Raw genomic sequence first — 61,659 nt, 5'->3', positions numbered from 1 at the left:
TGACGACTGATTTATCGACCAGTGCGCCAGGAATGTCTAGGCCGCGGGCGTTTCGTCAAATACGAAAGGTACAGGGGGAAGCTCGCGAGCTCGTCCACGAATCGCGTTAATTCGTTCAATTTGACCCGACTGCGTCATAGCGCGATAATAATACGTATTCAAAGTAAAGATGACAAGTAAGCTGGAAGCGTACCGAGCTTCTCAAGCAAACTCGGATTGCTCAATGCTCACGACATCGAGCTTATTAAGACAGAGTTTCTGTTTCCCGTCGCGTTTCTTTATTCAATTCTTACACTCGCGTTACGGGCTCGAGTAACTCGTTGCGGATACCTCGGTTATGTTCATGGAGACGTACCGCCTATCAAATTAAATTACCAGATGGCGGGCGATCCTGTTATCAGAGCTTACGGGGCTAATGAAAATATACAGGAAACGGCATTAAATTCTCCGAGCTTATTAGCCGTAATTTCCTAGGTCCATAAAAAAGCGTTATCGAGCAGCGAGAGGCGTGACGTCAATGTTGCCGAAAATAAAACTTCACCCCCTTTTAACTACATCTTCGTCACTGTTCCCGTATTTCACGTTACGAACGCGTCTGATAGAACTACTCATACGATTAAGCCATGCTCAGAATGAATTTCTCTGTCATAATCAACCCGACAGCTGTTCCACCGGTAATTACAATTTATTTCACTTTTGTTTGCAACACAGCGCTCCTCCGTGCTCGCTGAATTCTCGCGCGAGTCGGGTATCTGGCGAGAAACAGGGAGGACGTGGTGATATCTGGAAAAAGTCGAGTCAAACGGCGAATCAGGGGAACCGCACTATCTTTAGCATTTGGGCTCGCGTCTCTCGTCTCCCAGAGACGCCAAAGTGTCTGCCGGCGAGCCTTATCTGCGCTGGCCTGCCGCGAAAGTTCCTTATCGGCGAGCTTTCGCGCACTTAAATAGCTAGTCGGAGACGTGGACGGTCTCGGAAGGTAGCCTTCGAATTGGCAAAGATAGACGCGACACGGAGCGTTGACAATTTAAACACGCGGCCTTGTTAGACGATCGAAAACATGTGAATGCACGTGGGCTAAACGTAGCTTCTACCAGCGCTGCGAAATTACTCTGGATGTCCTACAAACTACTCGGCGCGTTCTTACGTGCCCACACTCCGACGGAATTGGAGACAAGTGTAGCGGATGCATGATCGAATATCAAATGCCTTCGCGAGGTTAATCGTGGGCACCGAAAGTGGTCCGAGCCTGTGAGGATCGCACGAATTTGCAGGTGTTTGGATTCTCGAGAAAGATATGCTTGGGAGAAAAGGGTCCAGATCCTAATCCGTTAATACGTCCGCTTATTAAAATGGAATATTCGAGAAGAGTTCGCGCTAAAAATGCAAAGATGTACGCTGCAGGATTTGAAATACGAAATTAAATTATTCTCCAATGAATTTCGTTCGAATGAGAGTCTCGCGTTTTCACGGCCGGGGTTTGTAGATGAAATTCTGCGATTTCATATCGTGTTTTTACACCAGCCGACGGCGTTCTACGTTTACGACAGCTTGGCGCATATATGAAAGTTGATAGACACGCTATTATCGATCGCAGAAGAAACGGAAGGGGCTTGACGGATGCGATAAAGCCACCATTAAACGGTAATTGTATCGAATAGTAAAGTGCCCGGGAGTGTGAGAAACAACACAGATGAACCGGTTAAAAGCTTTTCTAATTGGCGAAAGAAAAATGAAACGCGCACAGGCTACGAATCACTGACAATTAAATGGAACCTACAATCCCGTTTGCAAAATTTGCAAACTAAGTATAAAAAAGGAGCTTGCATAGTTCCTAATCGTGTCAAACTTTATAACCCTCTAGGAACGAATCTGCGCAGATGAAAACGTGCTGCAGTAACACGATGCGAAATTTACCATTATCACGATGAAGCGTGAACATTAAATTCTCTGTTAACAAGATTAAAAGCCATACCATCAATTAATCTCTGGTTCATAACAAAAGCCCACTTCCTACCCACTAAATTCATCATCACATCCCAAGTATCTCACATAAACACTTATCAAAATGTTCAACGTCCAACGTATGCAACAATTCAATTTTTTAAAATTCCTCGAGACATTTCATTAACTATTTTGAAAAATGAAAAGATGCTTGGTACTTTCAGTGATTAAATTGAAGACCTTAACCCACCGTCAGTGTGAATGGTCCGTTTGTGTTAACGTCAGTAAGTGACACGGGCAACTGTAAGTTGCTCCATTCCAAAAGGGGAAAACTATATTATAATCTCTGTTATTGGCACTAACGGCGTTGAACCGTGACTGACAAAGCGATATGTGTGCGCAGACCTTTAAAGGCTGCGAATCGACAAGCAAGTGGTGTAGCAATCAACGGCGCGGGCACGTGCGGTCGAAAGTAGTGCAAGACGTCGATCGTCAGACACCGCGGTCTCGTCACCGATCGATGACGATCCGCCGGGATGAGTTGGCTTGATGACCGATGTCGAACCGGCCGTCACGAGAGAGCGACGCGCAGTGTCATCGACTGATTGCCGCTATTTCGAGCGAACTCTCGGCCAAGCCTATTTAAAATCATTTGCACCGCCACGCGAGCTTTCCACCCGGCATAACAAACAGCGAACTGTCGCGCGATCGCAGCCTCGTGACACGGAAATTAATTCTGCGCTTCCTCTAACAACAGACGCTGCGCCCCCGACGTTTTTATAATTAAAGAATGCGTGCGCCGAACTGCTGTGAGATTTAATCAAAGACAATCAAGGGGCACGGCGGTTGTCGCGTACTAGCGAAGCTTGCCTACACGAGGTCGTAGAAAGAAAGCGACGCTCCGGTGTTTCCTTCACCCCCGGGTCATTATGAAACGGTTTAATCTGTTTCGTTGGAGGAATTCGGGGCGGAGGGGTGCGCCTCTAACCTCAAGCAGCGGAGAAAAAAAAGTAGCGTGTGTACGCAAAATCGCAGCGCGATAATATTTACAGCTCGGAGCGTAAAAAGTAAACGGCGTGAATAAATATACACTTCGGGTAAGGTTTGAGTACCCGTGTGCCATGAACACCCAAAGATACCTTTGGAACCTTGAAACTTATCCAGAAGCTCGTATTCGCCGCCGCGTAAATCGTTGCGCGACGGAATTATGTAAGAAATTTAATGAGGTACTATATGCTTTCTCTGGTAAGAAGATTCTAGCTCCACGCTCGCTACAACGTAGCCCCCGCGCGACGAGGAGATGAACATTCTCGCGCTAGCACCTTTGACGGCGATAAACACTGCCAAAAAAATATATACTTCGAGGAGAAAAAAAAAGTGAGATATCCTGATTAGAATTCCCAATTGCGAATCCCAATTTGCATTTCCACTTGGCAAAGTTCAGGCAGCTGGATACCAGCGTGCAATATTACAGAAACGGTGGAGAGAGCTGGGTCCGTTATCATTTTTAAAAATAAATTATTATTGAACGAGGGTATGTCGTTTGATTAAATCATTTGTGGATGAAGAAAATCGATACTATCGCTGAATTCCCGGCTGGAGCAAGCAAACGAGATGAGGATGAAGGTGCGAGGGAGAAAGAATTACGGAAGGACACGAGTAGCGTAACAGCGCCAAAATAATCGTCCCAGTGGCGTCTTTTAATCTGAACCGCCATACGAATCTATTTTTCGCCGGACAATCGCGCCAGAAATACCGGATTGGCCCCCCTTCGTGTTAATTCTGTTCTGGTGCTCACATGATCGCCACCACTTGGTCTCCGCCGCGTACACACCGCGCTGGTCCCGGCATTCTACCGCCCCTTTCAAGTGAAACGGACGGATTGCCTCGAGCGACTTATAGAAAAACACTTGCAACGATTTCCTCGTGCGGGAAATAGGAAGTTATTTTGTGAAAAGAGGATGCAATAGTATAACAGATCTCGGAGAATTGCTAGAAACTTGCAGGCCTCGATGGACCTGAATTGCTAATAAAACGTTTGAAATATGCATTGACTTGTACTACTGATGGGTAATTTGAATAATTCGGACGGAAGATACACGTACGAGGGAGGGCTACGCGTCACAGGGGATCCAGACGAGCAGGGCGTTGAAAATAACCAAGATCGAGAGTAAAATAATTAAATTAATGCTTTGCATCCGAGGGATCGTATATCGAATGTCTGGATGAGAGCATCGCCCAAAAATAAACGTCGCTCAGATTAATGGCAATACAATTAGACGCGACTTGAAAAGCTCCGCGTGAAATTCAATCGTGCATCGAACACGCCGCCGCATCACTTGCAACAGTATCCAGTAACAATCGTGCAGAAGTATCAGCTGTCGATCGAGCAAGCTTCTCGGAATACTTGATGAATTATTCATCTTACGCAGCGCAGAGTATCGTCTCTTCTAAAGATTCCAATTTGATCTAACAAAATACACCCCGGACCACACCCTACCGTCAATATTTCCGTCTCTGCGGGCGTCACGATCGGTCCAAGTTTATTTGCGCGCCGATTTATTTATCTCTTCCCAGGAAAAAGGGGCCGCGATCGGGAACGAAGATCGGGATCGAGCGGCGAGCATTTCGCGCGCCTCTTGCTCGGGATTTGGGTGTAGAATTTTCGAAACGTGCCGTGCAACATGTAGCGGAACGATCGACGATCGGCGAGGCTCGGTCAGTCCTCGCCGGTCGTATTATAAAATGCGCGAATTATTTTTAGCGGGGCGCAAAAATATCGCAAGGTCGCCGCACGCGCCGCCAGCCACTCCTGCCCGTCCGTCGCGTGCGCCGCGAGCTTGCTGTCTGAAAAGCTCGCAGCTTTTCGCAGTAGAATCAGCCAGCGGAGTCGCCACCGTACGGACCGCGCTCCCTATTTTCCCGAAAGCTCGTCAGGTGGCAGCCACGCTGGCGAGCTAAGTGGAATCGCTATCTTTCCCGACATCGGTACTTGGACACATCGATTCACGGATCACTGAAACCGTCCCACAAAGTGGTGGGCATCGTATCGATAAAGATTACGATGCATTGTGAAATAGTTTGATAATCAGAAGGCTGACTTATCCAGTAAGCAATCGGAGTCTGTAAGAATTAGCAAGCGCTGATACAAGGAATGCCACCGAACCAAATTTTCCAGCATCAGGTAATTCCTTTGGGAACGACTTCGAATGAACTATGCATCGATAGAATCGGTTCCTCAGTTACCGAATGGATCTTTCGGCCGGAGGGTTTCGTTCCAAGTTTTATCGACGGTGAACTTTGAAACGCGAATTTAAAGTTTCTGTAAAAAGATCAATGAAATAAGGAGAGCTAAATTGAATCAGGCTGGATTTACTAGTTAACCAGAGCATCTGGAAGATTGTCGCTAATGACTGGAACACGTGATGTCGGTAATCTTGGTATTATGTCACGGAGTAACGTCACTATTATGTCATACACGAATTTAGTCCGCGTAAGCGTACCCAGCTACACGGGCCGCTTTTGTTTAAACAACAGGGTACATTCTAAATTGAAGACGCATAAAAAATGCGTTTCTGTTCGAACTGTATGCAGAATAATTCTATCGCAACAAACGCCTCCTGTCTAACTGATCCCTGAACCATCGCTCCGTGTCTGACCAATGGCGGTCTATTCCACTTACCAGTGCTACTCGCCTTTCCACCCTAATTACAAGCACGCGAAAATTGCGCTCACGTTCCTCGACTATTACAAATTCCCAGGAAACCGACCCTCGAGCCCCGACGAAAATTACCATCCGTCCCTCCCCTACTACCTCGGTTTCTCAGAAAATCTAGCCTTCCGCGACAAAAGCGCCAGTACGTTCCACGAACAACGGAAAATCCTCTGCCGGCTGTAGAGGCCCCGGGAACTATCCCCGCGGTCGCCGGAATCGCGCGTTTTCCGTGAAAGTTCCTTCCCTGGAACGACGAATAAAAGCAGTCACACCCGCAGACAGGCCGTCGAAAATAGCCGAAACGCCGGCTATTTCCACTGTGCGCGCGCGAGGGAGAAAGATCGAGCGTGGCGCGCGACTAATGCGACGGGCCGGCGAGCGAGAAACGCCTAATCGAGACTCAAGGTTCTGGTCCCATTAATGGCGCGGCGTCTCGTGCGAGTGTTAATAGTTAATGATCGTACGCGGGACATCGCGTGCTAGCGTGCTAGCTCGCTCGCGTCTAGCCGAGGAAGCCGTGGAAATGGGACGCCCGAGTCCACGGCACGTGCACGCGAGCCGCTTCTTCAGCTTCTCGCGGCTTATTCCAAGACCTCTAATACACGCGGGAGGAGAGAGAGGATCCTAGACCCGGAAAGGCCTTTGGCCTTTCGTAGTGGCGTGCAACCGCCGCACAGTGGGACGGATCGACACTTAAGTAGGCATTCGCTTCATTTTTTTACATAGTTCATAATTTATTGATTATAATCTAAGATAGCAGGTAATATATTGTATAATAAATACAATAATCTTTTTTTTCTCGTCGCTCTTTTTAACAATGGGACTCTTGGTGTTGTTTTCCATATATTTATATGGATCGGGGCTTATTAATAAATTATTTAGAATCACATCTTGATTTGTCATTTTTCGGCTGCTCTTTTCGCGTATAATTCGCAGTAGTTTTTGAAATCTTTATTTCGGGCTTTCGGGGGTTCCTCTATTAAATATTCTTAAAAAAATGTTAGATTTCCATTTCTAGAAAATGATCAGATTTTTACATTGGAATAGTTTTAGTTAGTTCTGTTCCTGCAATGAAAAATTAAAATACTTATATTCTATTGCCAAATTAAGATTTCTGTTACCATTTTCGTAGTTTTCTAAATTAAAAGAATTGTTCGTGTTTGTTCGTAAATTCAAGCATACATCATAATTCTGGATAGATTCAATTTCACAAAATTCAAATATTTACATCCTCCCGCAACAGACCCTTTGAAAAATTGATAGTTTTTGCTCAAAAGCAGGTGCAAGTCAGGAAAAATATACTATTTTGCTTCAATTTTTTATTTTCAATATTAATGGTGCAAAATGAACGTTTTTAACTTCACAATACTCTAATTGAGTAATGTTAAAATATAATAATAAGTAATATATGTTGGAAGTGAAGCACGCAGAGGTGTGAAACATGGAAAACTATGAATGAAACGCTAGATAAATAAGAATGAATCATGCATGTAATCAAAGAGTGATTGGAATCGAGTTTTGGGGAATTACACGTAAGAAAAAGCAGCCGAAAAATGACAAATCAAGATGTTCTAAATAATTTATTAATAAGCTCCGATCCCATTGATAAGAACAGAGCGGAGAAAACAAATGTGTCCAGAAACATTATCTTTGCTAGATGATTCGGATACATAATCAAGTTCTGTATTTTACTTAAGTTTCTTATCAGAGATGTAAATGATTTTTGTATTTATTATCTTAAGTATAAGATAATCTGTAATAAAGCAGAAAGTTTATATATTTGTGTGTTTGTGTATCGCCTAAAAACTTTCCAGCGGTAAACTGATCCAGATGAATGTGTCTATTTTCACAAAAAAAAAACTTTTTTTTTTAAATCAGTATCTAAGTTCTGTAATCTAAAGCTAGTAATCACTAAATGATGAAATATGTAAAAAAATGAAGTGAATGCCTACTTAAGTGTCGATCCGTCCCACTGTGCGCCGCGCCGCTCTGCCTACACGTGTACGCGGCCCGCTCGCAGTGCCCGCGTGAACCGGGCGGCAATGCCGGGGGCCGATAATCCGCGCGGCCTACCTGCAGCCGCGTTTGCGCGCGCGACCAGGCCGATTCGAAGGCGGATAGAGCTTTATTTATGGATTATGCGGCCCGCCGTGTGCCAGCCGGCCGGATTGTACGCGCAGGCGGAACGGGGATCCTTGCCAAATACTACGCGCGCCGCCGCGTGCACGAGTATATCGATCTCTCGGCCGTGTTACATTGTCGGAAGGATTATGAGGATCCGGTTCGATTTATCGCGCGTAGCACCGTAGTAACGTAGCTTTTTCATTGATACAGACGGTGCGGTGCCAATAGCTCGGCGGGTACACGCTCGATTTTAGTAAAAGTGATTTCGCGCTGCATTTCCTGGTCCGTGCCGCGGGATTGCTTTTCAATATCGGCTGCGCTAATCTCGGGCGCAGATTGAAGTCTAACTGAGTTCCAACTGGGAGTTTCGATGCAGGGGGTTGAGGGGATATGGTGGTATGTACAGGCTGTTCGTTAGGGTTTGTCGGTTTTTAAAAACCGTGTTTAAAAACCGGTTTTATATACTTGAGTTAATATGTAAAAATGAATTAACTATTTAATTGAGAACGTTAACATTTTGACTTGAAATCGCCTCGGACACAAGGATATTGTAGTAGGTAACAGTTTACTGTAAAACTAATCTTCATGAGTTCATATTTTCGGAAGAAAAATACTAAATGAAATAAAGATTTATAATTTATATTTTGTACAGATTTTAGTTATCTTAGTTTTTTTATTTGGTTTTGCATAGATAGAGTATATTTTATTTTGATATATGCTTATAATTCCATAAATACTTTTAAAAGAACTGAACATTTTTAAAAGAAGTACAAATATTTTTTTCTATTTTAATTGTATTTTTTGTGCAAATTCGAAAAACGGTTTAACCGGTTTTGGGGCAATAGTGGAATTTGAAAACTAGTTTAGCCGGTTTTTGGGGAATAGTGGAATTCGAAAACCGGTTTTCTCGAAAATCAGTTTTTGTATAAACCCTATTGTTCGTGTTTTGTAGTTGATCTCGAATGGGGGGTCTTCGCGTTGGATTCTGGCGATGGGAAGAGTTGAGAGACGAAGATGATGATTCATTAATTTGCGCGGTAGAAGGTCAAGTTGCAAATTAATACAATATATGCCGAATTAATGCAGCCTTAGAGTTGATCAACAGACGTCCTTGAGTTTAATGCGAAGATTAATTCCTCGGCGTAATGAGTGCGTCATTGTGCCTCCTTAAGCGATACAAGTCATTGTTTTCGTCTTTCGTAGAGCTACAATGCCGCGTAAAGAGATGTACTTGATCTCATTTACGAAAATAACGATGACCAGCCATGAAGAGGCTACGTCCACTATGCAATGACCCACTCGAAACGCAGCGATATTTATTTGAAATATTCTGTGGTGTCGCTATTAGTTTCTGACAGCAAGACGAATAGCGCTACTCATTCGATTATTCTACAAGGCATTGCCAAGACAAAGGTATTCCGAGAATACCTTGCCCATATTCCACTGAATCACCAAGGCTCTCGCAACGAGGTATCTAATTACCAGGCGTGATCTACCCAAAGGGAATGATGGATAACGAAAGAAAAATATTTGGATCGCTCGGAAATAGCCGCCGCTGGTTTTATCAACCACCAGCGTTCTCACGTCTGCCGAGGATCGAGGATCTAAAGCTATTCAAAGACTCCAACGAATGATAAATCGTCCGCTGTACGCCGCGAAAGCCGAGCGGGTTTCGAGTTCCCAAACGTAGGCTGCGAAGGTACCTACCCCAAGCAGTTTCCCCCGAGCTTCGTGGAAAAATTCACGAGAACCTTTCACACGACGTTCGTAAGGTCTGCTTCAGCCTTGCACGGAGAAATTTCACGCGCGTTCGACTTGTAAAAAGATCTATAAATAAAAGGAAATCTCTTTGACTCTGCGCCTTTCTTTCTCGCCCAAAGTGTAATACAAGACTAGTCCAGCATCCCTCGATTTCCCCGTTCAGTGGTAGGATCTAAACGCGCGCGCGTCGGCGTAACCGATGCGCGCGCAATACGTAACAGCGAGAGATCGAGATCGTGTCCAAGATCGTTACGAGCGTAGAAGGCTCACGGAAGCTAGTTACCCACGGCATTATTTCAAAGCCGTGACGTAGCCGAGCGGCTGTCAACCGGAAATTTTCCTTGACGTATGGCCCGAGCGGCTCGCCCGTGCAACACGATTTTCGCGCGGGCGTAGCGCACGTACGCGAGTGTACACAAACACCTATCTACGATCCGCGGCCGAAGCTGGCAGGAATCCATGAAAACGATCCCTGCGAGTCTCGCGGCAGAATCGACGCGCGAAATAAAGGCCCTTTTCGCATCGCGCTCGCGGTCCAGAAGAAATATTTACAATGGCCGCGAGCTGAGCCTTGGAATCGGTCGCGCCTATTTCAACGCAGGTAATACTACACTCGCGTTTCCCTTGGCCAACTAACATTCTAGTTATACAATGTAACTCTCGCGAACTTTTACCGATCCTCTTCTCCCGTGGATCGTCAAAGCGAAACGAATCAAGGCACCGCAATTAAAGAGACGGCGATAAATTCTCCATCCCCGTAAGAATCTACTTAATTATCTCCCAATCGCAATTTCTTCTTTCTCCTAGAACCGCAAGCACCATCAATCGGAGCCCCTAGCCCCGCTCCCTCTAGGCGCGTATTAAGTCGAAGGGTGTGTTTCCGTTGCTCCGCGAGATTGCGTGAAAGGCATATTTGAGAAGAGGCGCCCTAAAAATACCGCCGCTTCATTTCGATCCCCGACCATCGAGGAGCACCACACGCTATCAATAAACACGAGTTACGAGCGAATCGATTTTCTCATTAGCCGAGGTGCATCCTCGCCGAAAGGCAAGGACGATCGCGTGCTGGCCAGAGGCGAGCAGGAAGCGCGACGAAGGAAACCCGATCAACGGGACGCAGCGGGAACCGATTCGACCGTCGATGAATTATCGACGCCGTCAGTCTTCTTGACGTACTCAAGACGGCCCGGGAAAATCCCTGACGAAACGATTTTAAATATATATATATATATATATACACGCGCAACACACGCTCGTGGATACAGGGCCCCACCCCCGCTGGATCGCTGTCCGAGGCACTGTCGATCACGTTTCATCAACGGCTACAGAAAGCGCTCGTAAAATAAACGGCCAGATCCTACTCGCAGATTGCTTAGGAGTGGTCCGAACTTCGGACTCCGAAGTTTCGTCTACGTTGTCTTTCTCTCGCTGTCGACGGTCGTCCACGTATTTATAGATCCTTCCCGATGATACGAGCGCGACATCGATCCCGAGGCACCGATGCTGCCCCGCGGATTTTGCAGCGAAGCTTCGCAATCCAGTCGGGATATTCGTGACAGCCACGTCCATTGGAGGAAGCTTTGAAAAGGTGACGGGGACGAATGGATCTCCCCGATGCGTCTATACGGCGCGGACGTTCGACGTGTGCTCTGTTAGGTATCTGGAAACTACGCGGCTCGAGGGTGCACGTTCGATTCTCGAGCCGGACACGCACCGTTCTCGTTCTATTTTTAACGGCAACTGCGGGGGAATTAGCTTTTATATCGAGGGAAAGGTGGGACCGCTTGATTTACGTGGTGCAAGAAAGTTTCGGAAAAAAAAAGAGACGATTCACCACTGTCGGAGTGTCGGGGCACTTGAGGGATCGAGGAGCGAAGAGGGAGGAAGAGAAAGGCAACACATGTCGGCTTGGATCCCCTTTGTATATTCCTCTGGGCTCCGCGCAATTCCTGAATGACTTTGTTCGCGAAAAACGGGGATGAGTGGATTATTGTGCTGGGAGGTTTGTTAACACGGTTCCAACCGTCGGCCAATGACCGAGCGCGTTACCGCGAAATTAATACTTTCTACGTGGAAACATAATCTTTGATTTATATCGCTCGAAGATGCGAAAGTGGTTTCACAGAGGAACGCTAATGGGAGCTGCGAGAGCGAATCACCAAGCGGGATAGAATTGTCGATAAGAAGCCACGTACGAAGATGAAAGTGGAAGTTTTATTGCAAAATAAAAGTTGAAGCAACGCGAAATAGTCTAGCGTTAATCGAGGAAAGGCTTCCCGCGCAGCGTGGTTCGTGCTCAATCTCGCGGCGACACGTGAATGCGCTCGTAATATAAGAGTAAATAGATTATAACATTTTCATAAATAAATCCGCTGGCGTGATGTTAACGGGCCCTGCACATGCAAGACGATCGGCTTTACTTCACTTGCACGCGCGCCGCGGTGACCGAAGTTTTCAGCGCGGAACTACATTCAAGCTGGCAGATTTATGGCGCCCGAGGAAATTATACCGAGATTCTACAACCTCCGCAACGTATTATCGAATACTCCGTTTGAATCTACAGCAGCCTATACCGGCGCGACCGACCGCGTCACTTTCACTGTGAATTCGAAAAGCACGCGCTGCTACTTCCGCGAGATATTCATTCCAGAGTGTATAACTTTTTACGTGCCTTTTTCTCGACCTCCTCGCGACGCATATTATATACGTTACGCTTGCGCCAACACACATTTGCATGGACGGCTTTTTGCAAACTTGCATAACATAGCGTTGAAGAGATCGAACACCAAAGTCCTTCAACTTTAATCTCGCAGTGCCCCATTCCCCGTTCCTCTGTTTAAAACTTCAAAGGTGCAAATCGACGATCGCGTCTCTCGCGAGGCTTTAATCTCACGAGACAATTATTTCATTATTCTATTAATTTTTAATTATTTCATCATTAGCTGCACGAAACTGAACTCTCGTGAAACTAGTTTCGCGATATATTTTCGAAAATCTCATCTCTCGCGACTATTTCCATTGTTTACAGTTAATTGTTGCTGAGGATTTTCGTCGTGGATTCGCACCTTAAACGTACGAGTGTGAATTAATATTCTCTCTCACCGATAATGTGGTGGTACTTCTCGACGAACTGAGCGGTGCTTTGAATTCCCATGAGTGCCACGTCGATGTTGGAATAACAGGGTGCGGAATATCGTGGCTCCGATTCGACGCAACTAACGCCAGACATCTGCTCGATCGTCACATAATTCCCGTCAGGGGCTCTTTGTTTTTCCCCTTTTATCCTCCTGCTTTTAACCACTGGTCACTTTTCAGCGCGCCGGGGGGGAAAGTCGTGGATCGGCGGCGGCGGCGGCGGCTCGATGTCTGACCATGCACCGGCTTCGACCACTTTCTCCGCCTCGACCGCTTCGGGGATTCACTGAGAGAGATCACCTCCCGGCCACTTTCGATCACGCGGCTCGTTACCGAACAGATGCACTGATTAATCTCTAATGGGATCGCGTAGGTCCCTCCACGCTCCGCCTGTCCGGCACAATTGCTTTCTCGATTGGAAACGATCGTTTTTCACCCGACTATCGTTCACCACCGTTTCCTGTAATTCAAATATTTGTGGTCAGCCGACGGTAACCGGACACCCGCTGTGCGTGCAATTCATACGACTTTCTTTCCCGGAACGATCGAGATGTCAACGGCTAAACGAATGAGCAGGCCCGAGCTGCTGTTAATCCTAAGCTAGCTGCGCAACAATATTCGGCGGGGGTGGAATACGAAGCGGCGCGAGTTAAGGCGATCCGCCCGAGGATCGCAATGGAGCGCGCGTTTGCAACAATACACATTGGAGAACGCACGCTGCGACGTTTCCAAGAATAATCGATCTTCTAAATGCAGCGCATCTCCCTGTCTCCCGTGCCCCCATTAACGCAAAAATACGCGGGAAGCCAAGTAGCGAGTTAACGGGCGAAACAAAGAAGAAGACTAAGACGAAGGGAGGAAAAGCAAGTGTATCAGCGCGGAGCACGCTTGCGCGCGTTTAATGAAGTGCCACGGGAAACATTGCCCCTTTGATCGCCCGTTTGTATCCAGCCCTGCCTTTGTGTACAAACTTGCCCCGCTCTCTAATATCCCGGTGCATTAATACGCGAGGCGGCTCTCGTCGTATCTCTTGCAAAACACCAGACCCCTGCTCCCCCAATGAATTCAGTATCTTGTGCGCATCATTGTTTACTATACGCTCCTCGTCTTAAAATAACGAAACACAGCTGACAGCCCGAGAGGAACGACGGCAGAGGAGCGCCCCCAGAACGTCTCTTCGCGACCCCAAATACCACCCCCGGAATCGAACAACCACCACTCCCAGATCGCACGATCGAGTCTTCGAACACCTTCCCTGTCCCTTGTCCATCACAAAGCACAAATGAATTTCTACGACAGATTCTCGACGACAACTCCTCTGTTTCTACCGCTCCCAAGGGCGCGGGATATCCTTTCAAGGGAATCACCTTCCGTAACCCAATATCGCGCGCACAGCGAGGGGCCGCGTAACGCGACCCGCGACGATCCCGTGTACGTACCCGTGGAACTCTGCGGGCAAATCATCCAGGTGCACTCGCGCTACGCGGGAACCGGCACCACGTGTCACCTGGCGCGCAAACCGCCCTCTCTTGCCCCCTGCACGCGGAAAACGAGACTGGGAAGAGCGAGACTGGCGGGTCGTCTCGCGGATGGCACGGTGGGCTCGGGCGCGCACGCGACACGCTCGGCGCGTATGCAACGCCTCGGCTGGATGCGCCCGAGCGGGCGAAGCGGACGGCGCGACTGGCTGAGCTGCACACGGGGGTCACACGGGCTGCTGCGAGGACGGTGCACGATCAACGACTGCTGAAAGGTAGAGCGCGCACGTCCAACAACAGACTGGTCGCTCGGGCCGATAGGCATTGGCAGAGCGCTGGGACCCGCGGAGCGGCAGCTTATTTTAAAACCGCTGTCCTTCCAACTCGGGCGACCCGTCCTGCGGCACACGAGCGTTGTAAACGGCCGCGTCGGTACCGTGTAATCGGGCTTCTTGGCAGACGGCGGCGAGTGTCAACCGATTCCGTGGAAGGAGCCCAGCCGGGGCTACCTGGAACGTTTTTATTCCGTGCTTTTTAGTTCTCGCCGCGGTCCTCGCGGGAACGAGAGGCCGATGATGGGTGGATTGAATTGGGGAACGCTGGTGGGGCTTTTGCTATGCTTTTGCTTGCTTTCGGAAGGAGTTCTTAGTATCGAAAGCGATAATGGGGGACGTTTTTGTGGTAGGCGCGTGACTGATTCGATGCGGGGGGTTGCAATTGCTGTGTACCTGGTGTGTGGTGGTCGTAGTTGGTGTGGTTGAGGTTTTGGTGGGTGGCTGAGATTGTAGTTTGGTTTTGGAGGACATACTGTATGTAGGATTTTGGGAATTGATTGGAGGTTTTGTATAAGGGCCTTGGTTCTCGTTGAAAGATTCTTTTGGAGGGAGAAGTTAATTAGTTTGTTAGCAGTAGATATTTTGGGTAGGGATCGCAAAAACTTGATGTCTATGAATGAATTTGAATGAATGTTTGAATTAAATCATGAGGGATTCTGAGGATTCTATTGGTGGATTATCGGTGCTATCTATAGGAAGACCAATCGTATTGTTAAACATTGCTTCTAGTAGAAACAACTCGAGACGCACCGATCGCGATAAATTATTAATCGAAAGGAGAGTGTCTACCTATTGTCCTACATCGATTGTTTTGATCGACGCGGTAGTCGAGTGGGAATAAAAATAATGACCTACATGTTCCGTGGCGACGAGTCACTGTTCGAACTCTCTACCGATACTGTGTCATCGGATTTCTTGGCAGGCCGCAGATTCACGTGACGAAACGTGACGAGTGTCAAGTTGACGATGGCCGCGTGATTCTACAAATCACAAGTAATTTTAGGGCTCGTTTACACGACGCGCGACAAAGGAACGTTGAACGCACGCTACGGAGAATTCCTATCCTCACTACGAACTCTAATAAAGAAACAAAATTCTGACTCCTTCGCATCATTTATTCAATAAAATACTTTAATTCATGCTATGACAATAAAACAGCCAAATTAAGCTCTGCAGAATCCTACCACCCTCCACGACCCCTAAAAAAAAATTAAAAAGTCAAATCTGCTAATTGAATGTTAAGCACAAAGGCTCCGCGTTTCGTCGCTGGAAAGAAGAACCCTCACCAACCTCGATGCCCAGTTACCAGGAACGATGGCCCGGTCGTCTAACGAGCAACTTTAACGAAACGGATTTCACTCGTCACGCGAATGCCGGCGTTACGCGAGGGGAGAGATAGTTACTTTTAAACGTTCATATTTAGAGGCGATCTAATTATAATGAGAATGTGGGCATAGCGTGCTATAATCGAGCGGTAGGTTCGCGGGTACGCTCGGCTACGCGTTATCGTGTAAACTGGCAGCGCGTTAGCGCTTCTTGGCAGAGGCTGCGTGCGACAGAACACCGAAAGCGTCAACCTGTCCGCGTACGCGAGACGAATCGAATCGGAAAATGTCACGCATGTATAAATAACGGAACCGCGTTCGCTCTGCGCGAGTACACTCGGCATTACGGAGCAACTTTTTACGCGATGGAAACGCGACGAGGATCGACGGGCGTTCAGGCACCGTTCGCTTGCTCCTCGCGAACGGCACGTCGCGCCGTCGGTCTAATTGTAAGCGGCGTGTCGTTAACAAGGATTTTGGCAGGTGCGTTCGATGTAACGCGATCCCAGTCGATTTGTCCACGTGCCGCACGGCCAATTAAAGTTGAAAAATCGCACCGCTTAGTTCGGGGGGACAGGGGCATTGATTATCGAGAATTAAAGGGAGTCAAACATTGTAAAGCGCTGGCTGATTCATATTTGTTTGATTCATCTGGTAGACACTCCTTTCGAAGATCGATCTTCAAGCTCCTCTAACAAGGCTCCCCTTTGTGTGACTTCGGTCGCCATTTACACTTTGCGCGAGGATAATAATATAGTTCCGTGATTCCTTATATTCGTCGAAAATGTTCTTCAGAGGCAGGCGAGGCTTTTCAAAAGGAAGCTAATAAATATCGCGTCTATCCAAGGCGCTGGAGCTTGGAAGTTCCTTGAAATTCAAAAACGGACGTAGAACGTCGAAGCCGTGTTCCTGGGATGTTGAACCAGCTCGCGCCTACCAAAGAGCTTCCTCGAACAAAGTATCTGAATCAGTTTGCCCCGTGGAACGAGCTCCGGGTAGCGGGAAACGCGACAAAACCCGAGGACGTTTCGTGAAACCGAAACGTGAACATTCTACACGGGATTGAGTAGTGAAAGATCAGAGGCTTCAGGATGTCTTACTCAGGCGTGGTCCCTGCAAATGCTTTCGTATCGACAGAGTAGCTTTCGCGTAACATTCTCACATTAAAGAGATTTGGAGCATCTAAATGCTCCAAAATCGAAGAGTAGGTTGAATCGAAAGAGTAGGACTTCAATTAGGAGTAAAGATTCGTTAATAAACCTGTTGGAAATAATAAGAAACTTTCCGCTTCAACGCAAGTGCTTATTGACTCCTCTAGACTCTTTACTACCTTCAACCCTTCCTTTGGCCCGCCCTACGCATTTCGATTACACGCGCCTATTAATAGCGCAGCTTCGATTAACAGCTGATATTTACGGTTTCGTCGTCGGAAACGGAATGGTGCTTTAGGAATCGTTAGTCACGGGGAGGGGTTGCGTCGAGGTGGAGGAACGTTTAAACGTGTGACGTTTACGCTCGTGAATCTTGAGAATGCCGCGCGGCAGCCCAGAGGCGAAAGAAACGGGAACGAAGACAGGAATCACGACGAATTAATTTGACGGTACGATCGCTGGTAACGATATCGCCAGTCACTTCGCGTCCAGCGAGAGAGACCTCGATGATCGTACCGCACTTTATGCCAAAATTTCGCGTACCGAACAGACCTCTCCTGTCGGAGCAGCAGACAAATACCTACTGTCTAGAATGGTAGCCAATCGCTCAAGTAAACTCTAAATCGCAAACGAAGCTAATTTCAAGCACGCCTCCCAAAGCTTCTCGCCACACAGGCTTCGACAAAAGGAAAAGAATCTAGTCGAGTAAAGGACAGAGTCTTTTCCCAGCGGGGACCATAAAACGCTCACGAGAGGGGACCACTGGCACGAAGCGAAACGGGGAAGAAAAAGGGCGACCTCGGTGATCGGGCTTACCTCGCGGCAGTAATTTTACGCTTTGTACCGCAGCCTGAGCGAGGATCGCGCCTCGTCGTTCCGCGAAACTCTGCCGCGAGTGCTCCCTTCTCCCTGCCCCCTCGAACGCGGATTATTTTCGCCGGCAACGGAGAGGCGGACGTGTGCCGCTGGAAAGTCAAAACACAGGGGGGGGATGCCACCCTATATCAAACGTTTAATTGGGTGCTACGTCAGCTGGCGGGAATGCGAGAACACCGTTATAAATTTAATGAGACAGGCGTTCGAGCGCGGCGCCTCGGGCGTTGTCTCGCCGTAAACGTACCTACCCTCCGGAATGGCGAACTCGCGACGACTTTTCAAATTTACCACCGGGCGCCACGATTTGTCTGGAATCGCGGTGGCACGCGCTCCTTAATCCTTCGATGATCAAGCGGCGAGATAATGCGATGGGACGCGAATGTGGACAACACGAGGATGAGGGGGCGTTTACGATCGCACGGGGGGTCGTTTGTCTTCTCTCGAGTTACTTCGCAGTTTGCGCGTGTCTTCTCCCATTCGATTGCCAAGCGATGTCCTTTTTTTGCCTCTCGCCACTTTTGCGCCGGAGTTAGACGTAAAAGTCGCCCTCGGAGACGCGCGAGGTGCTAATGAACGTTAATGGTCCGGTTGCTATTTCGACGGAGTCCGTCCGCTTTCTGCTCGGGATGAGTAGGCGACGGGCTCGACACTATCTGTCTTGTCCCATGGCGATTTTGGTCTTCCGATCGCGCGGATTTCTGGAAGATGCGTCACGCGTGGCTAACGATGTCCTCATACTTGGAATACAGCTCGCGGTGATTCGCTCCGAGCAGAGGGGTCACGACTTCTTTGGTCGAGCTGAATCATCCCTTCGAACATGTGTTGCCGGCACACGTGTGTTGCGCAAGTGAAGCCTCCGTTTGATCGAGTTTTTTAAAAGCTAGTCCACTTTATGGGCTATCCGCGTGAATTGTGGTTACTTTTTTTTACTGTACTCGTGATTTATCTGATTGTGGTCGTTCATTGGGCTTTCTGGGTTTTCCAGATCTTCCGCTTGACAGTTTTGCCGCCAGCTTTAACAAAGGAGATTGAAAGGTGAACGCGCGTCGCCGTCTTTCGACGGGTTGAACGCTCCCCCGAAAGTGGAAAATCGTACGCGGATTAATTCGAAGCGCGCTGCAGCGGCTCCTTTGTCGCACCCGTGCTTTCATCAGCGAACGGTACATGCCTGGGCCACCGCTTTTCCTTTTCCCCCATCGTTGAGTCATACGCACGAGGAATCCAGAGCTTCCAAAAAGGAGAAGCTCGGGCGACCGACTCGGTAACGGCGCGTTTCTCTGCAACTCCTTGGCCTGCGCGGTGCTTTTGGTCAGATCGTTGCTGCGTGGTGCCTTTATCTGGCAGCAATAATTCTTTCCCACCCAGAAATTTACGGTGCGCCTCTTGTCAACGATTTTTATCGACTCCGCTCGCGACGGCCGCCCTCCCCCCTGTCTTTTTTCCTCCTCCCTCGAATCCGTCTTTTCAGATCTTTTGAGGTTACAGTGGCAAGGCGAGATGTAGAACGGAGAGATACAGTTCAGCGGTAAATTAGTGTCGCCGTCTACGATTCTTCGTGGATTTGATCAATCTTCCGTTTTTAGAAAAACTCGGGGCGGCCTGAGGTCTCCTTTGTAAAAGGACCCTGGCTTTTTTAGCTACACTTTATTGCCTGACAAGGGGCTAGTTTATTTGGAATAAGACAAACACCAAGGCTTCTAAGACTTGTTTCAGAGATTTCAAATCCTCTCGGATAGACTCTTATACTGTATTCTCATCTCCATAGAAGATCGTGAATATTCGGAGCACCTACTTGTAGGAAAAATTCTACATCGTTTGGTCCGCGTTTAATGAAAAATTCTGTAATAAGTGAGCGATTTATTGCAAATAAATAAAAATAGAAATAGTAATAGTAATATTAATATTTTTCGCCAAGAATAGAAATAAAATCTTAGCAACTCAATATCTACTTTGTTACCTACTGCTTACTGTGTGAAGAAATATATTTTTCAATTAGTACTCTCTTTTTAATATTATGTCAAAGCAATAATTCAACAGTTCTTTCTAATTAACTCGAGGTTGGTAAAGATGGAGCTGCACCCCTCTTGCTACAAGGTCCCCAATTACTCTGAATAAATACTTGTCTCTAAGCTCCCAATGCCAGGGTGCACGTCAAAGTAAAACCCTTGGAACTACGTACGAACGTTTCGACAAGTTTCAACGATCACCCAGCAGCTATGAAACATCTTGCTCGACATCGACAGTCATTATCCCCGTTCTTCGACGCCGGTACCAAAAACCGTCCGCGAAAGGATCCGGAGAATCGATAGAAGCGAGACGGGGTAACGCCCGTCACCCACCGTTTCGTAAGAAGAAAAAACCGAGTCACGCTAAGTCGCGGGTGGAAAACGAGGAAGTGGCCCGGCGACAAAACGAGAATCCCTCTGCGGGGTGGCGTTCGGAGGACCGTCTTCAGCATCGACCTCGAAACGAATCCCATTGGCTGGCTGTCGGTGTACGGCGAACCGAGGAGTTGTGTCCGCTCTGGTCGACGAACAACGACGTCACGGTTCTATTCCTGGCCGTGTGGACGCAGCGATATCTTTAGAGCAACCATCGGTACAGTCCGTTTCCGAGCTTTCCTTCCTACGGGACAGAAGGCCTGCCAACGGATGAAGGAAGGCGACCGAGGCGATTCGTTTCATCTTCGAATTCGACGTCCCGTGATGTCATAGCTTCCCGATCATAGAACCCTTGCACGATGCCTGTCGCATCCTCGACGCCTGATAAACGTACGCTCTCAAAATCTCCCGCCTGCCTAATTTCCAATACGAACAAGAAAAACCGATCGCGGCGGCAGGCAATCTTTGATCTCGACGTTACTCCTCCGAATCGTTTGATCTTCGCGTCGTACACCAAGGATTAGTATAGGGGGGGAGGAGGACAATAAAAAGAGGGGGTGCAAAGTTGAAACGCGACGAAGGGACCGGACGCGTCTTTGGATTTTCAGGGTGAATCGATGATTTGAAGGAGCGGAGCTGACGAGTGCTTCGCGTAGGAGAGAGGACGGACTCCGGAAGCAGAGTGACCGGACTCTCGAATTGACGTATCTCTAAATAAAGCGAGCACGACTTGTACCGTCGATTGCAGTCGGTGGCCTATGCCTAGTCCCCGCATTGAACTATCTGTTGGTGTTGGACCGTCGCCAGTCGCCGATGAAAAAGTAGGGGTGAGAATAAGATTGATGCTGTGCAACCGAGCGGGAACGTGTCGTTCCAACCGTGTAAAATAATCCACGCAGTGTTCGGGCTTCTTACTAAGTAATGACAATTGCTTCGATTGACAGAGTCGCCTGGTAGTCGAGCAGGGGGATGAATTCGACGAATCGCTGGTCGATAGAGATATTTAAGGAGGGCGGGGAAGTTCCCCATTGATATCCCCCTTTCTCTTTATCGCGCGATCGACTACGTCAGGCAGAAATATTGACCTGGAGGATGGATAATTCCTATTGAGAATGGCGCTAGGCCAAAGGCAATAATCCGAAACGGACGGTGCCATCTCGCGTTAATACGCGGCATCGTTCTTTCGCGATTGCACGTAAACGCGCGAACAGTATCGTTCTACGACTATTTATTGGGCAGGGTTTATTTGCTCAACCGACGTTGCAACTTAAAATCATACGCCGTCGACTGTTCGCCGGCGCGGGAGTTGTACAACTGCCCCCGCCGTTTGTTTGAACTGGCGAAATTACTGAACTTTCGGGTCGCTAACTGGCTGACCGGCTACAATGAAGGGGCGCGAGAAGGCTGAACGTTGTCGCGGCTCTCAAACCGTCGGCGTTTCGCGTTGTTTCACCGGCGAGATTTCATCGCGCGGCTCTTCAACCTCCAAATTTAACGTCCCGAGATGTCTGGCATAAAATAATAGTAGAAAATCCGCGACGGCAGAGCGAAACGGGCTATAGCAATGCGCGCGATGTAAATCACAGAGTAATCCTTAATTCCAACCCCCGTCCTCACTCCCCCGTCCGGAGGAAAATTCAAACTTCAAAGCACACCGAAATGGACCCACAAGGTAAATATTTCCATGAATTATTGCGAGTTTCGTAGGTCTAAGGGAGTGTCTATTTCTAACGTGTTTTCTAAAATTATGCTACTTATTTCGAGGCACCCCGTTGCGAATAATCTTAATAGGTGTATCGAATGCCTTGTAGATTCCCACTGAGAAAACAAGAAGCGATGGAAGGTATCGCGACGGAGTTTTTGTAGTAACGAAATCAGCTCTCCATCGACCGTTCAAAAATAAAGAAGAGATCAGCCAGCATGGAGCAGTTTATTTCAACGTATCAGAAAGATTACGCGTGGCCTTCGAGGAGGATTAAGCACACGCCGCCGAGTCTTCTGAAGGAAGGTGGCTCCTGTCGATGTAGCACGCGTTCGCGCGAAATAAAGGTCGTCGACCCATGCGGAGATGAACACGAGTGGAGCCGCCTGGGTCCTATGGGGCGGCTGCTGGACGCAAAGCTCTATCCTGCCAAAACTGGGCCGTACCCGGAGACAGAGGCGTCGAAGCACGACCAACCGGGCACGTACATAAGGAAGGTAAATCAGTGGAGATTGAAAGGTATCTTGCGCTTTCTACGTAGACACGCTCGTTTCAGTTGGAAGAGAAGTATCCTAATCTCTATGGAATCCTACAGAGCACCCCTATCGACGAGATAATCCAACGCGTGGATCGAGATCGATTGAAGACCACCTACCAGGTGGACTTCTCCGAAACGGGTAAGCTTTCGATTCTTAGTCGTGGTGGACTAGCCTAGTAATCGCGATGGGAAAATCATTTACAGCAGCGGCAGCTACGGACGAAATGGCCAGGGGACCTTGCGCTGCCAGCGGACGACCGCCAGAGGATATTGATTGTCGTCCCTCCGCTCGGTCTGGAGTTCTTAAACGCGATCGCGGTGCCAGTGGAACGGGAGATATAGGGGACGTAACGAAAAAGAAGGGTGAAGATGATTCTCAAGAAACGCGGTTACCACCTTGGCGATCAGAGTACCAGGATGGCATCAGTAGATTAGGCCACGCCATTATCAAAACGAGGATTCATCACAAGAGGACCGCAGCACCGGCATGGGCGATGGCGGCATTTTAAACAATCACGTCTGAATTAATTATACCGTCCACAAAGCTGTATTAAATAAAAGACATAAGCCACACCTTTGGGGGATGAATTGAAGAGTCCTTGTAGAAAAAAAACTGTAATTTTATCGAGAAATGTTCTACGTGCCAATACTATAAGTATAAAATTTGATTCTTGGCATTTACAGTGTTTTCTTCAAGGACTCTTCAATTGTGTTTCGATGACCTGTACTTGGTAGACCCGTCCACACATTCTCCTCGTAATAACTTTATTAATTTCTCTGCGCACGTGTGGCTACACTGCAATTTTTAAAAGATTTCTTTCGGTAATAAGCTTCTCTTTCTCGGTCATTCGAAATATATTTCACACAGAGCACTGAGAACCTTGAAGTTGCCCAAGGGTCTCGACCACCTGATTTGCGGCATGGAAGACGGACAAATTACCTATGTGAATCTGAAGAAGCATATAGCGTAGAGAGATTCTACGTGATAATGCAGGAAGAGCTATGCATCTCTCAACGGCGCATTCAAGGGAATAAATTAAAATGACAGCCATGCCTTCGACTCGCATTCGCGGCAAAATATCCGACGAGTAACTGCCTCCCTTAACCTATAGCGATTGCAATTCATAAAATTATCATCCCCTGACACGACGATGGTGATTGGTTCAAGGTGGCCACCGAAAGCTGGAGATAATCGTCGAAAAGCTTCGCCGCACGCTGGTACCGTGCCAGCAAACAATTGGTCCAGGGAGATACATCCCAACGCGGTGCGGTACGCCAATTCGAACCATTATCCACAGGACTGCACCGGCGTGCGCGAGACGAAATTTCTTGACGCGAGGACTTCCCGGGAAACTCTCGCCGAGGCTGAAGAAACCGGCGTTAATAAGAATAACGTATGATTAACGGTGGTCTATTTTAACGTCACATTTGCGAACTAAACCGCGTCGTAGAAGCGGGCAAACTATCGCGAATGCCAAAAATGAAATTTTTAGAACACTACCGAGCAAATGGTTTTCCCCTGCATTTATAGATATTTCAGCCAATCTGCTTTCCCATACTAAATAGTCTATTTAATTATGAAATCGGCAGTAGAATCGATTAAAAACGGGAACTGGAGAACTAAGATTTCTGCCAGCTACTCTTAAACTCTGCTTTTAAGTATCAGAGGCTTTCGTTTGCAGTTCCACAATTATGCGGACGAATCGGTTTTCGTGAACGTCGTCCCGAAGCACAGCAACAATGCAGCCCTCCGCGAGAGGTATCACCCGGAGTTAATCGGGTCCGAGGCGATGATAGCGGTCCAGAGACTGCAGAGGCTGAAAGAACTACAAATGAAACGAGAATTCAGCGAGAAATACTATTCGCAAGAGATCAAACGATTGATCGGCGAATATTATTTCGGTCCGAGGTTGGCCGCGCCAACGATGAGACCGAACGGAAGATTGCAAAGTTCCAGCTTCCAATCGTGTTCTGGGGATCGGCTGAGGAGTGTGCCAAAAGTATAAACAATGAGATTAACATAGAAATAGATATCGTTCCAATGTTTCCCTTAAAGGATTCAAGAACCATTGTCTCGCATCGACGTCACTGAGAAATCAAATTTTCTACAGCTTCTTTGGGATACGTATTACATTTATGAAATGCCGTTTTTTTCAGAACCTGGAACCATGCGGCACAATGACCACAATTACTAGACTGAATTGTGGATGCATTCAGGAGACGACGAGGCCAATTTTCACGACAGCAAGGGGTCGCGTTCAGAGAAGGAATTGCAGTCAATCGCAGGACAATATGTTTAGATTCGCCCCTTCGAATCTCCAGGAGCACTTATTTTCGTCGTTAGAATCGCAGAAGGAGAGGCAACGCTCGAAGTCGAGGAAACGGCTGCCCTTGGACCCTCGAACGTGCCACAAGATCGCTCCATCCGGCGATCAAGATTTCGAAACGGAGACCGAGAAGAGAAACGAGGAGCAAGAATCGGAAATCCCTAGTCGCATTTCGAGAAACACAGCCCCCTATCAAAAGTGCAGCGACACCTCGGCCACCTCCGTTTAGGAAGCGAAGCTTATTCTTTTCTATTGAGCAATTTGTACGTCCACGGTTGACAACAATAAATTATCCCCGTACATCGTTTCATTAACGACTGGCCGCTTTCATTACTCTTTCGCAAATCCAACCGCTGCGATTCTATTTCAAGCGCCGCGAAATTATCTGAGAAAAAGGTAACAGGCGCGAGCTTCAAGTGGATCGTTCTGGCGTATAGAGTGTTTGTTGCGGATGTCAGGTGGCAGGATTGAATTTCGGATACCTGTAAATTCGCGGTGCCTCGAAATGCCTTTGTAATACTCGAATCTGAGGATGAACGACTCGAGGCTGACGGCCGAGTCCGTCATCGAAGGTATCAGCATCGCGTTTCTGAACGCTGTGCTTCACTACGCGCTTTATAAAGCTGTCGTTGCCGCGATCATGCTGGTCAAAGAGACGCTGTTTTGCTTCCTCCGGAAGGTAACGAAATTCGGTGGTGCCACCAGCGTAGACGAATCGGCTCAATTTCCTCTGCCATGTAACGTTTAGTCGCTGTTTCTTGCATCGAAATTCTCAGGTAAGTCGCGTCTATTTGCCCGGAATTTTTCGAAAATCGCCGATAACGATCTCGTCGAACCTAGCAAAATGTAGCGGAATTTGAACGTTTTGTATTGAGCTAACATTTTCCAAATTTCCGAGTGTCTAAATCTGTGTTTACCAAACTTTTTCGAGTCGCGACCTCCTTTTATAATATTCGAATAACCTGCGATCCCCCCTCGCCATATAAGGTAACGTAAATTTAATAAGATAAAGAAAACACATTAAAATAAAAGGTATTTCAGAATAAAATTCTAACTTAATACTATTTAATTATATTAAATATACTTAAAGATATTTGATGAATTTAATTATCATATTTAGTGGAATGGTTATGCTTGCATCTGGGTAACCAGCTTCGCCTTTCTATCATAAATGAAAAAGCAGAGTCACATCATTAATAGAATATAACAATGCAACCACATTAAAATAAATAATCGCTAAGAATCGTTAACTAATAACCGCGGCGACCCCACCGAAAACATTAAACGACCCGCTGTTCGGGAACCACTGGTCTAAATTGAATATTATTTCAATGCTGCGGTGGAGTGAGTCGATGGGATAATTACTTCCTCCATAAAGGTCTACGTAAATTTTAGTATCCTAACACGTGAAGAAATTACCGGTACACGATGGCTACTGCGTTGGAAAATTTCGTCACAATCACTCACCGTGACTTTAATTGGCCGTATGCGGTCCCCCTGATTGCAAAACCTGCCCAGCCACCGATGAGCGCAGGGATTCCTCTGTACACCCCCAGAATCGATCCTGAGGACTGCCCATGCGACGAGCATGCCCACCAAGGCAGTAAAAATCGGTAATTTTCCACACTGAATCTCCCTTATACACGTAGAGTTGCAGAGGAATATTTTAAAGAAGGAAGTCGCAGGCTTTTGATCGGCGAATTTGCTTCTTGCTCGACGTCCAATACATGAACCGACAATTCTAATGCCTGCGAGAGATCGTAGTTGAAATGATTCGAAGGGAATGTTAGAGCAAGAAATGTTTGCAGGTACAAGTACCTAGCTGAAAAAGAGCGACAATTGTATGATCAATTGGTGAACGTTAATCAAGAGATGACCAATCTGGCGACGGCTATTTTGGACAGTAATTGCGAGCCGATGGACGAGACGATGAAGACCTTCTATAAGACAGATTATGGGAAACGAGGTGGGAAACAGTGTCGACAGAATAATTCGTCTGATTCTAAAATGATTGGCTTCGTTGAATTCAGGTTTACCGATCAGCGAGTACAGGCAGCTAGTGGCTGCGGTTGATTCGCCATATTGTTCGCCAATCGAAGAGGAAGTTGCGGAACTAAAGAATGGCTACAGGGATCCCACTAGATTTCGATACACCGCTATTGAGAGGCCGCACATTCACCCGGCTAAAACGATTAATTTGTTACAAGGTAGAGAATCTTTTCTGGTAGTTCGGAAACTTCATCTAAAAATTCGGGATTTCCTGGGATTTGCTAATATTTCTGAAACACACCCAGTGGCGGATTTAACCGATCAACAGTTGCGTTTGGCCCCTGCGCCCAGAGTCCCGTTTTACAAAAAAAAATATGATAAAAAAAAATATTCCGACATTATATCTTCTTTGGTTTCCCATAATTTTCATACCACCCGCGCGGAATATTTATTTATAATTCTGTTACGTACACGGGGTGTCTCAGAACGTTTGGCACCTGGGCCTTTTTTCTTAAATTCGCCACTGAACACACCCCCATGAAAGAAAAGCTTCTTGTTCGTTACTATGAAATTTATTCTGGACAAGAAAAGCTGGAAAGTGTATGGCATGCACTCTCAGAAATTCTTCGAAGGAGATACTTTTCTAAGAGAATAATTTTGTAGACGGATATTCATAGACCCTGACGTCGATTCCCGAAATTCAAAGGGGAACGTAGCAATGTAATATATACTGTTAAAGAGAAGGGTCATCGAAGTGGTCTGCGTAATTTAAAGATGAATATGTAACGGAGTGGAAATGTATATTTAGTTCCAGAAAGTTTCTCTCTGTGGGGGGAACCTTTCACTGGCCGCTCGGAGTATATGGACACCTTTAGTAAGATGGGTCTACGCAATATGAAAAATCGTCAACAACACCTGGAGCCGCTGCCTTCGTCAAGAAGAAGATTCGGCGACTGCAAGCAGTGAATTCGATTCGACATACAGTTCCCTGATTTCATCGCGTACCCGACATCGTTAGAGGTGGCTGTACAAAATTTGCCACGTTCAATGAAAAATGTAAACCCTCCAAACTGCGTGGAATCATTTAACGTTTGAAAATAATGCGCCACGATAAAAACAAAGGGACGTACACATATGTGTCGTCTTTTGTTTGTGATTTAATAACCAATTAATTTTGGAACAGCAAAGCTGCACGTGCGGGTTCTAATATTTTATTTTTAACTTCTTTTTTCACTTGTAATTATGTTAGCAAAATGTCAAAATCTTGCAGACTGTTTGCCACGGAATACAGCCGTCATTTTATTGACAGGGGACAGACACCAGCAGAAATGTAAGTTTCTTCCCAAGAAATAGTGTTCCTCAAATAGTTTCAATACTCATTGTCAGAAATCAGAATACTCGCGATTGAGCCATTTCCACGGTCTCAGCATTGCTGAGCTCAGGTACCCCGGGATCCCCAGTTCCCGCCCTGAGGAACATGTTTCCGGGAAAGAATCGTCCACGAGATAAGCCTCAGGTCCCGGGGGATGAAGGAAGAAAAATTCACGGAACTTCCATTTGAAAATCTGACTCACATTTCCCACAGAATCGAGCCAAGGGACTACTTCTCGGAGCGTATCAGCGAAGGAGAGATCGACCCGTGCGTAGCTTCGATTCCTACTAAACTAGACGAGGCTGCCGAGCAATTAGTCTACAAGCATATTCTCGATAACGCACGATCCGTTTATCAAGTCACCTTCAAGGATCCCCGTGAGTCGTAAAAAAATAAATTACCTCTAACTTGGATTTTCTTTTAAAAAAAAATCGTGTGTGACGAAGTGTAGGGACCCCGCGGGATGAAGAGCACCCAAAGGATGGCGAGGATTTCGAGAACCAATTTCTGGAGTATATTAAACACTTGTACTCCAAGCCTGCCGCAGAAAAGGTTCTTGCACCTCCTGTAACCACGAAACGAAGTAAGCTTTCGTTTGAAATAAATTGTGTGACTTAACTGGATACCGGAAGTGCAATCGTGATGGAGTCTAAATAATCCTCAGCATCGATTCGAATGTAATGGATGCCGAGCAATTGCAAAATAGTATAGTATCAAAGCTTACTGAACTAATAATGTATTATTATATGTAGTACTCGGTTACATAAGACCGCAACTATTACGTGGGATCCTTTCGATGTACCAAGATACTTTCAGCCGCACAGGAGCAACGATAATGATGCACGAATACGAAAAGGCGCAATCAAGACCTCATAACGGAGAAGCCACTGTCAAGAAGTCCGATCCATGTGCTAACCTAACCCCAGAATAGTAATAAATGATGAACCATAAAGAAAATGAATTACTATCTGTCATTAAATAATTCTCTCCGCGATACTACGTTACCGCTACGAAAAAAGAAGTTACAACGCGCGAAAGATACCATTATTTACCGCGAGCTTCACGTCCCGAAAATGTCTGCTACTGTGTAACTAACCCGCGATAATTAAGCCCACTGTTCGTGCTATCATTATCACTAGCATGGTGGTGCATATTACACATACATTACATAAACGCCTTAGAAACATAAAAACGCAGTCTTACGTTATTCCAACTCGATTTCTCTTCGCTCGTTACCACTGGTAATAAAGCGCGCTCGCATGTGCTGAACGTATAGCAGACTACACACGCAAACGAAACACACACCTGATGATTCTGAATACACTGGGAACAATACTATTCGCGATATCTAAACAAAATATACCTACATACGAGTGATACCTGTTGCAATATCGCAGAGAAATTGGAAAGAATAGTTGCAACGTTGTTTCGCAGATGGCGCGCTGACATTCCCATGAATCGGAATAAACGTTTTAAATTCCATTATGCAAGTTTTATCTAACATTAGACACATACGTAACAAACTTACAAATCCTTATATCACTTTATGGAACTCTGTCGGGCGATATTCATAAAAATTTATCAAGCCCGTTTAACGGACGCAAATGCCGGCTATGATGATGAAATTTGACAAAAAAAAAAGAAGAAATAAAGTCCAACGTTAATTATCGACAGTCTGTTTAATGCGATTTCGAGTATCTCGGCGATACTTTCATGTATTGCAGATAGCTCGGCGTTGCCGCAAACAGTTACTTTAATTATCTGTCTGCCGGCGCTATGTAATTTTTAGCACGCCTCCATTTCATTTGGAAGCCGACTTTCCTTATGACACGATACAAACACCGTCTTATGTACTGCGCAGTGAATACGACAATTCAAAAATGATTCGGAACCTTGCCATACACCTGATAATAAGCGCTATTGGTGTGTTTGTAGGCATATCGGCGTGTATCGTCTTCGTCGCCGCATACGGTAATCCCGACGACGGATTTTGGGCGATCTTATCAGGTTAGCACTCCTTATTGAATCGTAAACATTTTGTACTACATCGTTTACGTCAATCATGTAAGAAATTCTGATTACACGGATTCTACAATGGTTTCGCAAGGCACTTAAACTATTGACGTGCGCAACACGTCAGTGTACTTTTATTAGAAGGAATACGTAGTCGTCTTTTGTTTCGTGAGAAATAAAACTGATCTGCTATCACTGAACATTACTATTATTCTAAGATTCTTTCTTCTTTTAGTATGAAATTGTGTCTGTTCGTGTAATAGAGAGTAGTTGCACTTTCTTCTCCAATATTTGTAGCAGTAACTATGCTTTTTGATATTCAATACTTGTCGCATATGGCGAGAGATGCGATGAATTAAAAATGTTCATGCACTTTTATCGTTGCTAGGTGTTACCTGCTTTTTTTCACGAGAACACTATCAACAAGGGTTTCACGTGAAAAGTGTTGCTTTGTATATTTTATAGGTGTATTAGCTGCAGTTTGCTTTCACCTGCATTGGGTTAAAGGAAAGGAAACTCTAGAAAGATGGCACACTAAAGTTACACTGCGGAATCTGAATTGCGTCGGGTTTGTGAGTGCCGTTGCTGGTACCACATTTTTAATTTGGTACCTCTTCCTCACATTTTATTATCAGATTCGTAAGTGTACTATTCCTATCATTTCTGACATACAAGTAATTTTAAATGTATTGCTTTATGTAGCGTGAGTTTTATCGAAACTCGTCAACTTTCATGGAGGTTTGTAAGAATTTGTACTCCTAATGTTTTAGCCATCGTGCCAGTTGCAGAGAGTACCGCTATACAGGCGGTATGGTCCATGATTTGCGGCAAATGGGGAATTTTGTTAATGTACTATTCTAATAAGTACGAATTAATAATCCAAGAAGGATCTGTGCCTATACTAACGGAGAGTAATGCTTGAGATTTTACAATTGAATGAATGCGACAACTTTTTACAGCAGTTTTGTTACTATATATCAGTAAATACAATTGAGGTTAACTGACTATTAAATATGTTTCCATGAAAATGTGACTGAATAAATACTTCTTTTCACCTTTTATCCCGATCCTTCTTTTATGTAGTAAGTACCCCTCAGCTTTTCTAAGGTATTACAAATTTATTTAAAAAACGTGCCAGAAATAAATCACAATATATTTAAATATCACAGAACCGTTGTTGTATAAGTGTTCAAAATATACAAAACTGATAAAATTCAATAAAATACAAGACCCATATAAAAGTAATATAGTATAAAATATACTGAATATATTTCACTTTTTAATTAAAATGATTTGTAATGCATGTATATGTACATTATATGCACGAACAGGTTTATGCTGGTGTTAATTTATATAACGGGTGAATTATTGTATAAAGACCTACAACCGAAGAGATAACACCGAATATACCTATCGTACCAGGAGTGAATTTGGTAAAACCTAATGCTGTCAATGGAATAAACAAATCGCATCCATTTTTAATGGCGTCCATTACGACGTCTTTATGGTTCCTTAAATGATATAACATTTCATACTGCGTGCCTATGGTAGACAAATTTGGCCTCGCCAACACACCTTTCCCTGCACTGTCCAGGATTTTAATAATTTCGTATATGTCCCTTGTAAGATTCATAATAATGGTCATTAACCAGTATTTATTAGCTACTTTGCTCCATTTCTCTATGTCGACTCTAAATAATCCGACGCGACCGATCCAAATTATGTGATCCGCTAGTAGGTATAGAGCGTTAGCAATTTTTGATATCGACAAAGTAACTCTTACTGTTACGTCCGGATATTTCATTATTTTCAAGGCAGAGTACAAACTGTCCAAGCATCTTCCAAGACGCAATACTAAAAGAAAGAGATTAGAACATTAGTGGTAGAGCCGATGGCAATGACCTCCGGAAGATCGGTGAAATAGTACATTTTCTAAATGAACTGAAAGTGTATTCTAAACTCCTTAAAATTTCAGCAGAATGTTGCGTAGTACGGATATTCTGAGCGTAATACCAATAAGCCCGACTTCCATATTGCATTAATCTGTAAATTATTAACAACCATTAAGCCATTGTAGCTCTGTTATTAAATAACGAGCAATAATTAAAGTGTAAAACTGACTTGTTCACCGCGCTTAGAAATGCAGCGAAGCAAAATATAACTCACATACCTGACAATTCTGTCTCTGCCTGCTGTTTGTTCGTTTAACTTCAGTATTGTATCCATTATTCTCTCGTATAATGTACGTTATATCGTAGAATAGACGAGAAATTAGAAACTATTTTAAAAATTACGGTAACTAATGGTTTGTTGACGATAACGCATGTACAATTGACGTAAACAATAATTGCACTGGAGAAGGAAAACCTAACCCAATACAACTAAGAAGCCCAACGAATTCGTTCCACTTATAATTAACGAGGTGTGCGAAACCGTAACTGGCCGCAGCATAATTACGAACTTCTTGTTAGACCACTCTTGATGTTTATCATTAAATGAAGTGGCTTGGTCAAGGTACACACATGATAAATGATAAACAAGGCCTACATTCATTTGCGCGATCAGCGCCGCCCCAAATTTCTTTTAACGAACCCGCGAGTTTCAAACGCTTTAAAAATTCAAGGAGCAGATTGTTGTGAACATCTTTAATAATACATAATGTCTAATGCAATACACGTTACATATACTAAAAATATGTCGCCTGGCGTTTAACGAAATAATTTTTAGCAATAGGAACGTATCGTAATTGAGTATCATTTTCCTATTTAAATAAACATTGGTAAAACACGGAATACCTTTATTATAATTGTTTTTATAATAAAGAAACGACGTAGGAGTATATTTGTAGTATAAAAGTGCATTAAAAATGAGTTATCATGTTATGTATCACATAAAACGACAAAACAGAAGAGCTCTTTCACGGTAGTTACAAATACCGCAAAAGCATAAAATCTATTTCACCCTAGCATCGAACTAATAAATTACGAATTAATTTATGTCATAAGAGAAGCCTTATAGAGAATGAAGTGAGAGGGATACATACAAAACGATGATTATGATTTTTTCGCTTCGCTCAAATAATCAGGCAGAAATGTTAAGAACGGTGTTGAACGTACTTTGTGTCTGAATCCTGGCATAAGTAGAATAACCGTCACTGTAACATACCCGAGGGCCAGAATTAACTTTAGCGTGTACATGTTACGAACTAGAATGTTATGCAAGTAAATAAATTTCAAAATTGTTACCAGCAAGATAAAGTAGGAGCAAATTGTTGATCGTATTTCCAATCCATATACAAACAACGAGGCAAGATATTATGGTGGCATAGTACTGGAACAGAACGGAGCTCAATAATTTCCATGCATAAAAGTCATATACGGCATATGAATTTTCAGGTACTAAATCCATGATTTGCCAACTTACAACGTTAGGACGGTCATTTCGTGTATTTAACATTATTCTCCATAGGCTTTGTAACTGTAAGATCGTTGCGGACAGATTCTGACAAATCTCATTCAACTTTTTCTCTTTTTGGCCTGTCCAAGGATTGAAAGTACACAAAAAGCCTGTCAGAGGTGGTACAAGATAATCAACTAAGGCCAACACAAGAAGAGATACAGATATTATTCTAAGCAGAGCAGGCTCCAACATCCATATCAGACTGTAAACAAAAGAATCTCACAGGCATTGCAAGATATTTACAGGCTTCGGTGGTACATAGAAATGTGTAAATGAAACAATCCATGGATATTTGACAGAGTACACAACATACACGTGCACATTGATAAATATCACATCGAAAGGAACATTAAAAATGAACTTCTAGTCATTATTTTGTAAATTAGTTCTACCAAGAATTCCTGAAATGAATAGAAGAAACATATTTCTTTCACAGTTTACTCGAGACCAATTCAAAATTTATAGAATTCGTTGCAGCCAGTAATACACGTTTATGTATCATGTAGAAGTATTTCTACTCACAAGAATATCGTGCTTGTGACTCCAAATATAAGACCAGGGTACCAAGATTTCTCCCATAATAGAATGGAATTCAAGGGGAGTATCACTTCACGCCAACATTCCATACTCCGTTTCAATTGTTTCATGTGCTTCTCCTGTAATAACATTGCATTGTTAGAGGATAAAGATGAGTGTCACTGTCATTGATTTTTCTCCAGAATGAGACTTGTATGATTCAGTGCAGAAGACACTGCTTAGCCGTGTTACTGAATGAGACACGCTAATAATATTTTTTCACGAGTGAAATAGAAGGAATGCGAGATGAAACCTTACCCTCTCTACTGTCGTACTGTCGGTCATCCTGCCTAATATGTAACGAAGTATTCAAATCCGGTGCAACCGAAGGTACGGGCGTACTGCTACGACACGAGCTTGGAATTAAATGGAAGCTATGATACGGCGCAGCAGCGATCTCTTTGCATTATCCGGCCTTATGGTCTTGTAATATTAATCATTTCCTCGCTCTTCTAATTCGATTACTATGACGTCCCCTCGCCGAAACTCACAGACGCCGGATACTTTTTGCTTGAAAACACGAAACGGCGAAGGATCGACTTCCAGCTTCGAGATTATTGTAACTCGCACGCGATTGGCTGTCAGTTCAAAATGTTGGTTATTGCAGGCGATGCTGTGCTGATGTTGTGACGTTAAAGATTTTCTAACAGTATACATCAAACAATCGCGTCCCGAGCGCGTTTAGTTGAAACTTCCTTGGAAATACGCTGAATATGGCCGCTGTAAATTCTGTGAGTACTTGGCGACACATATTATTCCATAACTTCAAACTTATAACGGCGATGGCCCCGTGTTTATGTTCTGGTTATGGGCAAGGGCTTCCCCTTGTATATCTTCCCTCCCCTGTATTCAACAGCGCGTTCCAATTAATCATTTCAGATATCAAATGTCGAAAACTTATCTCCACAAATTATACGGCGTGTGGCTAAGGAAATGAGCGAATTGGCTACGCAGCCACCCGAGGGTATTCGTGTTATTTTGAACGAGGAGGATGTTACTGATATACAAGCTATTATCGAAGGACCCTGTAAGATGAAGCCCCGCATTATTGCTACCCTCTTGAATCCTAGATCGATTAATACGTATTATTTAGAAAATTTCGTAATTACTCAATCATAACCTATTCATACGTCAATTATGCATGTGTAACGAATACGTGTAAATATTTATATAGTCATAGGTACGTTTCTTTTCCGTGTACGTGCGACGTTTCTTATTCTACTTTCTTTCCAATATAATCGTAGAAAATCTTACGTTGATCTACAGTCTGTTATCATTGAGAATTCTCATTCGGTACCGAGTATTTTATAAGTTTATATGTTACATTCGTTTCAGTAAGTTTCATATAAATGTATGTACAGTATTATGGGATTTGTAATTTAGAAACATAATTTTGTTCTAATGTAAGCGGGAACACCATATGCTGGCGGTTTCTTCAGAGTGAAATTAGCGCTTGGCAAAGACTTTCCCCAAGGACCACCAAAGGCATTTTTCCTCACAAAAATTTTCCATCCAAACGTTGCGAAAAATGGAGAGATATGCGTTAATACTTTAAAGAAGGATTGGAAATCAGATCTCGGAATTAAACATATATTACTGGTAAGGTATTGATTATTGCTAAAGGCTGGTTCGGGCACATCCAATAATTTAGACGCATGGCGAGTGATTTAGTAATTTACCGTGCATGGACACTAAAATTTAGTCGAGTGGTTTAGTAAAACAATGGTAAATAAATAAATTACTCGCCACTCGATTAAATTATTGGACGTGTCTGAACCAGCCTTAACATATCTGACTACTTTGGGTAGCATCTCGTTATACTACAAGGCTGAGAGAATCAGAGCCAGCGTTATTAATTTTTACAATGAATTCTAATTTCTAGACCGTAAAATGCCTCTTAATAGTGCCAAATGCAGAATCTGCTTTAAACGAAGAAGCTGGTAAATTGCTTCTAGAAAGGTACGATGATTACTCGCAGCGAGCGAAAATGATGACAGAGATACATGCACAGGTAAGGTATTATTGAAAGGCGTATTAAGTTAATACACACACACATACCCCAATAATGAATGATGTGTGACGAACTTATGCCTCAGGGAGGTGGAAAGGGCAGCAAAGCAGGTCTGGAAAGTTGCGCTTCCTCTGAAGTCGGAGGACCACTCCCAAAAAAGCATGCGGGGGATAAAAAACTATCAGCGGAAAAGAAAAAAATGTTAAAAGATAAGAAGAGAACACTCAAAAGATTATAAAAAAGATCGACATCATTTATCTATCTTTTATAATTTAAAACACTGGTGTGGTAATGTTGCCTCGTATTGTACACAATTATTGCATAGTAAAAATTTATTATCTAAACTCGACTGATCTTATTATTAAGTATTTAGAAAATTAATAATTCCAGGAGCATTGAATAATGACTTCTTAAGATACAAACAAGTACAACTATGTAGTGATCTACTTTACAATCAGGAGTGAAAAGCAATTTAGCCCACTCTATGGTATCTATTAGCAAATATTTTTACATATGTACAAAATGATACCTCGTGTGATTATTTAAATAAAATAAAGAATGTTCTATAAGTAAAAATGTCTTTGTAATTACCAATCTCTCGTGGCTTTCTAATATTTCAGCGTTCTATCAAAAAAACCTCGGTTTCGTAGACTTCGTGTAAATAAAAGATTATATAAGTTTGAAAGCAAGTCGTTTGAAATGAAATCGATGCTCTTAGAGAGTTACAAGCTCTGGCCAAATAAATAAATGCGAATCTTTGATTAGGTGGGAAATAAAAATTATTTGATTCTCAAGAACATTGTTCTTTATTAGGTAATGACTCGTCAGTTTCTTTGCTTCAGTCTTGTACCACTGCATTGCCATTCATACGCTGCATGAGTAAAAGCGTATACATTGTCTTACAAGCCCATTACTGCACAGTAAAATATTTTCATTAGTAGTTTGACTAGATAACAGTATGTCACAGCCTTATTCCACTATGAGCTATTAGCTACAGATAGTGGTAGTTTTGATTGTTCATGGTAAAAAAAAAAGAAAACAATTCATTAAACATGATTTACAAAGATATGGTACTGCGAGATATAGTAATTGACATATAGTACATAATAGGATGTTCTACAAGGTGTAAACTAAGTTGCAAGATGGATACGTTAAAATGTCCGAATATCTCGATACTTCGCGGTTCGTAAAAATTAATTAGATTGAGGGCTAGAAGCACATTCTGTACTTTGATAAACAACAACTTTTAAAGATGAATTTTACTGTATTTTTCATCTGATAACCACACACGCACGATAGTACATACAAATCCATACAGCCTTTACATAATAATTTCTTTATTTTTTCTTTTCCTGTTTGTTAAGGTATCATAAAAAAATCTATGAACTCCTATAAATCATCTTTCTTAAGAATCTGTAAAATCTGTATGCCAATTTCCAGAGAAAACGTCAAAAATAAAAAAAATCCATTTAAAAGAAATTTCTTATAACATTTTGCTAATGATACAGTTATACTTATTTTTTTTTATATATTCTCATGAAAATCAGGGTAACACAATTTATCGTGTTAAGTCAGATCAGAACAAAATCTTAAAGAGTGTGCAGATTTGTGACGTTGTTACTTTACTTCTTTCACATAAGCTTCCAATTCTGCGTCTAATTCTTCAGCGGTGGGAGTTTTTGGTGCTTGCCGGCTGCCTCCTCTGCCACCACGTCGACCAGTTCCACGACCTTCAAATAAAACGTATTACCGACATTAGAGAGGCGCGTGATCCTCGGCGATTCGTTCATTTACGTCGAAGATCATTAGGTCGCATACCTCTGACGGATCCTGTTCCACGACTACCCCTAAAGCGGGGTTGAGGTCTCTGTGTATAATTACTGCCGGTAAGTCTCGGGCCTCCGCGGATAGATGTGAATGGTATTTCAGAGGTAGCAACTTGTATGTTCATTTCACGACCTGCCGATGTATATCACACATTGCAATAATAGATGTGAACAGTTGTGCAAATCATAATTCGCAATAACTTCTTTGAAATTCGCTTTTCTCTAATGTCATCCCATGTCGGAGTATTTATGGGAGAATAAAAGAGAAAATGCTCAAACAGTATGTCGCTAGGTATAAACTGGAGACCAGATTAATTAGTGATACTGAAACCCTAAATGTAGGCGGAATTTTATAATTAAAAAGAGACATTCCAGGCAAGAATTATTAGTCCAAAAATACATTCAACTACACACCGTCTAAAGGTACGCCATTATATTGTTTCATCGCTTTAATAGCATCTGCTCTTCTTTCAAATATTACATCTGCGGAACCCAAAGATCGCCCAGATCTGTCGTAATGTACCGCTGCTGATTTCAATGGGCCGAATTCGCTAAATAATTCCTAGAAACACACGAGCGTACCGTCAGCGTTTAACCTTCCTCGGAAAATGTGTAACACTATTATTTTCGAAGCATCGAACAGACGATCTTCCATTATCATGATAAACGATTAGTAGAACAATTTTATATCAATACCTGAATATCTGAGTCTGACACTCCAAAATCAAGGTTAGATACAAGAAGCTTGGTTGTTCCTGTACTCCCGATTGCACTTCGGCCAACTTTTTTGACCCCATCGAACATATCGTGCTTCCATGCACTGTTTACGTCGCCCTACGAATGAATATCCCTTACATTATCATACACCACTTATCGATACGTAAAACTGTAATATTCATTGCACAAGTGTTTTTATGAAATAAACCGAAAGAAATGATAAATTACGGCGAAATATTCGATTCACGCACGCGTATGATTAAATTACATTTCTTGTCGCATAACTCTTAATTCCAAATCACTACGTCAGCATTCAAGAGAGTAATCGCATAAGAAACGATATAAAGGGACGTTCTTAGAATCAGCGAGCTGTATTAGAAAAGCGTGCCCCGCGCGATAATTCGCGAGGAGTTCGACATCGAATGTAATAAGTATTTCGAACGAGAGGTCAACTCGCGACACTATTTTACTTTCAAATACGGTCGTTACTGTATCCGTGGATTACGGTGTTTTATACACAAGCGTTTAGGGCGGAAGTAATGCGATAGGTTTCGATAATATGGCACACGTGACAAAGTGTGGGCGATGTTAATCATGCGAAATTGGTCGAATAGAAATAAGCAAGTGTGATTCCTTACCCTGGTGTACGGGAGAGAATTTCGCGTAATGCCACCACGGCTGCGTCCCCGCATGACGCCACCACCAACTCTTTGAGTTCTGCGTGCTCCTCTGCGAGGTGAGTTACCGGCACCTCTACCGCGTCTGCCACCGCCGCCGCGCGGTCTGGTCCCTTTATTTTGCTTGATAATATCGTCCAGACTCATGTCTATTTTATCCACCATCTTCATTTGTGCTGGCTTTCTTGTAACGACACTTGCACGCGAAAATCAGTAAAACCAACCTCTTTGGTCTTCGTAATGATGGCGGCGACGATGACGAAACAAGCGCGCACAGAAGCCTGGGTATGAAGACCGTGGATTATGATTGGGTTTCGTAGAGGAGCGACCCGTTCGGATTACTCTGCGACCGAGCCTCATAGATACACCATCAGAGGGTTGCAAGCATTAATTAATTCTCCGGTTATCTGCTACAGAATTTAATTCCTCGAAATAACAGAATTCCTTCAGATTCGAATGTAATTATACTATCGGTATATTCTGAATAAAATGTAAATTATGTTCCCTCTTTAAAAATATTAATTTACATCGCTATAATCTGACGATCAGAGCGCTCTCTATCTTTGAATTTTAAAAACCGTTAACCGTGTCTATTCGAATTGGCCAAGTCGAGTGTAACGATTCTTTTGTAACGACTTATTTGTATCAGATATTAAAATTAATGATTTGTGTAAAGAAAAATTATTCCATATTAATTAATTCGTAGACTAAGTCACTCATGTATTATATGTATGTCTGTAGTGATCTCTTTGATTTTCAATTGAAGTTTAAATTTGCGAATATTAAATTGAACTCGTAGCTCAAATTTCTTTGTATTTATTTGTTTCAAATGCACATTACACTTCATGCGTTTGTGCTCTGTACTTGCTTGAAATATGTCACATTATTGGAGGGCATACTTAATTTTCCACGTTTTAAAAAAATATATTGACGCAAATATATCGATTTTTATTATTTGCCATTATAATTCATCGCGTTCTTCGTCTATATGATTTTCCTCGGCGTCATCATCTTCGCGAGTAAATTTTGCAGGATTGCACAGCTTTGTAGTATTTGTGCACAACTGCCATTTGATATTATTTTCCTTGCGAATTAATAATGAAATTATTGAATCTTCAAACTCCTCTACTATTCCTTCACACTGAAATATCGTGAAAATATTAATAACTCTTTTGTAAGAAGTAAATGAAAATAATTCATAATTCATTACATTTACTCACATAGTATTGTAAACTTTTATTTAAATCCCCATCTTGAATAATGTCTACTTTGGCCATTTCAGGATTCATACCACCAGATGGACCCATAAGATTTAAGATTGTTAACTGACCATTTGATTTATATGTTGCTCTCACATAATCCGACATTTTTTCGCAAACACCATCCAATACATCGGATAGGTGTACTTCAGATTGAGCAAGTGGTATCTGTAAATAAGAATTCAGTCGGAGCAATGAAAGTATATGTTAATAGTAACACGAAGAATACTGTAGAAATTCATTGTTACCTTCTTGCGAATGATATTTCCCTGTGCATCTAATCTGTAATTGCCTACTTCAACTTCGATTGAAGGATCGATCTTCGCCAATTCTCCTTCAATTTCTTTCACAGTGGATCTACAAACTACATATTATTAATATTAATACATTATAATTCTAATTGATATTCAGGATAAATAATTCTATGTTACTTTTTACACACGCATAAAAGTGGCTCAACTTACCCAAACATTTTAACAATTTATTATCGATTTCTGTACATTTAACATAACTATTTATGAATAAAATAGAAAACACCACTGTTATACTTTTCATCTGCAATGGAAATGTATGGTTGTGAGTTAGAGTTGAAAAATAACTGTATATAGAAGAATATACAAGCTTTTAATCTGTACTTACATTGTATTTAATCAAGGAGGTAGATTATATTTATTCAAATTCTAAAATAACGAAGTTCTAATCAAATGTCTAATTCTTCTTGAAGTTGGACACGTGTATGATGGTGCACGAGTCATATACATGCATATACATAAACGTAAAACACGAATGAGAGTTCATCACGTGTAAGTCGAAGAATACCAATATAAAGGCGTAGAAAGTACGGAACCAAAATGGAGGATGATGTTACTATATCTGACTAGATCTCAATCCCTAAAATTGTAATAGTTCTGTATTGAAAAATGCAGAATATAAATCTTTTGATTTAAAATGCGATTTTTGAGCATTCTCAGCTCGATTCATATACGCTTATAAATATCCCCACAAATAAAAGCAACGTTTTCGATGATGTCCTTCCATCTCCTTTTCAACAACCTTCAATTTAATATTTATTTCGAATTTGTGTCGGCTTCTCTTTTCAAAAGAGCCAAAAATATAACTGCCCGAAAACTGCTCGACAGTATATCTATATGCATGTATGGCGCATTATATATTCTTAGGTCCATGGATTGTCCCATTTGTTAGTGCCAATATAAACACGTGTCACCCCTTTCAGTGGGAAGTCCATGTCACTTTTTAAATTAAGGGATTGTGTCCGGACGTTTTGCATAAAATTAGATCTCTTTAAGCGACAATTTCGCCGAGATTCTTGTACGAATTTTGGCGAGGAGTTCCGCTGCTTCTACATTCACGCTTGCCGATATAAGTTGGAGAATAATATACGAAATAATTGTTGGCAGAAAAATGACAAGTCTAATAGAGATCGCAGTGTAAGAAACGAACGAAGTTGAGCAAAGTCGTGCAAGATTTTAAAGAGAAAATGCCCGCGTCGTTGACGTTACACCGCGGTGTTTTAATCTTAACGTGAACCGTTAAAACCCGAGGACAGTTTGAAGAAGCAATGCTATGACAGCGTGCGGTTCTCACCACGGTTGTGGCGATACTAGTTCAGTATTATCTGTTTCAAGCTTTTATAATTTATAACGAAGTATGAGTTAAGTCGAAAAGGAGATAAAACATAGCTATTGAAATGGAAGTGTGGTGGTTCTCTCGTGTAATAGCTCATCATCCTTATACCATTCTAATGGTAATACTTATATTCTCTTCGACATGCCTGATTGTTCCTTTAGCTGTGAAAAAGTTTCCAGATTTCTCTGATCCTCAGTTGGTGAGTGGATATTGATTTCAGCTACAAATTATTGTATAGATATACTTTTCTTTCTTCACATTCCATTTGTTTTATTAAGGGCTTTGAAGCTAGGGGTACAACACTAGCTCAACGACTCATTGCTTGGCAAAACTTAATGGAAGCGAACAAGCCCAGTGGGCAACTTATCGATAATCCTTTAGAATATTACTATCACAAGCGGCAACTAAATCAACAGGTAACTCTATCATGGGTAAAGTGACCAGACGTCCCGCATTTGAGCCCTTTGTCCCACATTGAAAAGTGTCCCGGATTGTAGATGTAACCTTTTACATTTTCGCAGTGGCATAAAGTTACTGTTACCTCTACTTTTTTTTGTCATGAAAAAAGAATATTTTTAATTTCGTTTCAATGTATCACTTTATATTTTTTAAATATATTTAAATGCTTTAATAAACTACAGAAAAGATCTCCTGATGGATCTGTTAACCATTTTTTTTTGCTTGCTTGCTTATCCCGCATTAGAACAAAAAATATCTTGTCACTTTAATCATGGACCATGTATCTGATTTTATTTTAGTCATAAAGTAACGCCATAATGTGATTTAGAACTTACAGAATCAAGTTAATACACCAAACCATAGCTGGGTCAATCAGGGTATTATGAGAAAGAAACCTAAAAATAAGAAGAAAAGAGGGAAGAAATATCAGAAACAAGTATCCGAAAGGCAAGAAACAGATGATGTCGAAATTAAAGATAAATGGGAGGAACTGAGAGAATTAAAAAATAATAACAGACTGGATATTGTAAAGGATTATAAAAGTCAAGATCATATCGACAGCGAGGATTTCTTCTGTAATTCACCGTCTTCTGCTTATGCACGAGTCGTTATTGGTAGAGACTCAGAGGATACAAATCTGTGGTCGATGGAGGGTGTATTGGCGCAATGCCACATCGATGCGGAGCTACGATCGAACTCTGAGTTTCCTTCCTTGTGTCAAATGCAAATGGAGCACAACGGCGACGAGCAGAAGTGCTGTCGAAGTTGGTCACCAGCGAATTATGTTGCGCTTCTATCTAATCGAACTTCCTGTTTGGGTGTCACGGAAAACGATCTCAGCCGCGTGGAAACTCTTTTACAAAGATGCATTTACTTTTACCGCAATTTTCAGTTGACATCAAACTGCGCGGACGATTTAAACTGTCAGAGACACGTCCCGACAGAGTGCTATATGCATAACGCAGCTTACCACTTGCTGCATTACTTATTGGATATTGACTTCATCTCGGACCATGTAAGAAAATTAGTTACCGTACGATGGGAATTACTATTAATGCCGAAGGGTCTTTTAATAAAATTACTAATTTCTATTACAGAAGCAGAATTCTCTGAATAAGTTTAACTCTACTTTGAGATATGCCATGATATTTTTGCCGATAGCTGCGAGCTCCGCCACTTTAGATTTTTACAAAGGATTGAACACCGATGGCTTATCTTATGGAAAATTCTGTGTCAAAGGGATGCAATTGGGTTTAAAAAGTACATTATTCGATCGATTGTTGGTTTCGGATTCTATTCTGTTACTCACTGGTTTCGCCTTCGTAACAGTTTGTATATGGGCATATACTGGCTCTCTGTTGTTAACTGTTACAACAATTATAGCAGTAATCTTTAGTCTCGGCATTTCGTATGCGTTTTATACTTTAGTTTTGCATATAAAGTTTTTCCCATTCATGAATCTGTTGGCAATTGTCGTTGCTGTAGGTAAGGATCTATAGAGTATATGGATGTGACGTAAAATATAGTTGTTAGTATCGTATCTAATATCGACATTATTCACTTTTTAAGGAATAGGCGCGGACGATGCATTTATATACTGCAAAATTTGGGAGAGAGGAAAAGAACAAAAGATATCAAACGACGGATTAGTTAAACTAGTGCAAGAAACAATGAAGCACGCTGTTCCATCTATGTTCGTTACATCTTTAACTACTGCCGTAGCCTTCTTTGCATCGGTTGTTAGTAACGTTACCGCTATTAATTGTTTCAGGTATACATTTGTACACTTCTTTCGTAAAGACAAAAGCAATGAAAGCTCTACTATTTACGTCCTACTAATTACTTGAATTTTTAGTTTATTTTCAGGAATGACTGTCATTGCGAATTTTTTCTTGATGATCACTTGGTTGCCAGCATGCGTGGTAGTATCGGAACGACTCAAACCGAGCATTTTATCCCCTGCCAATTTTATAACGCGAAAAGTTATTCGGCCTTTACGGCTATTCGGAGATAAAGCGACAATAGGTTTTAATACCTTCCTAACGAAGACAGTAATCAACTTTCGATGGTGCTGGTTTCTAAGCTTGGGTACCATAGCAATAATATGTTGCATCATCGTTTTCCAATACCCAGGATTACAGTTACCAGATTCTGCTGAATTCCAATTATTCGATAGCTCTCATTCATTCGAGAAGTACGACTTCATATATTCCCGCAAATTCTGGTTCGAGAAGCACGAAACGGTACGTATAAAAGATTTACAGATATCTTTCTGATATAGCATTTTCATAAAGATTCTCAGTAAACTAATAACAAGCTTTTAATATTAGATTGATAATGGAGATGTATTGCCATTGAGATTTGTATGGGGCATAAAACCAATCGACAATGGTAATTACCTGGACCCTGACTTAATAGGCACCCCAGAATGGGACGAATCATTTGATGTATCTCACCCAGACTCACAATCATGGCTGGAACAATTCTGTCGCGATTTACGAGCTCAACCTTTCTATCGCAATACCTTAGGACCTCTACTTCCGAATTGCTTCATCGAATCATTGTACAATTGGATGCAAAGGCGTTGCGAGGATCCCATTAACTCGCGTATTAACTACATGCCGTGTTGCGAGAAGAGCATATTTCCGTACAACTCCAGCGTTTTGGAAAGGTGTGCTGCTGAAGTTAACGCGGAATTATATCGTACGCCTTCATACTTGTGGGTCCGTAACGGCGGGTCTGCCGGTATAAAGTTTTTGAACGAACCGAATCTCACTCAGTTGCAAATATCGAACGACACGAATTCAGTGACGAGGCCGACGCCTAAAATTAAAGCTTTGATCGTTGAATACGATAGTATATATAACTACAGTCTCGCGTTCTCGAGTATGAATAAATTTTTCCATCAGGTACGTATAAACGCATACCTGCGGAATATATCAGTTTCGGAGGTGAAGAAGATCAATTATATTTTTCTAGGTTGAAAGTTGGATGCAAGATAAACTAAAAAGTGCGCCGCTGGGTATGCGCGGTGGCTGGTTCGTTAGTAGATTAGAATTCTACGAGCTGCAGCGAACGTTGTACGAAGGTACACTTTGGGCGATGGGAGTTTCACTGATATTAGCCCTTACAGTCTTGGCATTTGTAACATTTAATCCTCTTATTAGTCTGTATGCAATTATAACAATTGGCGCAGCGATTATAGTAACAGTTGCTAGTCTGATTCTTCTCGGTTGGAAGCTAAATGTTCTAGAAAGCGTTGCAGTGTCTACAGCGATAGGTACTTATTAAAATATTAAGTCGCGACATTCATAACTCCAAGTGCATAATACTAATGTACTGTTTTTCAGGTTTGACCGTAGACTTCAGTTTGCATTACGTGGTAAGCTATAAAGCGTGCACTTCCAAAGAAAGAGAGGATAGAGTGAAGACAGCTATTACACAGATGGGTGGCCCAACATTAATGGCTTCAGTGACGAGTGGAGCTGCTGGTGCTCTCATGCTACCCTCTTGTGTGTTGGCGTATATTCAAATCGGTATATTTTTATTACTCGTGATGGGCATAAGCTGGATATACGCTACGTTCTTTCTCTGCCCAATGCTAGCAATCATCGGCCCATCGTCGCACTTTGCTCAGTTTCAGTATCCAAGGTAAATGATTTCATTTATATTCCTACACTTTTTATCGGAACTGTAGCAAGCATTACGTGGCTCTGTGATGATCCTAGATTAAGTGTGCTATGGAAATATCTTCGTAAAAACAAGCCTGGAAACGTGCCTGAAACAAGTACAGATACTATTAGGGCTAGACGAAAGGCCAAGGGAAGAGGAATGTGGTCAGAGTCTACGTTAAGTACGTCTAGTACGGTATGTCAATTCCACTGTAACGAAGTAGAAACATTTACAAGACCACCGCCGTCGCCATCGCTACCACCATCTCCAACATTGGCATTACTTCATTGAGATGCGGGTCAAGTGATCGTTTCGTTTTCCTAGGCGATATTTCTGGGGATGGGCGGTCATCGTATGACATACGCTCCGCAGAAGTTAGAATTGGTGAATTTACATATTCACGTGTACCTTGTGTCCTATAAGAGCTATGCTCGTGTGTAACTGATGTGTCATTGGCTGTGTTTAAAATAGTTTTAAGACAATTGTTTATATATTTGTCTATTATAACATTCATTGGGCTTCCTATATCAGTTATGCATATATATGCACAATATACCCACTGGAATATGAGTGAGGCTTCAAGTGCCAAATATATCTCAGATTCTTTTATACCTTAATATCTACTTCAGTTTCCAATTGTTAAAGAGATCGTAAGCAGTGTTCTATGTTCATAGATGTAGCTTGAACGTGGCAAATAATGCTGATAGAGTATTACAACGTTAGACTTGCATTTACATATCTACCAATACATTTTGACTAGGGATGGGTTTCTCGAAGCGTCGAAGCCTCGAAATCGAAGAAAGTTTCGAGAATTCGAAACTGCGCTTTTTTCGCGACTCGAAACTCTCGAAACCCAGATAAGAAAAAGTATGAAATTTCAGTTCTTAAAGCAAGATTCACTTCAAGTTTCGAGAGTTTCGAAGCCTTACAAAGTTTCGGATTCGAGTTTCGAGAATTTAAAAATTTGGTTCCAACCCAACCCTAATTTTGACTTATTCTTTGTAGTTCTTTTTACACCGACTTTCGTATCATTATATGTACTCACGTTTGTTTTAACGCGAATTAATTTTTGTATGTCGTAAGATATAATTTATACCAGCTGTCTTCCATTTTGTATACAGTTTAATACGTTCCGTAGGTTACTTTACTATGTTCTCACATTTGCGTGGTATTTATTAACTAATATAAGCTCTCCGTGTTACTTTAAAACACATCCTACCTTCATGATTTCATTTCTGTAAGATAGCAAATGAATGCATTGTTTTCAACATAGATTTGCGAATTTTCTAAATCAAGGACTGTATCCAGAGACTGTTTGATTCTCAAAGTAAATATTACTGTTATAATAAATGTAGTGGAACGAATGGATTGACTACGTGTTAAAATTTAAGAATGCATTGATTCAAGTATTCCATTGGATGATGCTTTCGAACTCGGAAAATACCAGATTGTACGTGTATGTGTCTGTAATTAAGTTTAAGTCGACGATCACACATGATTTCGAGGTACATAAAGAAGACTGACAGACTTTTATAATTTCCATCGTTAGATCGTTCCAAATATTTCAGAGACTTTCGGGCAAATTTCTCGTTCGTAAATACTTGTTAAACAAATATTCCTTCAGTTTCCATTTAAATTTCATACATTGGAAAAGATACACGACGAGCACTGTAATGACAAACAATAGATTTTAATTATCAGTTGTATTATTTTCTAGCGCATTGAATGTGTACAGTTAAACTATAATGTTATGTATTGTTACTCATAAAGCTAAGGGGAAGCTGGATCTTCGCGCATGTTTCATTGTTCGAAGATTTAAGGTACAAACGAACAATCTACCCAGTACAACACGGTGCTTTTAAACAGATGCGAGAATTTATGAAAAGATGTTAAAGAGAATCTGTTTTTAAATTACTGTATATGCCTGTTCATCGAGTATTCAGATATTTCTAAGTAACATATGTCAGAGATATCAATATAAATGATCTAGAATACCTTGGTAAAATTTTTAATACACCTATATCCCTGGCCCGGCGCACTTAAACTATAACTTCTAACATATCTACATGCAACGACGTTTTAACGTTTTTGGACTCGTAGGATCAGTCAATGGTCGCTTTTCAGTTCTTGCCGCGCACATTTTGTATTTGGGAACTGGCAGTGCTTTATGAACAGTCTGTTTTCTTAGTCGCGCTACTTCCTCTTCCTCCTTCTTCTTCTTGGCAAGGAGCTCCTGTAATTTTACCTCATTACAATACAATCTTTCAACTCGAATAGCAAAACGTCATCGAATTACATCCAACTTGCCATTTGCCTCGCTTGTTCTCTCTGCATTTCTCTCTCTTTTATCATATTATCGAAACGCTTCCTCTCTTGAGCCCGCGATGCTGAACGAAGGGGTGGTGTTTTTGGTCTTGCTGAACTCTTTTTCGTTAAGGATGGCGCAAAGGGCGGTTTCTTCCAAACCTGAATTATCTCACGAACGATATGAATTAACTGTAAACTATTATTAAGAACTACAAAGTTTCTGATTCAATTACCTCTGTATTCTTCTTTATGGGGTTTTTAAAGCTATTTGTACTTTCACCCTTCACATTAGCGCTGCTCTCTATTTTATCATTTCTATCATTTCTAGTCTCGTTACTTTTATGTTTATTAGCATTAGGGGGCACAGATCGAACTTTTAAAAACTTGGGAACAGGATTCGCCCGAAACACCTTCATCTTTTTTTCTTCCTCCCGGATCTACGGATAATTATAATCAACGAGCTAGAAAATCCTTTACCAGTCACATTAGAATTGCAATCACAATTTTCTTTACCCTGTCTATACGCTCTTGCTTATGCTCCTGCCTCTGCTTTTGCCGTAAATCGAAGGTAAACGGATTCACGGTAGTGGTTTGCGGTTTCTTCATTTTAGCAAAATTTCCTTTCCCACCCCTTTTCTCCTGGAACGTTTATCCCGGATTCATAAGCCAACGGCCTTAACTCGGTTGAGCGTGTATATAAAAATTAAATACCCCCGTGCAGCTAGCATCGTGGACCACATAATCTTCTTCAGACTTCTCGTTTCCATTGTTGAAGATATAGGGCGCTCCCTTGTGTGGGTCGTGCTCTATACCGGACAGTGAAGCGTGATTAACAGCCCTGAAATCATACGAACAAATTTTATAGTAAAAATAATTCCTATCGCGTGCTGCTCAAATAAATTCGCGGTTCTCACGCAATCAGCGTATCTTCTTTTTCAAAAGAATTGGGGAGCTTTCCATTTTCGAAGTTAGGATTCGGTGTGCTCACGATCACGGTCACCCTATCTGAAAGAAATAGAAATTGTCGCTGGGAAATCGGCAGCTTTTCTTAGCCCTCTCGAAGTTGAAGTACAGGATCACTTACTGAAGAATGAATCCCCAATTTCCGGCAAATTGTTGAAGTCAACGAATTGTGGGCACTCGATGCCGCTCCATTGCTCCGATCCCTTGCGTCCCCCGCAATTATCCTTTCCTGGCTTGACGTTCTCCTTTTGCCGGAAATCTTGCGACGGCGGTTTTAAACTATTTCTGGTGTGTAGATCGTCGGTGTTACTGATTGCTTGTATTTCGTGCTCGGTATCAGCCATGCGGGTGATATCATTGTTCTCGTGGAAGGATAGCACGCGTAACTGAAACTTCAACCCTAGGAGACGCGATCGGTTCGAATCGATTACAAAATTCTTAATATATCAGACCTCGCTTGTAAGATTCCAATGGGAATGAATTCCTCGAAGTCTCCTCGGCAAATTAACTGATTTGGCGACCAGCGAACTCTTTCCCTCCAGGCTGTCACATATGTTTAGCCACCATTAGCAACGGTAACGCGCGTGTTTACGTATGAAGAGGTCGGGGCTTGTTTGTGTACCTTGGCGAAGGGAACGCGCGACGACGACGATGATTCAAATAATAATTACAGCTGCAAGAAATTCAGAATAAATTAAGATAAAATTCGTTTCAACGAAATCGGAACTATGCATCGTTAGACAGTAGCGAATGAATTTCAAAGAGTTCACTGATATAAATGTGACAGTAAACGCAAGCTTATAATACAGGGTGTTCGCCAATAGCTAGAAAAAAATTAAATGGGTGAATCTACGTGACAAAATAAGAGGAAAATTAAGGGTAAAGAAATTACCAAAAGAGGCTTCGTTCTTTAGTGATTAATGTTTGAAGATTCGAGCCAGGAACGCCTGAAGAATGGCAATTCGGCGATCAGCGGTGCGCGTTGCGTAGGCAGCTGTACGTCGAATTGCCGTTCTTCAGGCGTTCCTGACCCGAATCGAAGGGTTTGCACTTTGCAGCAATAAGGGGCCGTCCTTAAATTACGTAAGGGTAATTTTGGCGAATTCTTACCCGCTCCCTCCCCCAGTATAAATATTCGTAAGATTTGATCCAACCCCCTCCTTTCGTAACATTTTTACACTAAATTTTCTCAGTTATTAAAATTCTTTTAAAGGTTTATATAATTCATTGAACTCGGTTTTGGGAAGTTTAAACTAAAACTACTTTTCCGGAACATTAATGATAGAATGTGTATTTATTGAAAATATGGTTAAAAATATTACGTAAGAAATTCGCGACCCCCTGCCCCCTAAAAAGCCTTACGTAATTTAAGGATAATACCTAAGGAGGTAGCTCCACTTTTTACACATTTTTTGTTATGTAGGTATTCTATTTCATTATTCTTCTTTATTAGTTTTTCAGCGCTGTTTGTACTTCGAGCCTTCAAAATCTTAACGAAACCTTCGGGGCTTAAAAAATGTGATGTTTCACTTGGTGTGAAAAGGAGTTTGTCACCCGAAAGTGGAGCTGCCTCCTTATCGCAACAGCCCCTTTATTTTTAAACATTAGTAACTAATAAAGCAAGCGTCCACCGCGATTTCTTTACTCTCGATTTACGGATTATTTTGCCACGTAGAATCACCTACTTCGTTTCCTACTATCCGCTGTCGAACATTTTATACATGCTATATGCTCAACAAAATTATACAACGTTAATTAATTTAACTGGATTGCACCCCCTGCTGGCATCGCGCGCAAAGCGTGGCGCGCGATCATTGATATCTTATATCCACGGACATTTCTATGGATACAAACGCCCACAACAAAGGCAGGGACAGCCGACACTGTTGCATCGCTGGACAACTTTTCCGAACAGATCTTTCGATATGAACGACGCCTGTCACGCCTGTAACTCGCAATTTCGTCAGTGCACGTCCGGCCACCTACGGAGAAGGAATTCTTTCAAGATACACAACATATTGGTAGCGATATGACGATCCATTACGCTGCACTACTGCACAGTGCATAGAGCGTGCACGCCTTAACATCTTTGAACGTGGGAGTTGATTATGCGACGCTGAAACGAAGATCCTCGTTCGAATAATAAAAGAAGACTTGCAGGATGCAGGGGCTGAGGTAAAGGATAATGAAACGATCACTAATTTTATCAATTTATCGGAGTGCTTAACGAACGTGGATGGTTAATTGCCGAACTATACAGTGTATGTATAACCTGATGACTTTCCAATGTTTTAGAGCCGATCAGAATATCAGTCTCCGTATCAGTCGATGGCTCGAAGCACTCTGGGAACCAGGGGCCCGATTGTACACCATGCCAAATGGACTTGATATGGTGGATATAACTGGCGATGGGGATGCTAGGCTCATCTGCGCCGATTTGGGAGTACTTGGTGACAATTCGACGAAGGTAGCAACGTTTTACTGTTTTTAAACGATTGGAGGACGTGGAAATTCTGCCACTTTAAATAATCACATAGGGATAGAGTAGTAATGACAGCGTCGATACATAGATCGCAGAAAATTAAGGAATCTTGTTTCGATACGCAGAGCATAGCTTGGCACAGCTTAGCTTCCAGGTACTTCGCAGAATCATCTTCATTTTGTCCATTTACGTCCCCCCATCTTCAGATCCGAGTTTACAAAGGAGGTGACCAGATAACAGAGCACAACATGGTGTACCCGTCCTGCGGGGTGGTCGGATTTTACACGGAGAACGGAGAAGCCCGATCCTCCGTGGTAGCTGTTGGCGCTGGATCAAGCGTGTACATCTTCAAGAACATGAGGCCCTACTTTAAGTATTGCTTGCCGCACATGGACGTGCATCCGAAAGAACGAGAGGTGCAGCAGCTGACAATCTCATCTTAAAACGATTATTAAAAAATGATCCCTGTAAGGTTACTTTCCTCCCGCAGATTTGGCACAAGGCTGGATTGGAGGAGGAGCTGAACGTGCTCACCCTAGCCGACGAATTAGACCTGCTGTTAAAGGAGCTCGGCGCAGGGTTCATCTCGCCGCGGACCTTAAAATTCCTCTCCATGGATCCGAGCCTGAGGTCCAGCTTCGCTGAGCAGTACAGAAGAATTCCGCTTGTGAAGAGCAATGCTTTGACCGCGATCTCGGCCATAAGAAGAGACTCCTGGAACGATCCAGCGAGCTGCTGCCTCGTGCTCGGCACAGAGTTCGGAGAGGTTCTCGTTCTAGATCCGCGGTGCGCGATCGATCGACACCCGCAGCTTCTGCATATACGAATCACGTTCAACATACATTTATCATGGTGTTGCAGAACGTTCACAGTCATGGACAAACACCTGGTACAGTGGCCACCGGTGGCTTTCGCGTGTAACGGTTTGTGGGCCGGCGACGGGAGGATACTGATCATCGGGAGGGACGGAAAGATCGGCGCGATAAGAAGAGGAAGCGCCGTGAAGCTTTGGGAGAAGCTGCCTGCGCCTGCTGTGGCCATTTCCACCATTCGCAACGACGGTGCCGCGGTCAGTGTTATGAACGGCACTGTGCTGGGCTTCTCCAAGAAGGTATGCTGCAGGAATATTTCCTAGGATCACGAAAGTTCCAGGCTAACGATACGATAATCGTGTTAGGGTATCAGACTTTGGCAGGTGCTGGTACCGGGTGCGATCCTGGATTCTGTGAGCTTGCCAGTGCCACAGAGCGGGCTCTCTTTGCTGGCTGTTAGCACGGCCGGGTACGGTGTACGAGTGTACGACGGGAAGCACCACGTGGACACGCTGAAGATGGTGGAACCGGTGTCTACGTTGAAGGTAACGTTCCCCTTTTCGCCTGCAGTACCATCCAGCACACTTAGCGCTTCGCTTTAATCATTCTTTAGCGAATCTCGTTTTGCTTTCGTAGTATGGTAGAATGGGCCAAGAGGAACGCACCATGACGATGGTCACCGTTGGCGGTGGCCTGTGCGTGAAGATTTTAAAGCGCACCGCTGACTTCAGTGTTCACAGCACGGCGCCCGGTTTTTTACCGAACGACCCCTCTAAATTCTTGATACCGAAGAAAACGCGACTGTTCGTCGAGCAAACCATACGAGAAAGGTCAGAAGCGAAGAAGATCCACAGTACGTTTCAGCAAGGTCTGCTCCGGCTACGCCTGATGGTGGCGAAGAAGGCGGTGGAGTCATTGAACGACAGTCAAGACGCGGGACCGAATCCCATCACGTTGGAGGCCACCGTTCTAGGCTTGGGCCCCAATTACCAGATCCGCATAGTGCTCACGTGCATATCCGAGGAGCTGTCCGACACGGGGCTGTACATCGTTTGCAGGGCCGAGGGCACGGACGTGAGGCCACGTGTGATGGACGTGCCTCTGTTGCCTGGCGGGATCCCTATTCCTCTAATGGTACACGCGAAATTGAAGAGCAGAATATCGGGAAGAGTGGAAATCTTGCTGTGCAAAAAATCGAGGGCGAAACCAATCACTGTGACGACAGTGGTTCTGCCTACCGCAGAGGAGGAGATCGAAGTTTAGTCGCGTGAAATGCAGGGGAAGTGTGACTCGATGTACAGTTTTATTCTACCCTTACCATTTTGGTACACTCAACGTTCATTCAGAAAAGGATGATTACAACTTAATTGTAGGAGGGAACCATTTATACTACCACTTATTCGAGCATGATTAAAATTGTAATATCATCGTTTTATTTAAATACTAAAAGTTTCTAATTGGTCATATACCTAGTTAAACACTGTATTGTTTCTTCCTTAAAACTAACCAGCCTATCGAGCAATCTATTAGGTATAATAAAATTATATAATACGTATTAAGTGTGTGGTTTATCAAGGCTCAACGGAGTACCTGATATTCTACTTTCATTTATTCCATCTGGATACATGTTAAATTCTATATTTGAGCTTCTGGGATTCTTCCCTATAAACCTGTAATTTTTTTATGAAATATACCTATGTAATAGAAACTGATTTATTTGATTAGTAGATGAAAGAAAGCTGAAAGAAGAGCAGCCGTAGATTCGATAGTTGATCGAAGTGAATAATTTATCAGACTATCGCACAAAGTTAGCTTTTTCAGGTTGGAAATTGGAAAAACATTTGTAAATCGCGGGTTTCGAATCACCCTAATTTTACTCGTGTTGAATTCCAATTCCTACCGCGCGCAGCGTTACAATTTCTTTCGAGACTTCACCGGTAACGTTGCATGCGACACTAAAATGGTAAGGGGGTGCTGGGACTCCTCAAACCGGTGACAGAAAAATACATTTATACCTCGTCTGTGCCTATACCTTGCCTGTAATTACTTCTGTATCCCGCTTCTGTCATATTTAAACTTGCTCTGTAGATAACGCAAAGATATTTTGTCGAAATTCAAGTTTCGCTTAACACAGTTACTGATCGATTAGTTATTGATCGAATCTAAAACTATTTTAAATGCTTACTAAATACAATTGATACAGGTTCCCACTTTTGCCGGGCAACATTGTTAACTTTATCTATTTACCGGCTCGGTACCTACACCGTACAATTACTGTATAACCATCGAACGGTTCTAGAGCCACAATGGCGCGACAATTCAAATCCATCGAACGTCGCTACACGCGTTCGCCTTATTATTCAGTATCCGACATTCAATACGTTCGAATAGCGTTTCGATCTCCTCCCCTATAATAACGCTCGTGTCAAATCGGCTTTGGGCGATTTCCGAGGTATTATTTTACCAAACGATAGGAAAAATGAATGATCGATCGATCCGACGTTGCTTCACACTTCTCCCAGTTTGCAAAATACACCCTTCTGTTCGAGCACCGTCCCTACCTGGGTGAATGATTACACGTTACCAGACGCGCGCCCTTTTCCCGCCTTTCGAGGAGCCCTCCCCGTATAATTTCGGTATTTACGGGATTAATGCTCGTGTTATGAACAATGTATGAAGAGATGGGTATTCGATAGATCGGCGGGACAGCTGCCGTGGGCACACGCCGTTAAGCCGCTTACGTCAAATCGCCGGAATTTTTGCGCTTTTTTGGAAAATCGATCTCTAATCCGACAGCCGTTAGAATTATGGGTAATTTCGTCGGAATGAAATGATAATTGATTCGTGGGGAAGGGGGATGGACGCCGCGGAGGAACATCCCCTCGGGGGAGCGTCATAAACAGAGCTTCCGAATATTTGCATATATAAAACGACGAGGTCGTTTCCGTAGTTTTTAACGACAATAATGTATATATAATAACGTCGCAAGTGTTTTCACTGGCGCGTTAATTAAAATACACTGAAAGTGATTAGATTTCCTATTCATTGAATTAAAGACTTTTTCCAAACCACCCCGTCGATTCCCACTGGCAGTGTTCATTACCAAGCAATTCCCTTTAACAAACAATCGATTAATTCCGTTTCGCGACACCGCGATTCAGCCCGGAACAGACTTAAACGGTGTGTGTCGTTTGTCCGAAGGTGCTTAATGACCGTTCACCGGTGATCAAAGGCTAGCTTAATAATGAGTTATAGTTTGTCGCGCTTGTCCAGCGTGCCATTAATTGAGCAAGTACTCGTCCCTGGGAACAACAGGAGCGCATATTTCACGCCCACTTCGAGTTAGGCGAACAATTATTGTAACATTCGTTACGCCGAACTAGTTGCTCCCCCGAGCGGTCCATCGAAACTTCGAGGCGAGAAATTACGGGGCCAGGGGGTAGGGGGTAGGGTCGTTCCTCCTTAATGCCGGTGCATTCGTCGAGTTTCACGAGCCCGTGGACGCAGGCCAGGCGCTGGAATATGGCAGAGGCCTAATTCTGAATTATGTCCAACGTTTTACCCGAGATTACAAGCAGCTACAAATGAGCCTCATATATCGCCGGATTACATCCCGGCCGGGGCGGGATTGAAAGCAGAACTGCAGCCTGAGCAAATAAAGTGGATGCTACCTAATACGCGCTGCGCCGTTTCGCGGCCAGGCTGCCAATTCAATCGACTTGGAGCGGTAGCCCCGTATCGTGCGGCCGATACGTGTGAATACACGGGAAACCGTAGCATATGCCTCTGCAAAGGCAATCGCATAATTCACCGGGATGTCATTTCCGAGAGGATCGGTCCGCGATCGGTTTGGCGGCCTGCCATAAAGGCTTCGCTGTTGCCCGACGATATTGCGCCTCTTCCTGCCCCCGATACGGTGCAACTTTCGATTGGCGCGCGCTGTCTACCCGAGAGGGAAAACCTGTATCGCGAAATGGGGAGGAATTGCTGTATAAATGTGCCTGAACGATCGCTGTGTGAGTTAGAGAATCCTAATGGCTAGTTTCATGCTTCATCGACAGCCGAGGAGATAAGGCTTCCTCGATTCTTCAGAATCTATACCGTAGAGACCAACTGCGAGACCGTAGTTGAAAGTCCGAGCGATGGCGTAAGACAACGTGCCGTTATTAATTGGAAACTAATACCTCGCGAGCTTTTAATTAAGAGACTTATAATTGAGGCGCGCGGGAGGACGTAGCGCAAAGAAATGGGTATCGATCATTTCCGCCGATATTATCCTCCAGCTGGAGGCTTCGTGATCCGCCGGCTGCTGGTCCCCGGGAGCAAACGCAGCCAGAAGAAATTAATTATTGGAGGGCTGCTGCTTTTCCAAGCTTTCGGATTCATCGGCCGGGCGGGAAATAGAGGCGCGCACGATTGCGCAACGCTCGAGTCGCTGCGTGCCAAGGTTGGCAAATATTTTGTCGACGAAGATACTGGGCAGCTCTGTATTATTGCAATCACTGTTTAATTAACTATCTCCGGCCGTGCGCGAAAGGAACAGAGAGCCTCGGCTCGCTCCCATTTCGCCTGAAAGCGCGAAAAGGTGAAGGATAGCGAAAACGCGGTAACGTCCGTCGCAAGCTGAAAAGTGCGGGCAATTGATTCGTGCTATTGCTCTCTTCTAGATCGAATTCCACTCGTCCAATAATATACCGGCTCGAGCAATCGGATTAAAAGTCCTATTTTACACCAGGAGCTTCGTTAGGAAGAACGCTTAAGTTGCCACGCGATCCGAGCCGATATTTAAGGGGGACTCCACCCTGAAGCCACTAAGACCAAGTTAGGGATTTTTTTGTTCGTATAAATAAAAATATAGGGCTTGGATTTTTTTATATAGTTTTAAAGCAATCTTTGCTTTGTTAGAAAATTTTTTTTTTATGGAAAATTGTACAAAATGGCGGTGAACAAAATGACTTCCCGGAGCACTGTAAAAAACTGGCCCACACTCCCGGGAATGATTGGATCATCTGAGAAGGAAGTACAAAAAAATATTTATAAACAAGAATATATTATCTATTTCCTAGCGTAGGATTTTTGGAATATTTCAATTATTCGATTTTTTGCAAGCATTTCAATGCAAATTTTTATATTTTTAAATTTTTAAAAATTAAAGTCAATTCTTCAAACCGTTATAATTTCCAAAATAATTCGAATTTTGCGAAAATCCTACGCTAGGTCAAAGATAATATATTCCTGTTTATATATCTTTTTTGTATTTCCAGTTCAGATGACCCAGTCATTCCCGGGAGTGTAGGCCAGTGTTTTTGCAGTGCTCCGGGAAGTCATTTTCTTCGCCGCCATTTTGTAGAATTTTTCGTAAGAAAAAAAAAATTCTAGTAGAATAAAGATTGCTTTAAAACTATATAAAAAATCCAAGCCCTGTATTTTTATTTATACGAACAAAAAAATCCCCAACTTTGTCTTTTGTTAGTGGTTTCAGGGTGAGGTCGCCCCTTAACGGGGCGCTGCACTCGTTGCAATGCATTCCCGAACATTCCCCGTCGAAAACTCAATATTTCGCTTCTTTTTTCCACTGGCCTGCTATTTTCGGCTCCCTTTGACGAATCTGTCGACTGCGCCCACAACGATTTTCCAACAATTCGTCGGACGACTCGACGAGAAGACGATACGATCCATTTGAACTTAAGTCCCCTTTGACGAAGCAAGAGCAGGGTTAAGAATGATGCCAGGGAACAAGGGTCTGCAGAGAAAAATATAAGCAGATAACAGAGGCTAAGTAATACTCAGTACTTGGCACAGAAAACTCGACTGTCCCGCTCAATCGAGGGCGATCTGTTAACTTTTAACAAACACTTTTCAAGCCCTCGCAGTTGTTCAGTAACGTTATCGTTAGCAGTAACTCTGTATTCGTGCAGTCGTGAGAATAAATTCAGTCGGCTGAGCTATCCACGGCCTTTCCAGCAGGACATAATTTATCGCGGAGTAGGCATTGCGTAACTAACGCGCCATAACTAAAGACGAGCCCTACCGACACTCGACACCACTCGAGCACAATATCGGGATGCTTTCGCTGAAACGGTGTCTCTCTGCCATTCGAGTTTACGTTGGCAAAAGGGGCTCGAACACTGTCAACGTGCAGGAGCGATTCGATCCGCGTTAACGGCACCGGGGAGGGACGTTAAGTAGTCTCGCTTCCGAAGCCTGCTGTTTCCGCTGCCGCATCGGCTAGGCTTTTTAAACGGAAGGAAATGGAACGATTCGAAGAAGAATGGCCACCATTCGCCAACGATTTAAGCAGGATTTACGCGAATTAATCACCCCTCCGCGAAGTCCCTCGCCCTCGCCGTTCCCTCGCGACGAATCGAGGAGATTTCGACCATCGCGATTTCACTCCAGCCTTTTCTTTCGTACTTACTTCGCCGTGAGTGCCATTAAATTCCTTCCTCGTCGATTATTTTTCTCCGCGAAACATTCCCGCCGGAGCTTTTCGTTCACCGATATGTACTTCTTGTCCGCGGAACATGCTTTATAAATATCATCAGGCCGTACAATGGAGGAAGCTCGGCAGAAAGTTTTTGTGCTCGTAAATCGGTAATGATACGGTGATTTGTAAGGGTAACGAGGTAGTAATTACCCGTACACGGAACGAACGAACTGAGAATTGTATTTTATTGTGTCGGTTGAATCAGACGCGAGATTATAGTAGCGGATAATAAACACAATAATATCAGATTTTATTTCAAATTCATCGTAGCATTCTGATTATTATCTTTCATTGTCCGAGGATGAATTCGTTATATTGGCTCGTCTGTACAGACAGTGCCTCGGTGGAAACATTGTACCGAACGAAACGAGCCATTCCATTTTTCTGAGTCGTCGAGCGGCTCCCATTTTTCAAACGTTCCGCTTTAAACGGTTACGTGCGTTATTCAACTCAGCCTCGGATTTAAGCGAATGCGAGGTATTTAAGTTACACGGCATTCCATCGCCACGTAACGGCGAAACAACGAGGGAAATGTTTTCTCCGGGACAATCCGGCCAGCCGCGGAGAAATTGGTCCCCGCCGCTGCTTCCCCATCCCTGCCTCCCGGAACGGGTTAAATTAAATCTCCCCTGTCCGTGTTTCAGAAACGAAAAACCCACCGACTCTTTGTTATCGATCCCCCCGCCTTTTAGCAATATCTCTGTTCGTACTTCGGCCGAAATTGGTCCAATAAATCGCGACTCGGTCTAACAACGTCTTCCGATCCTCCGCGCTCGAAACTAGCGACGGAACGCTGCTCGAGGGTTAAACGAGTGGCGTCTCTTCGCCGGGGCAAAAATCTACGCGGGATCCAATCCCGCTGCAAAATGCTATCGCGTCGTCGCACCTGGCTGACAAAGGCGGGCCTTATAATTAAAATCAAATAAATTGGGCTCCTCGTGGGCGGGTCGCGCGGACGGCGCCTTCGACGTTATAAATTCTGCGAACTACCGCGCACAGACTCTATCGTTAATACGATCGCGGCTTCGCCACCGTGGAATTCCGCGTCCGATTAATGTTTCCCCATAAATTACGGATATTCCTCCTAATAACGGATTCGGCCATTCGAGTGCATCGAGTATTGTGATCCGGCGATGAATCACGGAGCCGTTTAATGCCGCGATCGAACCGTTCCGTACGTGTCCAAAGACGCCCTTTGCCTTCCGATGAATGCCGCTACGGGCCATTGGCCGTCCAATCGGGACACACGTTCCCTTCATTGTCGTTCTGTGTCCTACCTGTTTTTGTGGAAACCACCGAAAAGAATGTCCCTTCGGCGGGCTGCTGATCGAGTGGCTGGAGGCGTTGGTTGGAGGGAAACAGCGAGAACGGGGGAGAGATCATCTTCTCTCGCGAGAGGCCTGGCAAGGGATGGCAGAGGGTAGAATAAGGACAGAGAGTTTTTTCTCTCCCCCTCTCGACACCTGGTCCGTCGTCGCCTACTGCACAGTGGTTTCATCCGATCGGAAAATTGCCGTAAAATTGCCGCAAAAAGCGATATTTTATTCCTTTCAGAGGCACGATTTACCAACCACGTTCGGGTAGATTCTTGGGGATGTTTATGGGATTTTATGGACTCGTGGCGGCTGTCTCCCTTATTCGGGACGCCGAGGGGGAGGATGGTGAACGCGAGCCATGCGCACCTGGCTACGCTCCAGGACGATCCACCGCCAGGGACAATAATTACTTTCACATGTACTCTCATCTGGCTTCATTGTCCCGTCGGATTGTTTCGAGAGGACCGGCACTCGCCGCTCCCCTGGATATCAAACACTTCCCACTCGTCATTGCATTTAATAAAGCGTATTATCGCGGGAACAATGCGCCCCGGCTGGCTGGAGTGACGCTGGAACGCGGGCTCCTCTATGGAATCCGCGGAATCGTCGATGCCTCATCGACGGTGGTATCCGCGATACCGGCTGCGATCACGTTCCACCGAGCCAGACATAAGATGCTGGGGCGGAGATTCAGGGACAATGAAAGTTCGCCGAGACCTCTCTGTCACGGTGACGTTTCTTTCGGCCTTGAGGAAATCGCCGAGGAGCTTGGGGAGGTTACACTCGAGTTTGCCGGATGCTGGACAAGCAATCGCGGTGATGC

General features: G+C 43.6%; 12 protein-coding genes and 1 long non-coding RNA gene across 19 annotated transcripts; 7 read left to right on the top strand and 6 right to left on the bottom strand.

The window, feature by feature from the left end:
- Positions 1–4,588: 4,588 nt before the first annotated feature.
- LOC143372960 (uncharacterized) lies at positions 4,589–14,670 on the bottom strand. 2 transcript variants are annotated; one of them, XR_013086397.1, is made up of 3 exons: positions 14,119–14,670; positions 12,647–13,139; positions 4,589–5,903 (listed from the first exon to the last, which is right to left on the bottom strand). It is a non-coding gene; the product is annotated as an uncharacterized LOC143372960 (long non-coding RNA). The 2 variants fall into 2 exon arrangements; XR_013086396.1 differs by lacking the exon at positions 4,589–5,903 and adding an exon at positions 9,716–11,610.
- A 5,239-nt stretch (positions 14,671–19,909) lies between these two features.
- On the top strand, positions 19,910–23,032 carry LOC143372872 (uncharacterized). Of its 2 annotated transcripts, none has more exons than XM_076819490.1 (4): positions 19,910–21,897; positions 22,037–22,424; positions 22,523–22,604; positions 22,670–23,032. In XM_076819490.1, exons 2-4 carry the CDS (start codon positions 22,146–22,148, stop codon positions 22,972–22,974), a joined length of 666 nt encoding a protein of 221 aa, XP_076675605.1. In that variant the 5' UTR covers positions 19,910–21,897; positions 22,037–22,145; the 3' UTR covers positions 22,975–23,032. The 2 variants fall into 2 exon arrangements, with proteins under 2 accessions (XP_076675605.1, XP_076675604.1); XM_076819489.1 differs by having other exon boundaries at positions 22,484–22,604.
- Positions 23,033–23,556: 524 nt separating this feature from the next.
- Positions 23,557–25,055, top strand: LOC143373303 (uncharacterized). Its single transcript, XM_076820439.1, is given in 3 exon segments — positions 23,557–23,871; positions 24,148–24,456; positions 24,623–25,055. Coding segments are annotated over 3 exon segments (963 nt in total). The 5' UTR covers positions 23,557–23,616; the 3' UTR covers positions 25,022–25,055.
- Positions 25,056–26,050: 995 nt separating this feature from the next.
- LOC143372953 (uncharacterized) lies at positions 26,051–27,952 on the top strand. Its single transcript, XM_076819648.1, has 4 exons — positions 26,051–26,405; positions 26,601–26,758; positions 26,823–26,999; positions 27,590–27,952. Exons 1-4 carry the CDS (start codon positions 26,221–26,223, stop codon positions 27,745–27,747), a joined length of 678 nt encoding a protein of 225 aa, XP_076675763.1. The 5' UTR covers positions 26,051–26,220; the 3' UTR covers positions 27,748–27,952.
- A 1,707-nt stretch (positions 27,953–29,659) lies between these two features.
- On the top strand, positions 29,660–31,199 carry LOC143372958 (heme transporter hrg1-A). The gene is made up of 3 exons (XM_076819656.1): positions 29,660–30,160; positions 30,632–30,805; positions 30,937–31,199. Exons 1-3 carry the CDS (start codon positions 30,034–30,036, stop codon positions 31,086–31,088), a joined length of 453 nt encoding a protein of 150 aa, XP_076675771.1. The 5' UTR covers positions 29,660–30,033; the 3' UTR covers positions 31,089–31,199.
- A 99-nt stretch (positions 31,200–31,298) lies between these two features.
- Pex11ab (peroxisomal biogenesis factor 11ab) lies at positions 31,299–32,685 on the bottom strand. Its single transcript, XM_076819647.1, has 3 exons — positions 32,337–32,685; positions 32,094–32,209; positions 31,299–32,020 (listed from the first exon to the last, which is right to left on the bottom strand). Exons 1-3 carry the CDS (start codon positions 32,390–32,392, stop codon positions 31,500–31,502), a joined length of 693 nt encoding a protein of 230 aa, XP_076675762.1. The 5' UTR covers positions 32,393–32,685; the 3' UTR covers positions 31,299–31,499.
- Positions 32,686–32,796: 111 nt separating this feature from the next.
- On the bottom strand, positions 32,797–34,601 carry Arl6ip1 (ADP-ribosylation factor-like 6 interacting protein 1). The gene is made up of 5 exons (XM_076819652.1): positions 34,460–34,601; positions 34,148–34,281; positions 33,590–33,827; positions 33,412–33,496; positions 32,797–33,320 (listed from the first exon to the last, which is right to left on the bottom strand). The coding sequence occupies exons 1-5, from the start codon at positions 34,484–34,486 to the stop codon at positions 33,220–33,222; spliced, it is 585 nt and encodes a 194-aa protein (XP_076675767.1). The 5' UTR covers positions 34,487–34,601; the 3' UTR covers positions 32,797–33,219.
- A 189-nt stretch (positions 34,602–34,790) lies between these two features.
- On the top strand, positions 34,791–36,556 carry LOC143372954 (ubiquitin-conjugating enzyme E2 S). Its single transcript, XM_076819649.1, has 5 exons — positions 34,791–34,932; positions 35,081–35,228; positions 35,610–35,800; positions 36,084–36,212; positions 36,298–36,556. The coding sequence occupies exons 1-5, from the start codon at positions 34,915–34,917 to the stop codon at positions 36,448–36,450; spliced, it is 639 nt and encodes a 212-aa protein (XP_076675764.1). The 5' UTR covers positions 34,791–34,914; the 3' UTR covers positions 36,451–36,556.
- A 900-nt stretch (positions 36,557–37,456) lies between these two features.
- On the bottom strand, positions 37,457–39,719 carry Ref1 (RNA and export factor binding protein 1). Its single transcript, XM_076819646.1, has 5 exons — positions 39,394–39,719; positions 38,735–38,872; positions 38,453–38,600; positions 38,031–38,171; positions 37,457–37,942 (listed from the first exon to the last, which is right to left on the bottom strand). Exons 1-5 carry the CDS (start codon positions 39,601–39,603, stop codon positions 37,830–37,832), a joined length of 750 nt encoding a protein of 249 aa, XP_076675761.1. The 5' UTR covers positions 39,604–39,719; the 3' UTR covers positions 37,457–37,829.
- Positions 39,720–40,227: 508 nt separating this feature from the next.
- Sel (canopy family protein seele) lies at positions 40,228–41,500 on the bottom strand. Its single transcript, XM_076819650.1, has 5 exons — positions 41,331–41,500; positions 41,156–41,246; positions 40,940–41,055; positions 40,653–40,859; positions 40,228–40,573 (listed from the first exon to the last, which is right to left on the bottom strand). Exons 2-5 carry the CDS (start codon positions 41,244–41,246, stop codon positions 40,394–40,396), a joined length of 594 nt encoding a protein of 197 aa, XP_076675765.1. The 5' UTR covers positions 41,331–41,500; the 3' UTR covers positions 40,228–40,393.
- A 205-nt stretch (positions 41,501–41,705) lies between these two features.
- Positions 41,706–48,132, top strand: LOC143372942 (protein dispatched). 2 transcript variants are annotated; one of them, XM_076819623.1, is made up of 10 exons: positions 41,706–42,537; positions 42,617–42,754; positions 43,135–43,812; positions 43,895–44,282; positions 44,367–44,568; positions 44,653–45,040; positions 45,128–45,706; positions 45,777–46,077; positions 46,148–46,448; positions 46,526–48,132. In XM_076819623.1, the coding sequence occupies exons 1-10, from the start codon at positions 42,400–42,402 to the stop codon at positions 46,758–46,760; spliced, it is 3,348 nt and encodes a 1,115-aa protein (XP_076675738.1). In that variant the 5' UTR covers positions 41,706–42,399; the 3' UTR covers positions 46,761–48,132. The 2 variants fall into 2 exon arrangements, with proteins under 2 accessions (XP_076675738.1, XP_076675737.1); XM_076819622.1 differs by having other exon boundaries at positions 41,709–42,537; positions 43,126–43,812.
- Positions 48,133–48,461: 329 nt separating this feature from the next.
- Positions 48,462–50,355, bottom strand: LOC143372948 (uncharacterized). Of its 3 annotated transcripts, none has more exons than XM_076819636.1 (7): positions 50,192–50,355; positions 49,861–50,125; positions 49,691–49,781; positions 49,488–49,614; positions 49,290–49,415; positions 49,010–49,213; positions 48,462–48,944 (listed from the first exon to the last, which is right to left on the bottom strand). In XM_076819636.1, exons 2-7 carry the CDS (start codon positions 50,081–50,083, stop codon positions 48,762–48,764), a joined length of 954 nt encoding a protein of 317 aa, XP_076675751.1. In that variant the 5' UTR covers positions 50,084–50,125; positions 50,192–50,355; the 3' UTR covers positions 48,462–48,761. The 3 variants fall into 3 exon arrangements, with proteins under 3 accessions (XP_076675751.1, XP_076675753.1, XP_076675752.1); XM_076819638.1 differs by having other exon boundaries at positions 48,462–48,935; positions 50,192–50,351; XM_076819637.1 differs by lacking the exon at positions 50,192–50,355 and having other exon boundaries at positions 49,861–50,181.
- Positions 50,356–51,398: 1,043 nt separating this feature from the next.
- Positions 51,399–54,565, top strand: LOC143372808 (BBSome complex member BBS1-like). Of its 2 annotated transcripts, XM_076819367.1 has the most exons (7): positions 51,401–51,914; positions 52,035–52,206; positions 52,428–52,637; positions 52,712–53,007; positions 53,083–53,332; positions 53,399–53,578; positions 53,670–54,565. In XM_076819367.1, exons 1-7 carry the CDS (start codon positions 51,901–51,903, stop codon positions 54,294–54,296), a joined length of 1,749 nt encoding a protein of 582 aa, XP_076675482.1. In that variant the 5' UTR covers positions 51,401–51,900; the 3' UTR covers positions 54,297–54,565. The 2 variants fall into 2 exon arrangements, with proteins under 2 accessions (XP_076675481.1, XP_076675482.1); XM_076819366.1 differs by having other exon boundaries at positions 51,399–51,914; positions 52,712–53,332.
- Positions 54,566–61,659: the final 7,094 nt, after the last annotated feature.

This window comes from Andrena cerasifolii, chromosome 9, assembly GCF_050908995.1.
Source record: "Andrena cerasifolii isolate SP2316 chromosome 9, iyAndCera1_principal, whole genome shotgun sequence".
NCBI lineage: Eukaryota > Metazoa > Arthropoda > Insecta > Hymenoptera > Andrenidae > Andrena > Andrena cerasifolii.
Note: the sequence above shows the minus strand (reverse complement) of the source record. Positions and strands in the feature narration are given on the sequence as shown.

Excerpts from the sequence above, each read along its gene's own strand:
- LOC143372872 (XM_076819489.1), top strand. The coding sequence starts at position 22,146 with ATGGAGCAGTTTATTTCAACGTATCAGAAAGATTACGCGTGGCCTTCG. Across the intron at positions 22,425-22,483 it reads CGGGCACGTACATAAGGAAG|TTGGAAGAGAAGTATCCTAA; the intron begins GTAAATCAGTGG and ends CGCTCGTTTCAG. Across the intron at positions 22,605-22,669 it reads GGTGGACTTCTCCGAAACGG|CAGCGGCAGCTACGGACGAA; the intron begins GTAAGCTTTCGA and ends AATCATTTACAG.
- LOC143372808 (XM_076819366.1), top strand. Across the intron at positions 52,638-52,711 it reads TGCATCCGAAAGAACGAGAG|ATTTGGCACAAGGCTGGATT; the intron begins GTGCAGCAGCTG and ends TTCCTCCCGCAG. Across the intron at positions 53,579-53,669 it reads AACCGGTGTCTACGTTGAAG|TATGGTAGAATGGGCCAAGA; the intron begins GTAACGTTCCCC and ends TTGCTTTCGTAG.
- LOC143372953 (XM_076819648.1), top strand. The coding sequence starts at position 26,221 with ATGGCTACTGCGTTGGAAAATTTCGTCACAATCACTCACCGTGACTTT. Across the intron at positions 26,406-26,600 it reads CACCAAGGCAGTAAAAATCG|GTACAAGTACCTAGCTGAAA; the intron begins GTAATTTTCCAC and ends AAATGTTTGCAG. Across the intron at positions 27,000-27,589 it reads AACGATTAATTTGTTACAAG|TTCCAGAAAGTTTCTCTCTG; the intron begins GTAGAGAATCTT and ends ATGTATATTTAG.
- LOC143372942 (XM_076819622.1), top strand. The coding sequence starts at position 42,400 with ATGGAAGTGTGGTGGTTCTCTCGTGTAATAGCTCATCATCCTTATACC. Across the intron at positions 44,569-44,652 it reads ACCGCTATTAATTGTTTCAG|TTTATTTTCAGGAATGACTG; the intron begins GTATACATTTGT and ends TTGAATTTTTAG. Across the intron at positions 46,078-46,147 it reads TGCAGTGTCTACAGCGATAG|GTTTGACCGTAGACTTCAGT; the intron begins GTACTTATTAAA and ends ACTGTTTTTCAG.
- Ref1 (XM_076819646.1), bottom strand. The coding sequence starts at position 39,603 with ATGAAGATGGTGGATAAAATAGACATGAGTCTGGACGATATTATCAAG. Across the intron at positions 38,601-38,734 it reads TGTCAGACTCAGATATTCAG|GAATTATTTAGCGAATTCGG; the intron begins GTATTGATATAA and ends GTGTGTTTCTAG. Across the intron at positions 38,172-38,452 it reads TAATGGCGTACCTTTAGACG|GTCGTGAAATGAACATACAA; the intron begins GTGTGTAGTTGA and ends ATACATCGGCAG.
- Pex11ab (XM_076819647.1), bottom strand. The coding sequence starts at position 32,392 with ATGGATACAATACTGAAGTTAAACGAACAAACAGCAGGCAGAGACAGA. Across the intron at positions 32,210-32,336 it reads GGCAGAGACAGAATTGTCAG|ATTAATGCAATATGGAAGTC; the intron begins GTATGTGAGTTA and ends AATAATTTACAG. Across the intron at positions 32,021-32,093 it reads TTTCAGTTCATTTAGAAAAT|TATTGCGTCTTGGAAGATGC; the intron begins GTACTATTTCAC and ends TCTTTCTTTTAG.
- Arl6ip1 (XM_076819652.1), bottom strand. The coding sequence starts at position 34,486 with ATGACCGACAGTACGACAGTAGAGAGG. Across the intron at positions 34,282-34,459 it reads ACAGTACGACAGTAGAGAGG|GAGAAGCACATGAAACAATT; the intron begins GTAAGGTTTCAT and ends ATGTTATTACAG. Across the intron at positions 33,497-33,589 it reads GAAATGACCGTCCTAACGTT|TACTATGCCACCATAATATC; the intron begins GTAAGTTGGCAA and ends GTTCTGTTCCAG.
- LOC143372958 (XM_076819656.1), top strand. The coding sequence starts at position 30,034 with ATGATTCGGAACCTTGCCATACACCTGATAATAAGCGCTATTGGTGTG. Across the intron at positions 30,161-30,631 it reads ATTTTGGGCGATCTTATCAG|GTGTATTAGCTGCAGTTTGC; the intron begins GTTAGCACTCCT and ends TATATTTTATAG. Across the intron at positions 30,806-30,936 it reads CACATTTTATTATCAGATTC|CCATCGTGCCAGTTGCAGAG; the intron begins GTAAGTGTACTA and ends CTAATGTTTTAG.
- LOC143372948 (XM_076819636.1), bottom strand. The coding sequence starts at position 50,083 with ATGGCTGATACCGAGCACGAAATACAAGCAATCAGTAACACCGACGAT. Across the intron at positions 49,615-49,690 it reads AAAGAAGATACGCTGATTGC|GGCTGTTAATCACGCTTCAC; the intron begins GTGAGAACCGCG and ends GTATGATTTCAG. Across the intron at positions 48,945-49,009 it reads CCATAAAGAAGAATACAGAG|ATAATTCAGGTTTGGAAGAA; the intron begins GTAATTGAATCA and ends ATCGTTCGTGAG.
- LOC143372954 (XM_076819649.1), top strand. Across the intron at positions 35,801-36,083 it reads GAATTAAACATATATTACTG|ACCGTAAAATGCCTCTTAAT; the intron begins GTAAGGTATTGA and ends TCTAATTTCTAG. Across the intron at positions 36,213-36,297 it reads TGACAGAGATACATGCACAG|GGAGGTGGAAAGGGCAGCAA; the intron begins GTAAGGTATTAT and ends CTTATGCCTCAG.
- Sel (XM_076819650.1), bottom strand. The coding sequence starts at position 41,246 with ATGAAAAGTATAACAGTGGTGTTTTCTATTTTATTCATAAATAGTTAT. Across the intron at positions 41,056-41,155 it reads TAAATTGTTAAAATGTTTGG|TTTGTAGATCCACTGTGAAA; the intron begins GTAAGTTGAGCC and ends AATAATATGTAG. Across the intron at positions 40,860-40,939 it reads GAAATATCATTCGCAAGAAG|ATACCACTTGCTCAATCTGA; the intron begins GTAACAATGAAT and ends TCTTATTTACAG.